Below are 72,089 nucleotides of genomic sequence, written 5' to 3'. Positions count from 1 at the left end.
ATGCTCCACTCTGTTCATAGCAGCCTTATTTATAATAGCCAGAAGCTGGAAAGAACCCAGATGCCCCTCAACAGAGGAATGGATACAGAAAATGTAGTACATCTACACAATGGAGTACTACTCAGCTATTAAAAAGAATGAATTTATGAAATTCCTAGCCAAATGGATGAACCTGCAGGGCATCATCCTCAGTGAAGTAACACATTCACAAAGGAACTCACACAATATGTACTCACTGATAAGTGGATATTAGCCCAAAACCTAGGATATCCAAGATATAAGATACAATTTCCTAAACACATGAAACTCAAGAAAAATGAAGACTGAAGTGTGGACACTATGCCCCTCCTTAGAAGTGGGAACAAAACTCCCTTGGAAGGAGTTACACAGACAAAGTTTGGAGCTGAGATGAAAGGAAGGACCATGTAGAGACTGCCATATCCAGGGATCCACCCCATAATCAGCATCCAAACGCTGACACCATTGCATACACTAGCAAGATTTTATCGAAAGGAACCAGATGTAGCTGTCTCTTGTGAGACTATGCCAGGGCCTAGCAAACACAGAAGTGGATGCTCACAGTCAGCTAATGGATGGATCACAGGGCCCCCAATGGAGGAGCTAGAGTACATACCCAAGGAGCTATAGGGATCTGCAACCCTATAGGTGGAACAACATTATGAACTAACCAGTACCCCGGAGCTCTTAACTCTAGCTGCATATGTATCAAAAGATGGCCTAGTCGGCCATCACTGAAAAGAGAGGCCCATTGGACACGCAAACTTTATATGCCCCAGTACAGGGGAACACCAGGGCCAAAAAGGGGGAGTGGGTGTGTAGCGGAGTGGGGGTGGGTGGGTATGGGGGACTTTTGGTATAGCATTGGAAATGTAAATGAGCTAATTACCTAATAAAAAATGGAAAAAAAATCCAGGAAATCCAGGCCATAATGTGAAGACCAAACCTAAGGATAACAGGTGTAGATGAGAATGAATATTTTTAATGTAATGGGCCAGTAAATATCTTCAACAAAATTATAGAAGAAATCTTCCCTAACCTAAAGAAAGAGATGCCCATGAATATAGAAGAAGCCTACAGATCTCCAAATAGACTGGACAAGAAAAGAAATTCCTCCCAACACATAATAATCAGAACAACTAATGCACTAAATAAAGATAGAATATTAAAAGGAGGAAGGGAAAAAGGTCAAGTAACATATAAAGGAAGGCCTATTAGAATTACACCAGACTTCTCACCAGAGACTATAAAAGCCAGAAGATCCTGAACAGATGTTATACAGACCCTAAGAGAGCACAAATGCCAGCCCAGGCTACTATACCCAGCCGAACTCTCAATTACCATACATGGAGAAACCAACGTATTCGATGACAAAACCAAATTCACACAATATCTTTCCAGGAATCCAGCCCTTCAAAGGATAATAAAGGGAAAACATCAACACAAGGACAGAAATTAAGCCATAGAAAGAGCAAGAAAGTAATCCTTCAATAAAGCTAAAACAAGATAGCCAAAGGAACAAAATCCCAACTTTAACAACAAAAATAACGGGAAGTAACAATTACTTTTCTTTAATATCTCTTAATATCAATGAACTCAATTCCCCAATAAAAAGACATAGAATAAGAGCCTGGTACACAAACAGGACCCAATATTTTGCTCAGAGTGAAAGGCTGGAAAACAATTTTCCAAGCAAATGGTCCAAAGAAACAAGCTGTAGTAACCATTGTAATATCGAATAAAATTGACTTCCAACCCAAAGTTATCAAAAAAGACATGGAGGGGCATTTCATATTCACTAAAGGTAAAAATCTACCAAGATGAACTCTCAGTCCTGAAAATCTATGCTACAAATGCAAGGGCAGCCACATACATTAAAGAAAGTTTAGTAAAGCTCAAAGCACACATTGCACCTCACACAATAATAGTGGGAGACTATTGAAATACCTCACTCTCACCAATGGACAGGTCCTGGAAACAGAAACTAAACAGAGACACATGGACCCTAACAGAAGTTATTAAACAAATGGATTCAACAGATATCTATAGATCATTTTATCCTAAAACAAAAGGATATACCTTCTTCTCAGCACCTCATGGTACTGCCTCCCAAATTGACCATATAATCGATCACAAAACAGGCCTCAACAGATACAAAATTATTGAAATTATCACATGCATCCTATCAGATCACCACAAACTAAGGGTGATCTTCAATAACAGTATAAATAATAGAAAGTAAACATTCACATGGAAACTGAAGAACACTCTACTCAATGACACATTGGTCAAGGAAGAAATAAAGAAAGAAATTAAAGACTTATTAGCATTTAATGAAAATGAAGCCACCACATGCCCAAACTTATGGGACACAATGAAAGCATTCCCAAGAGTAAACTCATAGCTCTGAGTGCCTCAAAAAAAAATACTAGAGAGAGCTTACACTAGCAGCTTGACAGCACACCTAAAAGCTCTAGAACAAAAGGAAGCAAATTCACCCAAAAGGAGTAGACAGCAAGAAATAATCAAATTCAGGGCAGAAATCAACCAAGTGGAAACAAAAAGAACTATTCAAAGAATCAACCAAACAAGGAGCTGGTTCTTTCAGAAAATCAACAAGATAGATAAACCCTTAGCCAGACTAACTAGAGGGCACAGGGACAACATCCTAATTAACAAAATCAGAAATGAAAAGGGAGACATAATAACAGAACCTGAGGAAATCCAAAATATCATCAAATCCTACTACAAAAGGCTATACTCAACGAAACTGGAAAATCTGGATGAAATGGACAACTTCCTAGGCAGATACCAGGTACCAAAGTTAAATGAGGATAAGATTAACAATCTTAATAGTCCCATTTCCACTAAAGAAATATAAGCAGTAATTAATAGTTTCCCAATCAAATAAAGCCTAGGACAAGATGGGTTTAATTCAGAGTTCTATCAGACCTTCAAAGATGATCTAATTCCAATTCCCTCAAACTATTCCACAAAATAGAAACAGAAGGTACTCTACCCAATTCATTCTATGAAGCCACAATTACTCTGATACCTAAACCACAGAAAGATCCAACAAAAAAAAGAGAACTTCAGACCAATTTCCCTTATGAATGTCGATGCAAAAATACTCAATAAAATTCTCGCAAACCAAATCCAAGAACACATCAATAAGGTCATCCATCATGATCAAGTAGGCTTCATCCCAGGGATGCAGGGATGGTTTAATATACAGAAACCCATCAACATAATCAACAAACTCAAAGACAAAAATCACGTGTTCATCTCCTTAGATGCTGTGACAACATTTGACAAAATCCAACACCCCTTCATGATAAAAGGCATGGAAAGATCAAGTATTCAAGGCCCATACCAAAACATAATAAAAGCAATATACAGCAAACGAATAGCCAACATCAAACTAAATGGAGAGAAGCTAGAAGCAATCCCACTAAAATCAGGGACTAGGCAAGGCTGCCCCCTTTCTCCCTACCTATTCAGTATAGTACTTGAAATCCTAGCCAGAGCAATTTGACAACAAAAAGAGATCAAGGGGATACAAATTGGAATGGAAGAATTCAAAATATCACCATTTGCAGATGATATGATAGTACATATAAGTGACCCTAAAAATTCTACCAGAGAACTCCTAAACCTGATAAACAGCTTCAGTGCAATAGCTGGATATAAAATTAACTCAAACAAATCAGTTGCCTTTCTCTACACAAAGAATAAACATGATGAGAAAGAAGTTAGGGAGACAATGCCCTTTACAATAGTCACAAGTAATGAAAATATCTTGGTCTGACCCTAACTAAGGAAGTGAAAAATGTATGATTAGAACTTCAAGTCTCTGAAGAGAGAAATTGAAGAAGAACTCAGAAGATGGAAAGATACCCCATGCTCATGGATTGGCAGGATTAATATAGTAAAAATGGTTAACTTGCCAAAAGCAATCTACATATTCAATGCTATCCCCATCAAAATTCCATCTCAATTCTTCACTGAGTTAGAAAGAGCAATTTGTCAACAAGAGTCTTCTGTTTTATGCCTTTCTCAGATGTAATCATGTCATGATGGATTTCAAACTTAATTAACAGAGTTGTCCCAAAAAAAAAAAATAATGAAAGTAACAGTCATTATGAATCAAATGGACCTAAAAGACATCTATAGTGTGTTTCAACCAAACATAAAAGGAAATACCTACTTCTCAGCACCTTATGGATCCTTCTCCAAAACTAACCATATAGTTTGCCACAAAGCAAGCCTCAACAAATACAAGAAAACTGAAACAGCACCTTGCATCTTATCAGACCACCATGGATTAAAGATGGAATTCAGCAACAACAGAATTACCAGAAAGCCTACACACTCATGGAAATTGAAAGAGTCTATACTCAATGATCTCTGGGTCTGGAAAGAAATTAAAAAAGAAAATAAAGATGTTTTAGTATTCAATGGTTATGGAGGTACAACAGCACAAAATTATGGTATGTGATGAAAGCAGTGCTAAGAAGAAATTTCATAAAACTACCTGCCTCCATAAAGAAATGAGAAAATTCTCATACCAGCAGTTTAAATTATACCTGCAAAATCTAGGGAAAAAAAGAAGCAAGCATCCCAAAGAGTAGTATAAGTCAGGGAATAATCAAAATCAGGAGTGCAATCAATCAAGGAGAAAGAAAGAGAACACCAAAACTGAGATCTAGTTCTTTGAGAAAATCAAGATAGACAAACAAATCCTTAAACTAACCAAAAGACAGAGAGATAGTATCCAAATAAACAAAATCAGAAGGGAAAATGAAGACATGACAACAGATACCAAGAAAGCTAGGTGTTACTTCAAAAGCCTATACTCCACAAAATTGGAAAATCTTAACGAAGTGAATGATTTTCTAGACAGATATCACTTTCCAAAGTTAAATCAGGATCAGGTAAACTATTTAGGTATCCCTATAACCCCTAAGGAAACAGTAGCAGTCATTAAAAGTCTTCTAACATGCCCCCCTCCTAAAAAATAAAAGTCCAGAGCCAGATACTTTTAGCACAGAATTCTACCAGACTTTCAAAGAAGAGCTATTAACAATATTCCCTCAAACTATTCCACAAAATAGAAACAGAAAGAACACAGCCAACTCATTCTATGAGGCCACAGTCACCATGATGACTAAACCACACAAAGACTCAACAAAAAGATAGTTTCCGACCAATTTTATTTATAAATATGGATACAAAAATACTCAATAAAATGCTCACAAACTGAATCCAGCAACAGATTAAAAAACATTCACCATGATCGCATAGGCTTCATCCCAGGGGTGTAAGAACAGTTCAATATACAAAAATCCATCAACATAATCCACCATATTAAAAACACTGAAAGAAAAAAATCACATGCCTTTAACAAAAAGCCTTTAACAAAATCCAATATCTCTTCATGTTAAAAGTTTTAGAGAGATCAGGGATACAAAGCACATACCTAAACATAATAAATAGCAAACCAATACCCAACGTTAAATTAGAGAGAAACTTAAAGCAATTCCACTAAAATCAGGGACAAGTCAAGGCTGCCCATGATCTCTCTATATATTCAAAGTATTTCTGAAGTTCTAGCTAGATCAATTAGACAACTAAAAGATTTCAAGGGGATACAAAATTGGAAAGGAAGAAGCCAAAGCTATTTGCAGATGATATAATAGTATTTATAAGCGACCCCAAAAATTCTACCAGAGAACTCCTATACCTTATATACACATTCAGAAAAGTGGCTAGATACAAAACTAACTCCAAAAAATGAGTAGCCCTCCTTTATACAAACAATAATTGGGCTGAGAAAGAAATTTTGGAAACAACACTCATTACAATATTTACAAATAATAGAAAATACTTTGGTGTAACTCTAACCAAGCAAGTAAAAGACTTATATAGTTAGAATGTCAAATCACTGAAGAAAGAAATTGAGAAAAATATCAGAAGATGGAAAGATCTCCCATGCTCATGGATCGGTAGAATCAACATAGTGAAAATGGTCATCTTACCAAATGCAATCTACAGATTCAATGCAATTCCCATAAAAATTCCAACACAGTTCTTTATAAACATTGAACGAAGAATCCTCAACTTCCTATGGAAAAACAAAAACCCCAGGATAGCTGAAACAATCCTGAACAATAAAAGAACTTCTGAAGGCATCAACATCCCTTGCCACAGACTGGACTCAGTTGGTCCTTCCACCAGTGGGGAACCAGGATACTGGTACAGGTGAGCAAGGAGTCAGTGGATGACAAAACAGACATGAACACCAGAGAGAGTGCTGTATCTGAATGTAATTTGTCAAAGTGAGCATCAGACTTATATACTTCAGAAGAAAACAATGAAGTTAGGTGACACATCAGCCAAGGTACATTGAAGTTATCTGACAAAAGACAGTGAAATGCATACAAAAAACTTTCAGGAACCAGGCAATGTTTACAATTGAGATAAGTTCAGCCCTATCTAGAGTCAGCTATTGACAGGAGCCAGGTGAGTATTTCACACCCTAGTCACAATTTATGCTATTCTTCTGAGCCTTGTGAATGAAAGCTTGCACCAGGGGGTTCTGCTCTTGCTGGCCTTTTCATGAATAATGCAATACTGTAGTTCCTCCTTATACTCTCCTTCTTCCTAGGCCATGGTAAATTCTTGCATATGGGAGTAACTTGGTCCTCTTTTAAGTATCTGTAGGGAATCTCCATTTGTCAGAAGAACTCACCAACTTTCTTCTAATATGCAATGTAGTCTGCCATACCTGACTGTAATGAGAATTCTGAGTTTACTATTTTGAACTAGCCCTGAGAATACTAGCTCCTCTCTGGCAAACTGAGATGCCTGATTACTAACTGTCAACACTGGGGCATTTCATCAAGATGAATAACATTCTTACAAAATTCCAACCCCAGAGTCAACTCAAGGACTGCCTAGGACATTGGTGAAGGCCAGGCAGTAGACTTCAACCTGATTTAGATATTTGTAAAATCATTTCTTGGAGGCACCTGTAATAAAACAATACTGAAAGAAAGCACACAGATCCATACACCAACTAACTCAGGGACAGATTTGGAGTATTTGTGCCAAGGTTCCAGAAGACTGAGTTTCCATGAAACGCTTTGCCTTGGGACTGTGTCCATGCCTTTAGGCCTGTCACACAGTCTTCACTGGAGTGGGTTTGGCAATCCCTGTTCATAGGCAATAATACAGAGCAAAAGTAATAAAAACTGCATGGTGTTGGTATAAGAACAGGCAGGTTGATGTGAACCCTGAAGGTCCTGTTCCCCAGTTGATTCTTTTTTTTTTTTAATTAGGTATTTTCCTCATTATATTTCCAATGCTATACCAAAAGTCCCCCATACCCTCCCACCCACTCCCCTACCCACCCACTCCTACTTTTTGGCCCTGGCGTTCCCCTGTACTGGGGCATATAAAGTTTGCAAGTCCAATGGGCCTCTCTTTCCAGTGATGGACGACTAGGCCATCTTTTGATACATATGCAGCTAGAGTTAAGAGCTCCGGGGTACTGGTTAGTTCATAATGTTGTTCCACCTATAGGGTTGCAGATCCCTATAGCTCCTTGGGTACTTTCTCTAGCTCCTTCATTGGGGGCCCTGTAATCCATCCAATAGCTGACTGTGAGCATCCACTTCTGTGTTTGCTAGGCTCCGGCATAGTCTCACAAGAGACAGCTACATCTGGTTCCTTTCGATAAAATCTTGCTAGTGTATGCCATGGTGTCAGCATTTGGATGCTGATTTTGGGATAGATCCCCAGATATGGCAGTCTCTAGATGGCCCATCCTTTCGTCACAGCTCCAAACTTTGTCTCTGTAACTCCTTCCATGGGTGTTTTGTTCCCAATTCTAAGGGGCAAAGTGCAGTTGATTCTTGATTGATCAATAAAGATGATAGCAGCCAATAAGTTGGGCAGAATAGGTAGGATTCGCAGTTTTCCTGCTGGCAGGCTAGCAGATGCAGGGGAGAGGAAAAGGGGTTTTTGCCATGCTTTAAGGAAGAAGGAGCCATCAGCCATGTGAGATCTCAGGCAGAGTAGCCTTCAGCTGCTTCCCCAAAAGGGCCTGGGGTAGCAGGCAGGATATTAGAAACATAATTAAGCTGAGGGCAGATTTAGGGGTCTGAACAAGAAGGTAATTGAGCAACTATTAAAGTTGAGAACAGATTTAGGGTACTGGCCTGGTAGTGAAAAGAAGGGAATGATAGCTGGGGAATAATTAGAAGAACCCTGTCATTGATCTAAAGCATATCAAAAATGTGTGTGTGTGTGTGTGTGTGTGTGTGTGTGTGTGTGTGTGTGTGTGTGTGTGTGTGTATGTGTGTGTGTGTGTGTGTGTGTGTGTGTGTGTGTGTGTGTGTGTGTGCGTGTCTGTGTGTCTGTGTGTGTCTGTGTGTCTGTGTATCTCTGTGTTTCATCCACTGATCTGAGGGGGGAATAAAACAGCTCAAACAAAGCAATATAAAACAAAAAAGTTATTAAATGATAAAATTATACACAATGTTGATGCTTTGCTGGGCAGACTAAACCAGGGTTTGTTTGTTTTTATTTTTCTCACAAAGACTCCAATTCTAAACAATCAGCCCTAAACAAATGCAAACAAGGGCAACACTGGCTGTAATACATAATATTATATATAGGTATATATACATGTATACATATATACATATGTGTGTATTGCAATGTATGTACATATATATACATTTATACATATATACATACATAGTACTGAGTATATCACAATAATTACAGAATAAGAAGTCGGAATTCCAGTAGATTTGGTTGAACACAGATGGGAGCTGCTGGAGAGAGGAAAATGAAAAGTAGAGTCAAGAAGGAACAGAAACAGGAGCCATGGAAGAAAGGTGCTTACTTGTTTGCTATCCATCAGTTGTTCAGCTTGATTGTTTTTATACAACTCAGGACTGCATGTTCAGGCCTGGCTCTGATAGCCACAGATGAGTCAACCAATATCAATCATTAATCAATAAAATGCCCCCACAGAGCTGCCTACAGAATAATCTCAGAGAAACAATATCTTAACTGAAGTTCACCTTCCATATTAGTTTAGATTGTCTCAAGCTGACAGAAACTAACACATATACAATAATGTTTATTTAAGGTGATGGTACAATGGTTTATTTTAATTTTTCCTTTAACAATGATTACATGGCTTTTTCTTTCATACCTTTAAAGAATTCAACTTAATTAAGGGGGTTTCTGATAAAAGTTTGATAAGCTTTTATTTCTCCAAGTGACCTTGCAATATCTACCCTTTCCAATACTTTTCGAAGACAAAGTTAATTAGATGGATAAGAGTTGTCAATGTTATTGAAGGAGACCAGGAGCAAGAAATGGCACTCTTCCACATACACACAAATCTGAAAGAAACAAATGCCTCTGATGAAAGTCTCTAAGAAGAGGTGAAAAGGACAATGTAAGCTCATAACAATCAGCAAACATATGAGACTAGATAAAATAAGAAAATACTAAACATTAAATTTATCAGGGAAACAACAAACTCAAACTCAAGAGTACCAAAAGCAGAAGAGGAGAGAATTCCCCTCCGTCTTCTCTAGATGTGGGTCTAGCCACAGCTACACCTCAGGACCTCAGACACTGAAATCTGTACCTGAAATCCTGTCTAGGCAGAACACGTAGAAAAAGCAAGCAGATTAGTGCTGGAAGGAAGAGGATATCCTGGAAAAGAAATCTGCACAGATGGGTAAAAAATTCATGAGGGAAAGCTGACCTCTGCTGATGCCCTGGCAGAAAACCACTCAACAATAGCCTATTGGGATAAGACATTGCTTACTTAAGAACCTGCTTTAACAGGTTTAAAACAATTTTATAAGAGCAGACAAGAACCTCACTCCAACATATAATAGTGAGAACAATAAGTATATAAAATAAACAATATACTAAATAGGACAAAAGTACCAATTTATATATAAAATAAAACCCAACAGACCTATTCTAGGTTTGCATATGCCAGCAAGATTTTGCTGACAGGACACTAATATAGCTGTCTCTTGTGAGGATATGCCAGTGCCTGGCAAATATAGAAGTGGATGCTCACAATCATTTATTGTATTGAACACAGGTTCCCCCATGAAGGAGCTAGAGAAAGTAACCAAGGAGCTAAAGGGGTCTGCAGCCCTATAGGAGGAACAACAATATGAACTAACCAGTACCCCCAGAGCTTGTGTCTCTAGTTGAATATGTAGCAGAGTTTGTCCTAGTATGCCATTAATGGGAGGAGAGGCCCTCGGTCTTGTGAAGATTATCTGCCCCAGTATAGGAGAATGCCAGGGCCAGGAAGCAGGAGTGGATGGGTTGGGGAGCAAAGTGGGGCGGGGGACAGGAAGTATAGGGGACTTTTGGGATAGCATTTGAAATGTAAATGAAGAAAATATCTTTACAAAAAAAAAGACCAGCAGATTTCTCAGCAGCAAGAGGGTTTTATTGTTGTTTTGTTTGTTTGTTTGTTTGTTTGTTTTTGGAATGAGATACTCCAGTTGAAAAATGTTAATGGCTAACTCTGATTACTGCAGCGAACAAAGCTATCCTTCACAACTGCAAAAGAGAGAGAGAGAAACTTTCCATGGTAAACATGACTAAAGAAACTCATGCCAGTAAGCCAGCTCTATTGGTGTAGATCTGTGATTGAAAAAGAGACTTAAACTGTATTTATACCTGAGATCCCAAGTACTTCCCCTAAAAGAAGTGATGTGGGTTTGTTTATTAGTGGATACTTTACCGAAAACTCCACTCCTTGGATGTCCCACCAGACTTGCTCCGTCCTCTGCTAATTTGGGTAATATGGAAGTAAAACGGGACTCGCCAGAGAAGATAGCTTATCTGGGGTCTGTAGCCCATTACTTTCAGTTGAAAGGCAGGATTGAACACAAAGCTGTATTCATTTTTTAAAATTATATTGCTTTTCAATTCTTTACTTTTCTGGATACTAATACTCACACAATGTGTAGTTGATACGGATATTTCCAGCTCTGTAGCCTGTCCCTTTGTCCAAATGATGGTGGACTTTGTCACAGAGAAGCTTTTCAGATTCATGAGGTCCTATTTTTAATTGTTGGTCTTATTGACTATGCAATTGGTATATTTTTAGAAAGTCTGTTCTTGTGCTAATAAGATTAATAATATTCTCTACCTACTCTTATATCAGATTTAGAGTATTGAGAGACCCTTGCATTAAAGCATGATGACAAGAGGTATATAGGGAGGTTTGGAAGAAGGATAAATGTTGTTATTAATTTATAACCTCAAAAACTTAAAGTAGAAAGAAATTACACTTTCTAGAATAAAATAAAATTTAAAGCAAACATTTTTTAAAAAAAATCTTATGGTATATAAAAATAATAGTTATAATTACCTTTAAGTATATGTATCAGGAAGTTATAAAAACCACAAACAAATAATTTTACAATGTACATTAGAAACCTAGATTAAGAGCAGCAAGTACTAGACCAAACCATTAAAAAGGGCAGATGAGTGAGCCCTTGCCTGTTTAACTGCCCCACTCCCTAGACTCAGTTCCCTGAGACTCACTCGACTGTGACTATCCATGCTTACCACATTGCCTGCCCCATGGCTGGGTCCCTGCCACCAATTTGTGAAGACTCCAGCTGTTCAGCAGCAGGCAAAACCAGTCAGAAGGACAAGAGAGTAAGCTACTGCTTGTTGAATTGACCCACTCCCTGTCCCATGGTCTAGCTGCTGCCCCCTAGTTCCAGTAGTCTTCAGCTGATCATATGTAAGCCACACTGATCAGAAGAACAGAGACCCCCTGCTATACAAAAGGCTAAGGAAGTTGCCAGGAGTCTAGCATTCAAGCTGGTCAGAGATGCCTTAGTGGTTCAGAGGTCAAGTAGGCCACAAGAAATTCAGGCCACAAAAGACCAGGAGGCCAAAGAGGAAACATAGCCAAGGAAGAAAACACCCATCCAACAAAGACAGAATCAGAAATCAGCACCTAGACCTAGAATCATCTCAAACTCTGATGAATAAATGCCAGTGCAAAAACACAGTCAACAACAGCCTGGGCAATATGGCATTACAAGAGCCACAGCAATACCTAGATATTTCAATGCAGATGAAACACAAGAAAACAATCTTAAAACCAACACTATGAAGATGATGGAGGTCTTTGAAAAAGAAATAAAAAAGAACTTAAACAGAGGAAAAGACAAACAAAAAAATGAAGAATTATATAAATCCCTTAAAGAATGCCAAGAAAGTCAAAATAAAAAACAACTACAACAACGAAAAAAGAAATAGGTGAAGTAAACTAACTATTCAAGACTTGAAAACTGAAATTGAAGTAGATGCAATAAAGAAACACAAACTAAGAGAATTCTGGAGATGAGAAATATAAGCAAACAAACAGAAACTATAGATGGAAGCACCACCAATAGAATACAAAAGATGGAAGAAAGAATCTTAGGGATTCATTCATTGGTTAAAGAAAATGTTAAATGTAAAAAATTACTGTCACAAAAATTCAAGAAAATCTGGGACACTATATAAAGACCAAACCCAAGGAAAACAGGAATAAAAAGACTTCCACACCAGGCCCAAAAAATATTTTCCACAAAATCACAGAAGAAAATTTACCTAGTCTAAAGAAGGACAAGATCATAAAGGTACAAGAAGCTTATAGAATACCAAATAGATTGGAACATAAAAGAAAAGTCCTCCCCCACATCACCCCATAGTAATCAAAACACTAAATGTATAGAACAAAGAAAAAATATTAAAAGCTGCAACAGAAAAGGCCAAGTAATATATAAAAGCAGTCCTACTAGAATTATACTTAACTTTATAACGGAGACTCTAAAAGTCAGAAGGGCCTGGATAGATGTCTTGCAGCCTCTAAGAAACCACAGATGCCAGCCCAGACTAATATACCCAGCAAAACTTTCAATCACTAAAGACTGAGAAAACAAGATATTCCATGACAAAACTAAATTTAAACAATATCTATCCACAAATCCAGCCCTATAAAGGATATTAGAAGGAAACTCTAATCAGAGGAGCTTAATTCCACTCAAGAAAACACGAGAAATAAGTAATTTCACACCAAAAAAAAACAAAAAACAAAAGAAGGAAGCACACACACACACACATACACCCTAGCACCAAAAACATCAAAATAACAGGAATTGACAAACATTGGTCATTATTATCTCTCAGCATTAATGAGCTAAATTCCTCAATAAAATGACACCGGCTAACAGAAAAACAAATATGGTATCCACTCACTTATAAGTTGATATTACCCATAAAATAAAGGGTAACCATGCTACAATCCACAGACTCAAAAAAGCTAACAAGGAGGGCTCAAGTGGGAAGGACTGAATCTCCCTGAGAAGGGGAAACAGAATAGACATCAACTATGGATGGGGAGACGGGCTTGATGGGGATGGGTGTCCTTGTAACATTTCGCCAGCAAAACACACTCGGACAACCAGATCCTTCTTTGGCAAAGCTTTATTGCTTACTTCTCAGGAAGACCCCGAACCCTGAAAACGGTGCTGCTTAAATACCCCTCTGTGTGACGTGTCAGCTCCTGATTAGCTGCTCACCCATCACCCCACTATTACACCCGGGATGGGGAGTGACTTGGCACGAATTTACTCCAGCACCTGTGCACATTGCTTGTTTACTAGTTAGGCACTGAGGAAGCCAGTGCCATCTTGTAATGGAGATTGTGCACAGCTTCCCACAGATGGGGATTGGCACAGGAGGGATCAGATGTGGGGAGGTTTGAACCAGGCAAGACTTCCAGTGGAAAGATTGGGACATCAACCGAGCCACAAAACCTTCAACCTAAAATTTGTCCTACCAACAAGATAGTTAATTATCCCATTAACTATTAAATTTGGCTCAGATATTATGGGCATGACCAAAAAATTACTTGTCCATCATGAGACTGATGTCATGAGAGGAAGCCCACAACTGACACTGCCCAGAGGGTGGACAACCCAGTGACCCACTATAGAACCAAACAGAAGTGGCAAATAAAAATGTCAATGAAATGATTCCTGGTGATACTCTGCTATACTCATAGACTGACATCTAGTCTAATATCATCAGAGAGGCTCACCCAGAAACTAATAGAAAGACATTCAGAGACCCAAAGAGAAATATAAGGCAGAGCTTGGGGAATCCCACAAAAGAGGAGGAGGAAGGAATATAGGAGTTAAAAGAGTTAAGGACTGCATACAGAAACACCAGAATCAACTAACGTGGGCCCATGGGTGCTTAGAGAAACTGAACTGCCAACCAGGGAGTCTGTATGGACCTGACCTAGCTCCTCTGCATATATGTTCTTGTTGCATGTCTTGGTCTCCACTCCATGTGAAACCCCCTAACAGTGAGAGGAGGAGCTGTGTCTGATTCTATTGCCTTGTCTACCCTTAATAGAAGAGGAGACACCTACTCTTACCACAACTTGATATGCCATGGCTGGTTGATACCCATCAAAGCCATCCATTTTCTTAAGAGAAAGGGAAGAGGAGTTGGTGGAGAAGAGGTGGGGAGGATCAACTTTGGGGAGCAGAGAGAGGGGAAGTGGGAGAACTGTGCTCGGGATGTAAAATAAATAAAATTAAAATTAAAAAGTTAAACAATAATTTAAAGGCACTATAATCATTTATTAATTTTGCTTATCTATGAGTTCATGAAGCTTCCATTATTATGGCATTCTGGAGTAGGTACTTTTTGATATTTCACGCAACACCTGCTCTTCCATTTTCATTACACTTGTCTCAATACCCAAGAAACAGAAACTACCTAGATGTATATTAACTGATGATGGATGATGAAATATGATACAGAAACACAGAGAATATTGCTCCATTTAAAGAAAACAGATTATGAGATTCATAAGTAAATGGACTAGCCCAGAAATCATACTTCTGAGTGAGGTGAAGCTGGTCCAGAAACACAACTGCTTCCTGTTCTTCCTTGTGTGTGCTTGTTATCTTTGAATTTTTAGATAAATGTGTTTAAATTGGTGTGCAAATAGCAATCACAAAACTAGTAGGGCCATGAGAGGATTTCAATAAAGCAGAGGGTATGAAGGGAGAAAAGAGTGTAATAAAATAGAGAAAGGGTTTATGGCATGAAGGACAGAAGGACAGAACAGGGAGGGAATATGAAGAAGGTTAACTACCATAAAACTTTCAAAACTCTTTATAGAAATCAACTACTCTAGACATATATGAGAAATTTTAATGGAATTGTCATTTTTTTTTCAGGAGAACAATTCCTCTTCCAGACACCATAGTCTATCAATGAAAAAAATCAGTGCCAGGTAAGGGACAACATTTTTTCCAAGTTGGCAGTTAGAAGGTCCTACAGTACACATTTAAATCTTAAAGATTATTTTAATTGCTCTCAGATACAATCCAGAACTTGATGGTAAGGCTCTATTGCTGAAGACACTTGAGACACTGGACATGGAGAAATCAAGGTAGTTCTGATCTATAAGATCCAGCCCTGCTAGATAGATTGCACAGTGCTTCAGGTTCCATATACACTACTGGAAAGATACTTACAAGTTACAATGATCATTGGTCTGGCAAGAAATGCCCACTGGTACATTCATGGAATGATAGCTTTGTGGATAACCAAACTCTTTTTGAACTGGCATTTACAGTATCCTGTGGTCTCCATTGAAACTGAGGCTTCACCCTCAAGGCCTGGCCTGGCCTGGAGGAAGGCTCTGAACTTTTCACACAGTTTTGATTCTCAGCAGCTCTCCATGATCCTCCATACTTTCCAAAGCAGTACTAGGTGAGAGATTTCTACACTATACATTACTTGACAAGTACTGTTAACAACCTGAAGTACACCATTTGTACCTCATTGTACCATAGATTCTATGTGCTAACTGAGGAAGAACTCCCAGAATATTTCACCAGGACAACACTGATTATTTTTTTTCTCCAGATATCCAGCACCAATTATGCAAATACAGTAAAGCTTTGTTTGTTTGCTTATTTACTTCCTCAGATTCTAATAGAAATACCACAAAAATGACCTGATATAGTATTTGTTTCACTCTGAAACTTCATCTGGACCTTGCTTAATACTCATATCCCCCAAGCTGACATAACAGATGATTAATCCCAGAGTCATCAATAGTGTTTCTCAGTCCAGAGCTCCAGACCTTCATAATCCTCCCTGGAAAATAACACTATAGGAATATCTCACTCACAGGTAGCAATTTCTGTTCTAGTTTGTTTCCTATTTGCTATGAAAAAAATTGGTCAAAAGCAAACTGTCTGTGTGTGTGTATGTGTATATGTGTGTGGGGGTGGGGGGGTGGGAGTTTCAGAGAGAGAGAGAGAGAGAGAGAGAGAGAGAGAGAGAGAGAGAGAGTGTACATATGTGCGTGCACATGCACACCAGTGTACACTGCTACACATGAACCTAGACTCTGGAACTGAATGAAAGACCATAGAATGCTGCTTACTAGCTTGTTATTTATGTTTTGTTCATCTTTCTTATATAACTAAAGGTCCCCACTACTACTACCACTTACTAATTAAGTTAATGTCTCACTGACCAGGCCACAAGCTAATGTGATCTATACAATTTAGGTTTCCTCCTCCAAAATGACTCTAGTTTGTGTGAATTTGAAAAAAGCTAAGTATCTCACTGTGTTGTTCTGACAATGAAACCACTTAAAGATTTCATGAGAAAAAAAAATAACAAAGAGATATCCAGGATTAAATGTTTATAAGATACATATGAGCCAAATTCAAGAATACATGAAAAAGTTCACTCACCATAAGTAGATTTGATTGCAGATGTGCAGGAATGGTTCAATATGCATAAGTCAATACATGTTGTAAATGATATAAATGAACTCAAATAAAGGAATTATATGATTTTCTTACGAGGTGCAAAAAACATAATTTGACAAAACACAGCAACTTTCATGATAAAATTCTCCAAATGAGATGAAATATATCTCAACATAATAAAGGATATATAAAGAAACATTTGGGTAAAATGTACAATTTCCTTTTACTTATTTAATTTAATGCTAAAATATTCACTAGAGAAATAAAAGAAGATAAAAAATAAAAGATGTAAAGAGTAAGAAGTCTCAGCCTCCTTATTTGCATGTGACAAGTTTCAGCATGTAAGTGCAACTAATAATGGTCTATCAGAAAACACTAGGGCATGAAAAGTATATACAGTAAAATGGAAGGAGACAAAATTAAAATATAATAATCCATAGTCTCCCTCTATACAGTTGGCAATCCCTGTGGGAATAAATTACTAAAATAATCACATCATCAATAATTTGACAAAATAATACCTTATTATTCATTTAACAGTGAGACAATGGAAGCGTTAAAACCTTAAAACAACTAAGCAGGACACTAGAAAATGGAAAAACCAAACATGACTACAGATATCACTAATTACTAATGGGCAAATATCCATTATACAAAGCCTACTTTAGATTCAAAGCCATCATTTAAAACTGCAGTGTCCAGGGCCCCCAATGGAGAGCTAGAGAAAGTACCCAAGGAGCTAAAGGGATCTGCAACTCTATAGGTGGAACAACATTATGAACTAACCAGTACCCCGGAGCTCTTGTCTCTAGCTGCATATGTATCAAAAGATGGCCTAGTCGGCCATCACTGCAAAGAGAGGCCCATTGGACTTGCAAACTTTATATGCCCCAATACAGGGGAACGCCAGGACCAAAAAGTGGGAGTGGGTGGGTAGTGGAGTGGAGGGGTGGGTATGGGGGACTTTTGGGATAGCATTGGAAATGTAAACGAGGAAAATACCTAATAAAAAATTTAAAAAAAAAAACTGCAGTGTCATTGCGAACCAATCTTAAATGCATCAGGAATTACAAAAGATCCTGCACAGCAATAGAATTCTAGGGAAAAGAATGCTGCTTGACAAATCCTCATACTAGATTTCTTATAGTGCTAAGACATAGGAAGGAAATAAGCATGACAGAGACTTAAAAATAGATGTGTAGATCAAAGGACTCAATGGATCAGACTAGAAGTCATGAAAATAACCCATGTGACCTCATCACCCTGAACTTGACAAACATTCCAGAAATAGGCATTAGAAGAAGCGCCATATGTCAGTGGTAGAGATGGAAGATCTGACCCCACCCCACCCAATTTGCTTGGTATTTATAAGACAATGTCAGCCTTCTGATATTCTAATACCCAGCTCAATTTCTTTTTTCACCAAATGGACAGCAAAGGAAACAGCACTAAAATCTCTCTCAGTGATCAACATTTATATCAGCAATTAAAATACCCTCTCACAACCCCCACTGAAAATTCAGACCCCTGTAACTTTGGCTTGGGTGCTCAGTCCCCACATAAAATCATACTGGTTTTGCCTGTTGCATGTGAACCCAGCGACTGGTGGAAAATAAAAACCAACTAGCAAAAATATGCTACAAGGTACAGATCTTTAGATATTATATACTGAACCTTTGTAATTTTCTATGTCTGTGAAAATAAGGAATCATTCTGTCTAAGAACATTCTGTCTCCCCTCCCCTACCTCTCCTCTCCCTCTCTCCCTCTTCCCCTCCTTCTAACCATACCTGTACCCCTACCCTTCCATGTCCCCCTCCTCCTCTCCCCTTTCCCTCCCTTTCCCCTTCTGCCTCTCCTCTCTCTCTCTCTCTCTCTCTCTCTCTCTCTCTCTCTCTCTCTCTCTCTCTCTCTCTCTCTCTCTCTCTCTCTCCCTCTCCTACATTGTCTACTTCTTAATCTTCCCCTCCCCTTCTCCTCCTTCTCTCTTTCTTTCCCTCTTCTCTCATTCCTCCCACTTTCCCTCCTGCTCTGCTTCTCCTATCTCTCTTTTTCTTTTCATCCCTACCAGTCTCTTTTATATTTTGAGAAAAAGGATTACTTCATAGTAAAGCTGACCTGAAGCACTGGTGCTGTGCTGCCAAGATTCACTTTGAACTCATAATTCTCCTTCCAAGTGAAATCCCTATTGCTGGTGATTCAGCTGTACATAACTGTAGCTGCCTTAAATTTGTTTTTAGGCTTTTTTTTTTCCAGTTACTTGATTGGGAAGCAGTATCTTTTTTAAAGGTGGCCATGTGACCCCTTTTACTTTAAGAAGCAATTGAGATATCTCACATGGCCTCCATTTTTTTTCCCCTCTCAGGCTTGTCTTTTGTGCAAAAAAATGAAAATCCTTGATTTAAGGGACCATGTGATTGGTTAGGCTATCTAATCTAGCCACCTGGTCTGAAGGCCCCTTGTTTGAAAATTTCATTTCACCTACAAAATTTCTCCTCAGAGTACTAAGCTTATTGTTTAACTGACTATATCAGATAATGTGGATCTCCCAGTGACTGGGAACCTTGAGGGTCACCTTAGAATTCTATTTGCTCCATGGTTTTTACTTTGTTTTGTCAGCAGTTGTTAGTTTGTTGGGGATTCCTCTGTGTTTATACTGCTTGCAGTAAACTGAGATACTGCAGTGTGGTTTGGTGTCCTCTCTCAGTTTGCACCAAATCACATTCAGTCTCTTCCAGCACAGCAACAGTCCTCCTCCAGAGCAACCCCTCTCCCCAACCAGTTCTCTCTTGTGCTCATGAGAGTTACCTGGATACACTGGAGATCAGGGCAGGAAAACATCTCTCAGGCTTTGTTGCCTTTGAAATTTATATTTTTCTCTGATACCGTTGACATAAGTATTATTGGCATGTCCTCATGCTTTCATGTTTATGCTTCTACATAAACTTATTAAGAAATAAAATATGATGTCAGAAGCCAGACAGATAAAAGCTTTTTAACGATTTCTTTCCTCCTGATTATAATTCTGTTTTTGAATATTTGAGGGTAAGCAGAGCTAACCTGACTGGATGGGAGTGAGAATAAGGTCAATTGAACTCCATGTGAATTCTTTGCCCTTCAGAGGAGAGAAGGTAAAAAGAATATGCAAAAGTAATCTAATATTTTAAGTAATGGGTTGATGCTTCCAGGATGCACATGCACGGTTGATCCTTTCAACTGGTTTGCAGCCTTCTTAACCTTCCTATATCCATGATCCATACCCTTTTAGTTCCCCAAATTGGAGAATGACTTTTGACTTAGGAGTTCCAATGTTCAGATTGACATGAAAGCAGGGTTGTGTTATGATTGCAACATAGAGGAATGCCAAGAAAGGCTGCTGCCCCACAGGTTAATGAGGAAGGTGGGAAAGCCCTCACCTGAGGTAGGTGTTCTATGGATGAGCTGGTAGAACATGATTAGGAGAAACAGACCAAAAATTTCACAGGGGAACAGATGATGGCAAGTCCTACTCAATTTTTAAAAGTTTTCATCTAATCTGAGGATATGGAATAACAGGATGCAGCAAGTGTTTAATCAAAGTATAGTTTTTTCCATGATTGTACAAGTAACTATATGAATCTACAACGTTTATGTTTAATATGTGGGGAGCTACGTACAAATCTAAGTATTAGATGAATTGGTTTGTAAGTTGGAAAAGAATAGCTATTTCATTTCATTGAAATTTTCTAAATGAACTGCGCTGCGGGCGTTAGCCTTAAGGATGAGCAAATGTTGCCTAACATTTTATGTTGTTTTCATACTGTTGCATCTACTCTTTGCAAATGGCAATAGAACAAAGGGATTTCTTGTTCTTTTTTTATGTGCTCTAATTAGGTCCCTAATGCTTCTGCTCTTCTGGTGACCTGTGGTGAACTAGGAACTCACTGCTCTCATAAGGTTTTGCCTATGTTGCATACTTTATCAGACATTTTGTAGTAAATTCTGTTCCAGAAAGCATTGCAGTTGCATAACCAGTTTCAACAGTGACTTGATCTTAGAACTCCATTGCTAATACCATCATTGGACCTCACACAGTTTACCTACCGTTGTCTTACTGTTCCATATATGGGATGCTGTTCACTACCACAGCACACAGGTTCGCAGGAGATTTATCATGGGATACAAGACTCTGTGCTTTGGATTCTCTTGTATTTTATTTGCTTATTGTCTTTATTCACCCATTCCAGAGAATATTGAAGAACCCTGGAAAGTGAGATTCACGGATACTCTTATAAAAGTGGCTTCACATATGGTAATATATTTTAAACGGGGAATCAGGGTACCATGGTATAAGTATAATCAAAACTTCTTTTAATTCTAAGTGTTTGAAAGTGATTTCAGGTTTTATTTTCTTTGTTTTGTTGTTGATTGTTCGGTTGCTTTTTGGTTTGTTTTTTGGTTTTTTTTGGGGGGGGTGGTTTGTGGTTATGTTTTTTGTATTTGTTTTTTTGTTGTTGCTGGTAGTGGTGGTTCGTTGTGGGGTTTTTTTGTTGTGTTTTTTTGTTTTGTTTTGTTTTGATTTTTTATTTTGTATGGGGGGGGGGTGGTGATTTCTTTGTTTCCTTGATTTGGTTTTGGTTTTTCAAGAAAGGGTTTCTCTGTGCAGCCCTGGTCTGTCCTGAAACTTGATCTATATAGAGTAGTCTGTCCTTTAACTCAGAATTCTGTCTCCTGAGTTTTGGGATCAAAGTCATGTGCCACCATTGCCTGGCATTCTTTATGCTATGTAAAGCAGATAATCCTGATTTTAAAAAAAATCACCAATTTGTTTTTCATTTTCTTTAAATTTTTTTTAAAAATCTTAACTGATTTTCTATAAACAGGTGGACATACAGTGTTTGTTATAGTACTAAATGTAGTTACCATATATCAACATCAGAATAAAAAATTAGTATGTGTAATATTTATTTGTGAAGTAAGATGATTGGATGTGCTTGATGCTCTCAGTGATGCAATAAGCTAATATTGTCTTTGAAAATTAAGTATAAATTTTCAATGTACTTAATTATTTGTTGTTCCAGTGATTTTGTTGTTTAAACAACTTCTTGAGATTTCTCCTCACAGAAGCTTTGTATATTCTTTGTATTAATTTACTGAGGCTTCAAAATAAATTTTGAATTAAGTACATATTGTCAATATTAACTACGTGAACAGATTTTCTGATGATGATGATGATGAAAGTATCTCTATAAGTTTGTTCAACTAATATTTTTACAATTAGAAGAAATATATATGCAAATGAGATAATGGAGTTTATTTTGTTTCCTCAAATTACTTTCCTGCATTTATTTGTGGACGATAGTTTGCTCTTCCATCTGGGTTTCCAATAGTCTGATGTGATATCCATCTGCAAAATCTTCTGGAGATCTGCACTGTGTTCTCCTAAACAGAATAGAGTTATTTGTAATCTGAAAGTTCACTAACATGTCCCCAAGACCACAGTGATCAAAACCACTTCTTGACATCTACTGCTATTATTATCTTTGTGAGTCCTAAGTTGCTGGCTGGAATTCAGACCTTTTATTAAAAAATGACAAAGATATAATTCAAGCACATAGAATATAGCAGGCTATCATTAACCAAAATATGCTTTTCTCTGGAAGCCTTACCAGTACAGAGATGATAGGAAGCTTAGGCAAAAGAAAACAGTGAATGACAAAGTCATACAAAAGTGTGGGAGATGAGAAATTGCTGTCTGATTCACTGGAGAAGGGCTGCCAACTTTCTCATCTAGACACCTTACACATCTTATTCCCAGAGTCCAACATGTGCTGGATCATCCAGGAACCACTTTCTTTTTTCCTGATTCACATCGCACTTTACTGGACGGTAGAAGAGGTGGATGGACATTGTGTTTCAGTAGAGAAACTGATACATCTTCTCTGAGTCTGTCATGAATAAGAGACTGACACTGATCTCCTCATCAACAAGAATGTATTCTGAAAATGCCCAATTTTTTAATTTGACTCTTATTTCTCATATTTCAAAGTTAATTACAAATGTAGATGCATAAATGATTCTACTTATATATCCATATATATGGACAAACTCAGTTATTTAAATATTCTTCATCCTATTTGTCAAACTTCCACTTGCACTACAATTGATAATTAGTTAGTTATTATTATCACTGCATTATAGCAGCTCAAATCATTCCCAGAAGCCAATTTTGAAATATATTTCATGAAATAAAAATTTGAAGTCTTGGTAAACTAGTGTGGAAAATGGAGTGTTTGATGGTAATTCAGTCAAAATTGTACACGGTATAAGATAGTCAAAAACAAGTAAACTTAATTCCAGTTATACTTTAAACTGTTATTTAATTTCTTGTTTCTTTTTTCTTAAGATTAAAACGAATACTACATTGTAGCATTGGCATCAAGAGAATAGGAAAGTATTTGTTACTAAAACTCATTCAATAATTTCTAAGTGGGATCAGGCATGGTCACCATGGTATGGCCATAGACTCAATGCTAGAATCTTAGCCAATAATATATGGAGAGGACCAATATTAATCCCATGATTGGAGCTAAGATAAACATGGAAGTTAAACTTATAATGACATATTTATTTAACTGAGACTATCATTATCATTAATTGTATCACTGAAAATATTTTATATGTAAGGATTAAGCTCAAATTTATTGTGCTACTACTGTACATTTCCATATTATAATTTTCATAGATATTAAATTCTACAATTTCAGTTTGAAAAAGTGTGGTACTCCCATTTTATACATGAATATAAGAAGTCAGTTTATGAAATTACTTCATAATTTCAGCTTAGTCTTCTTTCAAAGTACTTTATATTTGCATACATTAAAACCCAATCATTATTTTAATTGAAAATTTATACACTAAATTATGGTCGTGGATCCCCTCTCCCATCTCATCCCAGACACTACTCATCTCTCAGCTCATCCAATTCCACCCCCTCTTTCTTTCTTTCTCTAGAAAACAGGAAAACTAAGACAAAACAAAATACCAAAGACACAGGAAAACACAAGACACACACAAATGCACACACACACACACACACACACACACACACACACACACACATACACACACCACTATATATATCACTATAAAAACACAAGATTTTTTTTTTTTTCTTTCCATTTTTTATTAGGTATTTAGCTTATTTACATTTCCAATGCTATACCAAAAGTCCCCCCCATACCCACCCACCCCCACTCCCCTACCCGCCCACTCCCCCTTTTTGGCCCTGGCGTTCCCCTGTTCTGGGGCATATAAAGTTTGTGTGTCCAATGGGCCTCTCTTTCCAGTGATGGCCGACTAGGTCATCTTTTGATACATATGCAGCTAGAGTCAAGAGCTCCGGGGTACTGGTTAGTTCATAATGTTGATCCACCTATAGGGTTGCAGATCCCTTTAGCTCCTTGGGTACTTTCTCTAGCTCCTCCATTGGGAGCCCTGTGATCCGTCCATTAGCTGACTGTGGGCATCCACTTCTGTGTTTGCTAGGCCCCGGCATAGTCTCACAAGAGACAGCTACATCTGGGTCCTTTCGATAAAATCTTGCTAGTGTATGCAATGGTGTCAGCGTTTGGATGCTGATTATGGGGTGGATCCCTGGATAAGGCAGTCTCTACATGGTCCACCCTTTAATCTCAGCTCCAAACTTTGTCTCTGTAACTCCTTCCAAGGGTGTTTTGTTCCCACTTCTAAGGAGGGGCATAGTGTCTACACTTCAGTCTTCATTTTTCTTGAGTTTCATGTGTTTAGGAAATTGTATCTTATATCTTGGGTATCCTAGGTTTTGGGCTAATATCCACTTATCAGTGAGTACATATTGTGTGAGTTCCTTTGTGAATGTGTTACCTCACTCAGGATGATGCCCTCCAGGTCCATCCATTTGGCTAGGAATTTCATAAATTCATTCTTTTTAATAGTTGAGTAGTACTCCATTGTGTAGATGTACCACATTTTCTGTATCCATTCCTCTGTTGAGGGGCATCTGGGTTCTTTCCAGCTTCTGGCTATTATAAATAATGCTGCTATGAACATAGTGGAGCATGTGTCCTTCTTACCAGTTGGGGCATCTTCTGGATATATGCCCAAGAGAGGTATTGCTGGATCCTCCGGTAGTACTATGTCCAATTTTCTGAGGAACCGCCAGACGGATTTCCAGAGTGGTTGTACAAGCCTGCAATCCCACCAACAATGGAGGAGTGTTCCTCTTTCTCCACATCCACGCCAGCATCTGCTGTCACCTGAATTTTTGATCTTAGACATTCTGACTGGTGTGAGGTGGAATCTTAGGGTTGTTTTGATTTGCATTTCCCTGATGATTAAGGATGTTGAACATTTTTTCAGGTGCTTCTCTGCCATTCTGTATTCCTCAGGTGAGAATTCTTTGTTCAGTTCTGAGCCCCATTTTTTAATGGGGTTGTTTGATTTTCTGAAGTCCACCTTCTTGAGTTCTTTATATATGTTGGATATTAGTCCCCTATCTGATTTAGGATAGGTAAAGATCCTTTCCCAATCTGTTGGTGGTCTCTTTGTCTTATTGACGGTGTCTTTTGCCTTGCAGAAACTTTGGAGTTTCATTAGGTCCCATTTGTCAATTCTCGATCTTACAGCACAAGCCATTGCTGTTCTGTTCAGGAATTTTTCCCCTGTGCCCATATCTTCAAGGCTTTTCCCCACTTTCTCCTCTATAAGTTTCAGTGTCTCTGGTTTTATGTGAAGTTCTTTGATCCATTTAGATTTGACCTTAGTACAAGGAGATAAGTATGGATCGATTCGCATTCTTCTACATGATAACAACCAGTTGTGCCAGCACCATTTGTTGAAAATGCTGTCTTTCTTCCACTGGATGGTTTTAGCTCCCTTGTCGAAGATCAAGTGACCATAGGTGTGTGGGTTCATTTCTGGGTCTTCAATTCTATTCCATTGGTCTACTTGTCTGTCTCTATACCAGTACCATGCAGTTTTTACCACAATTGCTCTGTAGTAAAGCTTTAGGTCCGGCATGGTGATTCCACCAGAGGTTCTTTTATCCTTGAGAAGAGTTTTTGCTATCCTAGGTTTTTTGTTATTCCAGATGAATTTGCAAATTGCTCCTTCTAATTCATTGAAGAATTGAGTTGGAATTTTGATGGGGATTGCATTGAATCTGTAGATTGCTTTTGGCAAGATAGCCATTTTTACAATATTGATCCTGCCAATCCATGAGCATGGGAGATCTTTCCATCTTCTGAGATCTTCTTTAATTTCTTTCTTCAGAGACTTGAAGTTTTTATCATACAGATCTTTCACTTCCTTAGTTAGAGTCACGCCGAGATATTTTATATTATTTGTGACTATTGAGAAGGGTGTTGTTTCCCTAATTTCTTTCTCAGCCTGTTTATTCTTTGTGTAGAGAAAGGCCATTGACTTGTTTGAGTTAATTTTATATCCAGCTACTTCACCGAAGCTGTTTATCAGGTTTAGGAGTTCTCTGGTGGAATTTTTAGGGTCACTTATATATACTATCATATCATCTGCAAAAAGTGATATTTTGACTTCCTCTTTTCCAATTTGTATCCCCTTGATCTCCTTTTGTTGTCGAATTGCTCTGGCTAATACTTCAAGTACTATGTTGAAAAGGTAGGGAGAAAGTGGGCAGCCTTGTCTAGTCCCTGATTTTAGTGGGATTGCTTCCAGCTTCTCTCCATTTACTTTGATGTTGGCTACTGGTTTGCTGTAGATTGCTTTTATCATGTTTAGGTATGGGCCTTGAATTCCTGATCTTTCCAGAACTTTTATCATGAATGGGTGTTGGATCTTGTCAAATGCTTTTTCTGCATCCAACGAGATGATCATGTGGTTTTTGTCTTTGAGTTTGTTTATATAGTGGATTACATTGATGGATTTTCGTATATTAAACCATCCCTGCATTCCTGGAATAAAACCTACTTGGTCAGGATGGATGATTGCTTTAATGTGATCTTGGATTCGGTTAGCGAGAATTTTATTGAGGATTTTTGCATCGATATTCATAAGAGAAATTGGTCTGAAGTTCTCTATCTTTGTTGGATCTTTCTGTGGTTTAGGTATCAGAGTAATAGTGGCTTCATAAAATGAGTTGGGTAGAGTACTTTCTACTTCTATCTTGTGAAAAAGTTTGTGCAGAACTGGAATTAGATCTTCTTTGAAGGTCTGATAGAACTCTGCACTAAACCCGTCTGGTCCTGGGCTTTTTTTGGCTGGGAGACTATTTATAACTGCTTCTATTTCTTTAGGGGATATGGGACTGTTTAGAAGGTCAACTTGATCCTGATTCAACTTTGGTACCTGGTATCTGTCCAGAAATTTGTCCATTTCGTCCAGGTTTTCCAGTTTTGTTGAGTATAGCCTTTTGTAGAAGGATCTGATGGTGTTTTGGATTTCTTCAGGATCTGTTGTTATGTCTCCCTTTTCAGTTCTGATTTTGTTAATTAGGATTTTGTCTCTGTGCCCTCTAGTGAGTCTAGCTAAGGGTTTATCTATCTTGTTGATTTTCTCAAAGAACCAACTCCTCGTTTGGTTAATTCTTTGAATAGTTCTTCTTGTTTCCACTTGGTTGATTTCACCCCTGAGTTTGATTATTTCCTGCCGTCTACTCCTCTTGGGTGAATTTGCTTCCTTTTTTTCTAGAGCTTTTAGATGTGTTGTCAAGCTGCTAGTATGTGCTCTCTCCCGTTTCTTCATGGAGGCACTCAGAGCTATGAGTTTCCCTCTTAGAAATGCTTTCATTGTGTCCCAAAGGTTTGGGTACGTTGTGGCTTCATTTTCATTAAACTCTAAAAAGTCTTTAATTTCTTTCTTTATTCCTTCCTTGACCAAGGTATCATTGAGAAGAGTGTTGTTCAGTTTCCACGTGAGTGTTGGCTTTCTGTTATTTTTTTTGTTATTGAAGATCAGCCTTAGTGCATGGTGATCTGATAGGATACATGGGACAATTTCAATATTTTTGAATCTGTTGAGGCCTGTTTTGTGGCCTATTATGTGGTCAATTTTGGAGAAGGTACCATGAGGTGCTGAGAAGAAGGTATATCCTTTGGTTTTAGGATAAAATGTTCTGTAGATATCTGTCAGATCCATTTGTTTCATCACTTCTGTTAGTTTCAGTGTGTCCCTGTTTAGTTTCTGTTTCCATGATCTGTCCATTGGTGAAAGTGGTGTGTTGAAGTCTCCCACTATTATTGTGTGAGGTGCAATGTGTGCTTTGAGCTTTACTAAAGTTTCTTTAATGAATGTGGCTGCCCTTGTATTTGGCGCATAGATATTCAGAATTGAGAGTTCCTCTTGGAGGATTTTACCTTTGATGAGAACAAAGTGCCCCTCCTTGTCTTTTTTGATGACTTTGGGTTGGAAGTCAATCTTATCAGATATTAGGATGGCTACTCCAGCTTGTTTCTTCATACCATTTGCTTGGAAAATTGTTTTCCAGCCTTTTATTCTGAGGTAGTGTCTATCTTTTTCTCTGAGATGTGTCTCCTGTAAACAGCAAAATGTTGGGTCTTGTTTGTGTAGCCAGTTTGTTAGTCTATGTCTTTTTATTGGGGAGTTGAGACCATTGATGTTAAGAGATATTAAGGAAAAGTAATTGTTGCTTCCTGTTATTTTTGTTGTTAAAGTTGGCATTCTGTTCTTGTGGCTGTCTTCTTTTAGGTTTGTTGAGGGATTACCTTCTTGTTTTTTCTAGGGCATTGTTCCCGTTCTTGTATTGGTTTTTTTCTGTTATTACCCTTTGAAGGGCTGGATTCGTGGAGAGATAATGTGAGAATTTGGTTTTGTCGTGGAATACTTTGGTTTCTCCATCTATGGTAATTGAGAGTTTGGCAGGGTATAGTAGCCTGGGCTGGAATTTGTGTTCTTTTAGTGTCTGTATAACATCTGTCCAGGCTCTTCTGGCTTTCATAGTCTCTGGTGAAAAATCTGGTGTAATTCTGATAGGCTTGCCTTTGTATGTTACTTGACCTTTTTCCCTTACCGCTTTTAGTATTCTATCTTTATTTAGTGCATTTGTTGTTCTGATTATTATGTGTCGGGAGGAATTTCTTTTCTGGTCCAGTCTATTTGGAGTTCTGTAGGCTTCTTGTATGTTCATAGGTATCTCTTTCTTTATATTTGGGAAGTTTTCTTCAATAATTTTGTTGAAGATGTTTGCTGGCCCTTTAAGTTGAAAATCTTCATTCTCATCCACTCCTATTATCCGTAGGTTTGGTCTTCTCATTGTGTCCTGGATTTCCTGGATATTTTGAGTTAGGATCTTTTTGCATTTTCCATTTTCTTTGATTGTTGTGCCGATGTTCTCTATGGAATCTTCTGCACCTGAGATTCTCTCTTCCATCTCTTGTATTCTGTTGCTGATGCTCAAATCTATGGTTCCAGATTTCTTTCCTAGGGTTTCTATCTCCAGTGTTGCCTCACTTTGAGTTTTCTTTATTGTTTCTACTTCCCTTTTTAGGTCTAGTATGGTTTTGTTCATTTCCATCACCTGTTTGTATGTTTTTTCCTCTTTTTCTGTAAGGACTTCTACCTGTTTGATTGTGTTTTCCTGTTTTTCTTTAAGGACTTGTAACTCTTTAGCAGTGTTCTCCTGTATTTCTTTAAGTGATTTATTAAAGTCCTTCTTGATGTCCTCTACCATCATCATGAGATATGCTTTTAAATCTAGGTCTAGGTTTTCGGGTGTGTTGGGGTGCCCTGGACTGGGCGAAGTGGGAGTACTGGGTTCTGATGATGGTGAGTGGTCTTGGTTCCTGTTAGTAGGATTCCTCCGTTTACCTTTCGCCATCTGGTAATCTCTGGAGTTAGTAGTTATAGTTGACTCTGTTTAGAGATTGTTCTTCTGGTGATTCTGTTACCGTCTCTCAGCAGACCTGGGAGACAGATTCTCTCCTCTGAGTTTCAGTGCTCAGAGCACTCTCTGCTGGCAAGCTCTCTTATAGGGAAGGTGCGCAGATATCTTGTATTTGGACCTCCTCCTGGCCGAAGAAGAAGGCCCAAAACAGGACCTTTCTCAGACACTGTGTTGCTTTGGCAGTTCCCAGAAGCTGTCAGCTTCTGTGGTGCAGACTCTCACCTGTGCAGACTAAAATCCTAAGTTCCAGGGAGTCCTGGAACCAAGATGGTGACCGCTGCTCCTGAGGCCGAGGCCGTCTCCCGAGCCAGGCGGACACCTGTCCTCTGGTCCGGATGGTGGCCGGTTATCTGCGGCCCGCCCAGGCTGCTGCCTCAGCGGCTCTGTGCTTCTGCCCGTTCCAGAAGCTGTCCGGTTCTCTGGCACACCCTCTAACCTGTTCAGACTAATTTCCTAAATTCTGCTGAGTCCCGGAACCAAGATGGCGACCGCTGCTGCTGAGGCTGAGGTCGCCTCCCAAGCCAGGCGGACACCTGTCCTCTGGTCCGGATGGTGGCCGGTTATCTGCGGCCCGCCCCGGCTGCTGCCTCAGCGGCTCTGTGCTTCCGCCCGTCCCAGAAGCTGTCCGGTTCTCTGGTGCACCCTCTAACCTGTTCAGACTAATTTCCTAGGTCCCGCGGAGTCCCGGAACCCAGATGGCGACCGCTGCTGCTGAGGCTGAGGTCGCCTCCCAAGCCAGGCGGACACCTGTCCTCTGGTCCGGATGGTGGCCGGTTGTCTGCGGCCCGCCCAGGCTGCTGCCTCAGCGGCTCTGTGCTTCTGCCCGTCCCAGAAGCTGTCAGGTTCTCTGGCGCACCCTCTAACCTGTTCAGACTAATTTCCTAAGTTCTGCTGAGTCCCGGAACCAAGATGGCGACTGCTGCTGCTGAGGCTGAGGCCGCCTCCCAAGCCAGGCGGACACCTGTCCTCTGGTCCGGATGGTGGCCGGTTGTCTGCGGCCCGCCCAGGCTGCTGCCTCAGCGGCTCTGTGCTTCCGCCCGTCCCAGAAGCTGTCAGGTTCTCTGGCGCACCCTCTAACCTGTTCAGACTAATTTCCTAGGTCCCGCGGAGTCCCGGAACCCAGATGGCGACCGCTGCTGCTGAGGCTGAGGTCGCCTCCCAAGCCAGGCGGACACCTGTCCTCTGGTCCGGATGGTGGCCGGTTATCTGCGGCCCGCCCAGGCTGCTGCCTCAGCGGCTCTGTGCTTCCGCCCGTCCCAGAAGCTGTCCGGTTCTCTGGTGCACCCTCTAACCTGTTCAGACTAATTTCCTAGGTCCCGCGGAGTCCCGGAACCCAGATGGCGACCGCTGCTGCTGAGGCTGAGGTCGCCTCCCAAGCCAGGCGGACACCTGTCCTCTGGTCCGGATGGTGGCCGGTTATCTGCGGCCCGCCCAGGCTGCTGCCTCAGCGGCTCTGTGCTTCCGCCCGTCCCAGAAGCTGTCCGGTTCTCTGGTGCACCCTCTAACCTGTTCAGACTAATTTCCTAGGTCCCGCGGAGTCCCGGAACCCAGATGGCGACCGCTGCTGCTGAGGCTGAGGTCGCCTCCCAAAACACAAGATTAAAAAGCCATAAGTTACAAGAAAAAGACCAGTAAAATTTATTTTTAAAATGCATAAAAAAGCAATATTAGTCAAGAAATTAGAAAGCACTATACAACTCATTTTGTATTAGTCACATGTTGCTAAACATGGAGCCTAACCTTAAATAAGTGTGGTTTATATACCCAGTGAGACATCATTAGAAATAACTAATTTTTGCATTGCTTGTGTTGATTGGTTGAAGATAGTTTCTTGCTTAGCTATAGGGGCTTATGTTCACTTCTCCCTCTTAGCACTGGGACCCTATTTGGCTTGAACCTATGCAGGCTCTATTTATTCTGCCATCATCTCTTTGAGTTCCTGTGTATGTCAGTTCTGTTGTAAATTGAAAACTCTTGTTTCCTTGATCTCACCTCCTCCCTCCAGCTCTTAGTCTCTTTCCACCTCCTCTTCCACATAACCTGAGGGGAGGGGTTTGATGAAGATATCCCATTTAGGAGTTAATGTTGTAAAGTCTCTCACTTTCTGCACATTGCCCAATTGTGGGTCTCTATTTATTGTTCCCATATATCACAGGAGAAATTTTCTCTGGTGATGACTGAGCAAACACTGATCTATGTGTATAAAAGAATTGTATTGGGAGTCATTTATTATCTTTTAACAAGAAAATGGTGTTCAGTTTTCCCCTAAGCACATGACCTATCCAATCTCAGGTTTTTAGCCACCCAACCAGAGTCAGGCATGGCTTCCATCTAGTAAAGTGGGCCTTAAATCCAACCAGTCATTGGTTTCTCCCACAATCTTTGTACAACTATTGCACAAGGGTATAAGTCAGATAGGTACACATTGTAAATCACAGAGATTATAGCTGGATTGTTCTTTACCTTTCTCACCTAGTAGTGTGCAGAGTAACTTCCAATACCTTGGACAATAGTCAAAAGGAGAAGGCTCTAGGCACCACTCAACTTCTCTGTGTGGAATGAGATATATAGATCTTATCTTCTTACCATCAGTTTGCAGCATGCAACCATTAGTCTTGACAGTAACTTGAGCTATTGAGAGATCTTTCTTGGGGCCCATTTGACCATTTAGTTAATTATATGTAACCCATTTCTGGTACTAGAATTTTTATTTGCTTATAAAAGATGTCTAGTTTAGACAGTGTCTACTCTGTTATTTGGTAACTCCATCTAGAATTTTCTCACATATATATATATAACCTTAAGAAGCTTCTACAATAGGAGTATTCCATGTGACACTCAAATGACCCTTTGTATTCGATGTTTCTCCTACTATTGTGTTGCTTAGCTCATTTTTTCTTCCTTCCCATTTAATCCTCCTGTTCCACTCTCCCCACTTTTACTCCATAACAGTGTAATCTCTTTCCTCTCCCTTAAGATATCCACTACTTTTCCATGATCCCTTACTCTATGCCTAATATCTATGGTTATATAAGTTTTGTATGTCTATGAAAATCTTAAAAGTTAAAATCCACATATAAGAGAATACATACACTATTTGGATTACCTCAACCAGGATGATTTTTTTTTCTAGCTTCATCAATTTACCTACAAATTTTATGATTTCAACTTTAAAACTGAATCGTGTTATATGTACAAAAATAACACAGTTTTCATTATCTGTTCATCTGCTGGTGGACATCTAGAGTGTTTTCCAATTTCTGGCTGTTATAAAGAGAGAAGTCATGAAGAGGCTTGACCAAATGTCTCTATAGTAGGATGTCAAGTCCTTCAGGTATATGCCAGAGTGATATAGCTGGATCTGGAGGCAGATAGATCTTGTGCTTTCTGAGGAACCACTACGCTGATATGCACAGTGACTATTCATGTTCGCACCTTCGTGATGAATGCCCTTCTATCCCCATCTCCTCACCAGCATGAGCTGTGGTTTGTTTATTGACCTTAGCCATTCTGGCTGGTAGAAGGTGAACTCTCCAAGGAGTTTTGATATTCATTTCTTTGATGACAAAGCATAGGAATATTTCTCTAGGTGTTTCTTCTCAGCCATTTGTGTTTCATTTTTTGAGAACTCTAATTTTAATTCTATACCCCCATTTTTAAGTTGGTTATTTTATTAATGTCCATATGTTTTGGTTCCTCGTATAGTTTTGATATTAGTCTTCTGTTGGTTGTATATTTGGTAAGTATCTTTATTCATTCTGTAGCCTACTATTTTGTCCAAAAGATATTGTCCTTTTCTATATAGAACCCTTTCAGTTTCATGTTGTCCCATTCATTAATTGCTGTTCTTAGTGCCTGTGATAATGGTGTCTCACTTAGAATGATTCTTCTTGCACCTATGAGATCAAAATTATTCTGTGCTTTTTCTTGTATCAGATTCAGGGTATCTAGCATTATGTAGTGATCCTTGATCCATTTGAAGTTGAGTGTTATGCAGAGTGAAATCTATGAATTTATTTGCATTCTTCTACATGCAGCAAACTATTTTGACTGCCACTGTATGTGGAAGATGTTATCTTTCTTTCTGTATGTATTTCTGTCAAAAGTCAGATGTCTATAGGTATGTAGATTATGTCTGGGCCTTCAATTTGATCTGTGCATCTGTTTTTATGCCAATACCATGCTGATTTTATTACTATAGTTCTATAGTACAATTTGAGGCTAGGGGTGGTGATACCTCTAGTAGTTCTTTTATTATTTAGGATTGTTTTAGCTGTCATCGTTATTTTGTGTTTTCATACGAAGCTCAAAATTATCATTGCAATTTCTCCAAAGAACTGTGATAGAATTTTGATGAGGATTTCAGTGAATCTGTATATTGCTATTGGTGAGGTTGGTATATTAACTGTGTTAATCCTACTGATTCATGACCAATGGAGATTTTTACACTTTCTAGTACCTTATTCTATATTTCTCTTAAATGTATTAAAGGTTTTATCATACAAATCTTTCATTTGCTTGAGTAGAGTTGCTCCTTAATATTTTAATTTTTTAAGGCTATTGTGAAAGTATTATTTCCCTATTTTCTTTTCTCAAACTGTCATTTTAACAAAGGAAGGCTATTTGATTTTTGTGAATTTTTTTTTTTTTGCTGAAACTGTTAATCCACTCTAGATGTTCCCTGGTAGTAGGGTTTTCATATATATATATATATATATATATATATATATATATATATATATATATATATATATATATATAATCATATCATCTGCAAAGATACTCATAGATTCTAAGAAGTTTCTACTGCACTGATTTTTGCATCACAAACCAAATGTCTGCCACTTCCAATTGTTTCCTCAAATCTCTGCCTCACCTAATCCCCCTCTTCCCATTGCCACCTGCCCTTCCTTAATCCACCTTCAAAGTCTATTCTAATTTCCCTTTGCAGGGGACCCATGTGTTCTCCCTTGATCTCTTCTTGTTACTTAGCCCCTCTAGTTCTGTGCATTATAACATGTTTATTCTTTATTTAAGAGCTAGTGATCATTTATAAGTTGGTACATATCATGTTTGTCTGTCTTGGTCTGGGTTATTCAGGATGATTTTTCTCAAATTCAATCCGTTTGCTTGCAGCTTCCCTAATGCCATTGTTTTTAAGAACTGCGAAATACTCAGTTGTATAAATGTACCAGTTTTTTTTTATCCATTCTTCAGTTGTGGGATCTCTAGTTTGTTACCAGTCTCTAGCTATTATGAATAAAGCAGCTATGAAGATAGTTAAGAAAGTGTCCTTGTGGTAGAATAGAGCATCCTTTGGGTATATACCCAAGTGTGGTATAGCTGTGTTCATGAGGAAGGGTGAGTCTCAATTTTCTGAGGAACTCCATATTGCTGTCCATAGTGGCTATAAAAGTTTGCACTCCTACCAATGAAGGAAGAATATTCCCCTTTCTCCACATCCTCACCAGCATGACCTGTCATTTATGGTTTTGATCTTAGCTTTCTGAGAGATGTATAATGGACTCTCAAAGTCATTTCCCTGATGGATCATGATTTTGAACATTTTAAAAAGTGTTTCTGTCATTTCAGTTTTCTCTGTTAATTTTTTTAATTTAAATTTGCACCCATTTTAATTGAGTTATTTGGTTTGTTAATGTCCAGTTTCTTGAATTGTGCATATGTTCTGGATATTAGCCCTCTGTCAGATGTGGAATTGGTGAAAATTTTTTCTCCTTCTGAAGACTGCTGTATTTTTTCTTTTGATTGTGTTTTTTGCCTTACAGAAGCTTTTCAGTCTCATGATGTCCCATTTATTGATTGTTGTTCTTAATGCTTGAGCTATCAGTGTTCTGTTCAGGCACTTGTCTCCTGTGCCAGTACATTCAAGGCAATTCCCTATATTCTATTCAATCAGGTTCAGTGTATTTGAATTTATGTTGAGGTCTTTGATGCCCTTGCACTTGAATTTCATGCAAGTGATAAATATGGATCTACTTGCATTCTTCAACATGCAGACATCCAGGTATACCAGCACCATTTGTTGAAGATGCTTTCTTTCTTTCCATTGTGTATTTCTGGCTTTCTTATCAAATATCAGGTGTCTGTAGGCATATTAACTTATATCTGGGTCTTCAATTTGATTCAGTTGATCGATCTGTTTTTATGTCAATTGCATGTGAGTTTTATTACTATGGCTCTGTAGTTTATCTTAAAATTGGTGATGGTGATACCTCCAGATGCTCTTTTATTGTGAGAAGATTGTTTAAGCTATCATAACGTTATTTGTTGCTGTTGTTTTTCCATATGAAATTGAATATTGATTTTTCAAGTTCTATAAAGAACTGTGTGGTGATTTTGATGGATATTCCATTAAGTCTGTAAGCTGTCTTTTAGTAGAATGGCCATTTTTATCATGTTAATTCTATCAATCCAGGAACACAGGTGATTTTTTTCAACTTTTGATATTTATTTCAAAGACTTAATGTTTTTGTCAATCAAGAATTTTACTTACTTTACTAGGGTTACCTCAAAATATTATTGTTTGTGGATATTATGAAGGGTGTTGTTTTGTTAATTCTTACTCTATCTGCTTGTCATTTGTGTATGGGAGAGCTACTGATTTTTAATTTTCATTTATTTTTTTTAGTTAATTTTTTATCCAGCTACATTGATGAAGATGTTTATCAGCTGCAGGAGTTCCCTGGTAGAATGTTTAGGAGTACTTACATATACTATCAATCATATCATCTGTAAATAGTGATATTTTGACCTCTTCCTTTCCAGTTTATAGCCCCTTGATTTTCTCCAGTTCTTTGATTGCTCTAGTTAGAACTTCAAGTACTACATTGAGTAGATATGGAGAGAGTAGACAGCCTTGTTGTGCCCCATCTTTCAGTGGAATTACTTTGAGTTCACTCCATTTAACTTTTGACTATGGGCTTGTTGCAAATTGCCTTATATCCTTAATCTTTCCATGAATACTATCTTGAAGGAGTGTTGAATTTTGTCAAAGGCTTTTTTTTTCGGCACCTGATGAGATGGTCATGTGTTTTGTTTTGTTTGTCATTCAGATTTTTTATGCTGAATTACATACTGATTTTCTGATGTTGAACTAACCCTTCATCTCTGGGATAAAGCCTATTTGATCATGGTAGATGATATAATTGATATGACATTGGATTCAGTATTTGAGCATTTTTTTAATCTATGTTCATAGGGAAATTGGTATGTAATTCTTACCTTTGTTGAATTTTTGTGTGGTTTGGGTATGACTGTGGCCTCTTAGAACAAATTTGGCATTGTTCGTTCTGTTTGTATTTTGTGAAATAATTTGAGGAGTGTTGGTGTTAGCTCCTCTTTAAAATCTCGTAGAATTTTGTGCTAAAACTCTCTGGCCCTGGGCTTTTCTTAATGGATGTTTTTCTGCATAAGCATATTTTTATATGTACATATTTGTTTTTGAGTTGAGAGCTTCATACTATTGAAAACACTCTTGAATGTGACAAAACAGAAGTTATAATACCATCAACATCACTTTTCACTCCTCATACATAATTCTTTATACACCTACCATTTTTCTTTGTATTTATTATAATACTCTAGAATTTAGCATTTTATTGACTTTTTGTTTTTTTAGATCTATAATATATATATCAGCTGCTTATACAAAGAAGCACTAACCTATATAAAGGGGATTATAAATGTAGATGGATATACCTTTATGACTTTAGAATCATAAGACTGGCACAATATTGTATCTGGAATACTCTAGTCATGTAAAAATATACAATAATTTAACTGAAATTATGATGGAAGCCTCCCTGACACAGAGAATGTAGTGGTGGGGCACAGAGTAGGACTCTGGTGATGGCTTTAAAGTCTCAGGGTCTCAGGACTTTCTAGTTCTCTAATCTGTACTGAAATGCTGATGATAATTTCCAAAAGTCCTAAAAACTTTCTTGTTCATGAACTCAATCTTGTGTTGGTCTGATGCAGATGAACACAGGGAGATACCCATGCTACAAAATACAGTTTAAAAATAAAAATCAGTCCTCTAGAGAATTATTACATTATTTCTATCATTACATATGTCTATTTGTTGCTATTAAAATAAAAATGTATAATGGTTAAAAATTTTTTTCATGCTTTTATAGGCCAAATTATTTGAAAAAATAGGTGTCATGAAATATGAAAAAATATTTTCAACTGTGACAACATTTTACATTGTACAAGCAGTTTCAGATGAAAACGTTACAGTGATTGACAGAGAGTTCAATAACATCCCTGTTCGTCTGTACTTGCCAAAGAGGAAGTTGGAAAGAAAGAGACCAGCAGTGATTTTTATTCATGGTGGTATCTTTGTCTTCGGAAGTTGCAGTAAGTATATTTCTGATATGTGTGTTGTTCATATATTTATATTCAAAAAGGTGCTGGGTATTGACAGAGTTTTGTCAATATAATGTTGAGTTGGGTAATATGTAGTTCTTAGCAGACATATATTAGAAAGTATGGGTTGTGGCTGACACATTTCTTCATTTACAGCTTGGTAATAAAAACAATCTTGTAGAAATAAGATTGTTTCATTAGGAAAATGTTACTTTTAAATAAACATGTCGATAGCCTACACTTGGAAGTGTAAATGATCAACTTGGAATGCAGACTAAATAAATTTCACATAAATTGTATGAAACACTAACATGAAACAGTTGCTTTAGTTGTTGGGTCAGAAATATAATTGTGATACTGCACTCCACATTTGCTCAAGTAGTAGATTGTGATATAACAATAACATTTGAGGATTAGAAATCAAAGCATAACTTGGTATTGAAATGATAAAAGTGAAATAAACCTGAGTTATCAGTTTTTGGCTTAAACTTCTGTATTCTTGTCCAGATGTGAGTGTGGTTGCTACAACACACACACACACACACACACACACACACACACACACACACACACACAAAGAGAGAGACAGAGACAGAGAGAAACAGAGATGAGAGGCAGAGAGAGAGAGAGACAGAGATAGACATAAGAACTGAGTGGGATAGGGAGAATTTTAGACTTGATGACTTATGGATTTACTACCCAGAAAAGTATTACGATGTTGTACTCTGTACTTAACAGATTAAAGAACAAGTAATAGAACTCCTGTCCTCAATGAATCGGTAGCTTAGTCATAATATCTAGTATTTTCTCTTCATAATCTGTGAATATTTCAAGCTAAGCAAAAAACACCACTGTGGAAAGCTGGGCAGCTAACTGAGTGAACATGTTTCAGAAACGTATTTCAGAGACTTCTGTTGAGTAGTTCCTTTTCAGATAGGTGTTATCATCATACTTTAGTGGTGAAAAAGCAAATAGAGTCAAAAATGTTTTCAAAGTCCAACAGAAAAAAAGAGGAAGCAAGAAGCCTGTAAGCAGAAATCAGAGATGAGCAGCCCATGCAAGCTCTCCGTGTTGCTGGAAAATTCTCTCAGAAGGACTTAAGCCCTCTGTTGTACTCCAATGTCTAAATTGTCATCCTGTTTCCATCCTTACCTGCTCTTCTGAAATATAGGTGCATGTTTGGTATCTCCCAATCCACCTCTCTCCCTACCTGTCTACACTGTCTGAAACCTACTTGCATCTTATTGATCCCTTCTTCATTACTCACTACTTACATTCTGGGATAAGACATGTTAATCTTATGTTATCAAAATGAGTCTCCACTTTCCTAAGAGTTATATTTCCTTCCAATTCATCACCTAATTTGTGTTTCTTCTACCTAGAATTGTACCCCCTTTGTTGATTCCCAAGTATGCACTGTCTTTTCTGCCTTGATCTCTGGCTGTTCTGAGACTTGTTTCCATGTTTGTCTCTTTCTTGGCTTTTGATTCTTTCTTAGAGAAGGATAGTCTGAGAGAAATCCTTGCTCTTTGCTCCACTGTTAGCTTGTGTAAAAGAAATTTCTGTGTCCTTCATTTTTCATCCTTTACTTTATCCCTTCCTTCGCAACTGCAACATTAAAACAAGAGAAAAACTAAAACCATGATGAAATAAGTTAATTATTTGTACTTTACCAATATTAATATTCTGTTGGGGCCAGCCAGTGGTTCACATGTCCGGGTTCGAGCCTGGAAGGCATCTTGGAATCTGGAAGAAAAGAGGGAGCCTAGGCGGGTTGAGAAATAATGGAACCAAGACATGCTAGTCTGTTCAAGGTTCAAACTTTTAATGGCGGACACACTTTATAAAGGGGGGGGGGTGAGTCCATTCCCACCAATTCATCCTTGGAACCTAGAACCAACTACAGGTGATGACATGCAGGATAGGGTCACAGTCTCTGGAATAGCTCCATGGCCTCTCAGCCTGTAGCAGTATCTTGAAGAGGAACAGAAGCAGTGGCAGAATAATAGAGTGATCTAGGGAGGAAGGCTCCACCCTAGATAATCTCCTTAGTGGCAGCAAGGTCAAGTTCTGGCTTAGCCTGCTTCAGGCTTATGGGAGGCTACAATATTCCCCACATTCTAGTATTTTATTCTTCAGTTGTTAGTTCCATGTTTTCCTATGCTTTATTCTTCATTTGTTTCCACTTTAGCACCCATGACCATACAGTTGATATGGGCTGTTCCCCTTCACTAACATTGTTGCTGGACTTAAGTTCAATCAATTCAGCTATAGAGTGTTGTACATTCCTGGTTATTAGTGTATCATGTGAATTCCTTAACAAGGTACCATCATATTTCTTTCTCAAGGTGTAAACAGAGAAATAAATACATCTCCCAAGAACAGAAGAAAGGCAGATATCCCTCAGCAGTGACCACTGTACACTGTATTATAGTCTCTTATCTCCTACACTTTATGACATGCTCTGGACACGGAATTCTGAACAGCTTCCTGTTCCTGTCCATACTTAGTAGCTTAACAGTTAGATTGCATTCTGATCTTCATTTCTGGCACCTTCTTTCTCACCTTCCATGCCTTGAAATATAGCTACAGAAATTATTGATCAACATTTGAGACATATTGATCACCTAAGAATCAACCTTTGGTTGAACATTGAAGTGTAGATCTTTCATTCCTAATTTTATAATTTTGTCCACTTTCACCTCTACTTGGTTACATATGTTTTTCTGAACTTTGAAAACTCTCATAAACATTAATTTTCACTAAAATATTTTAATTTTTCTCCAATGTGTTTCTTCATGATTATTGTGTTTTTATGATTTTATGTTTAACATGATGGATGGCAATTTATACATTTTTGGTGAATCAATAAGTTTTGCTATCTAAAAGGAACACTGACATTGCTGCCTGTGAAGCATTTTCCTTTGCTCTCCTATCTAATTCTTTTAAGTTGATTATGACTTTATTCCATCCACAGTTTACATTTTTAGGAACTCCAAATGTAAGTAAGACCAGGCTATTACTTGATTTTATACAATTTAAATTACTTTTCTATACAGAAAGTTAATATGAAGTTTACATCTAAGTTTATTAAATATGCATGACCTTATATAAAAATGTAAGACTTTGGCAAAGGAAAAAATTCATTTGTTTTAATTACAATAAAAGTGCATCTTGCTTTAAATAAGCTGATGTCCCTTCATTGAAAACTTCCTATGTTATAGTAATTATTGTCCTTTGTGAAAATTATAACATGAGCTACAATATTATTTCTCAACTTAATTCCATATTTCCCAGTTCTTCTATCAAGGGTTTTAGGGAATATGGTGGTAATGAGTTCCAGACAATTTACTTTTTTTTTTAATTAGGTATTTTCCTCATTTACATTTTCAATGCTATCCCAAAGGTCCCCCATACCCACCCACCCCCAATCCCCTACCCACCCACTCCCCCTTTTTGGCTCTGGCGTTCCCCTGTACTGGGGCATATAAAGTTTGCAAGTCCAATGGGCCTCTCTTTGCAGTGATGGCCGACTAGGCCATCTTTTGATACATATGCAGCTAAAGACAAGAACTCCCGGGTACTGGTTAGTTCATATTGTTGTTCCACCTATAGGGTTGCAGTTCCCTTTAGCTCCTTGGGTAATTTCTCTAGCTCCTCCATTAGGGGCCATGTGACCCATCCAATAGCTGACTGTGATCATCCACTTCTGTGTTTGCTAGGCCCCGGCATAGTCGCACAAGAGACAGCTATATCTGGGTCCTTTCAGCGAAATCTTGCTAGTGTATGCAATGGTGTCAGCATTTGGAAGCTGATTATGGGATGGATCCCTGCATATGGCAATCACTAGATGGTCCATCATTTCGTCACAGCTCCAAATTTTGTCTCTGTAACTCCTTCTATGGGTGTTTTGTTCCACATTTTCTGAATCCATTCCTCTGTTGAGGGGCATCTGGGTTCTTTCCAGTTTCTGGCTATTATAAACAAGGCTGCTATGAACATAGTGGAGCATGTGTTCTTCTTACCGGTTGGGACATCTTCTGGATATATGCCCAGGAGAGGTGTTGCAGGATCCTCCGGTAGTACTATGTCCAGTTTTCTGAGGAACCGCCACACTGATTTCCAGAGTGGTTGTACAAGCTTGCAATCCCACCAACAATGGAGGAGTGTTCCCCTTTCTCCACATCCTCGCCAGCATCTGCTGTCACCTGAGTTTTTGATCTTAGCCATTCTGACTGGAGTGAAGTGGAATCTCAGTGTTGTTTTGATTTGCATTTCCCTGATGAATAAGGATGTTGAACATTTTTTCAGGTGCTTCTCTGCAATTCGGTATTCCTCAGGTGATAAATCTTTGTTCAGCTCTGAGCCCCATTTTTAATGGGGTTATTTGATTTTCTGGAGTCCACCTTCTTGAGTTCTTTATATATATTGGATATTAGTCCCCTATCCAATTTGGGATAGGTAAAGATCCTTTCCCAATCTGTTGGTGGCCTTTTTGTCTTATTGACGGTGTCTTTTGCTTTGCAGAAGCTTTGCAATTTTATGAGGTCCCATTTATCGATTCTTGATCTTACAGCACAAGCCATTGCTGTTCTATTCAGGAATTTTTCCCCTGTACCCATATCTTCGAAGCTTTTCCCTACTTTCTCCTCTATACGTTTCAGTGTCTCTGGTTTTATGTGGAGTTCCTTAATCAACTTAGATTTGACCTTAGTACAAGGAGATGGAAATGGATCAATTCGCATTCTTCTACATGATAACCGCCACTTGTGCCAGCACCATTTGTTGAAAATGCTGTCTTTTTCCCACTGGGTGGTTTTAGCTCCCTTGTCAAAGATCAAGTGACCATAGGTGTGTGGGTTCATCTCTGGGTCTTCAATTCTGTTCCAATGGTCTACTTGTCTGTCTCTATACCAGTACCATGCAGTTTTGATCACAATTGCTCTGTAGTACAGTTTTAGGTCAGGCATGGTGATTCCACCAGAGGTTCTTTTATCCTTGAGAAGAGTTTTTGCTATCCTCGGTTTTTTGTTATTCCAGATGAATCTGCTGATTGCCCTTTCTAATTCGTTGAAGAATTAAGTTGGAATTTTGATGGGGATTGCATTGAATCTGTAGATTGCTTTTGGCAAGATAGCCATTTTTACAATGTTGATCCTGCCAATCCATGAGCATGGGAGATCTTTCCATCTTCTGAGATCTTCTTTAATTTCTTTCTTTAGAGACTTGAAGTTCTTATCATACAGATCTTTCACTTCCTTAGTTAGAGTCACGCCAATGTATTTTATATTATTTGTGACTATTGAGAAGGGTGTTGTTTCCCTAATTTCTTTCTCAGCCTGTTTATCCTTTGTGTACAGAAAGGCCATTGACTTGTTTGAGTTAATTTTATATCCAGGTACTTCATTGAAGCTGTTTATCAGGCTTAGGAGTTCTCTGGTGGAATTTTTAGGGCCACTTATATATACTATCATATCATCTGCAAAAAGTGATATTTTGACTTCTTCCTTTCCAATTTGTATCCCCTTGATCTCCTTTTGTTGTCTAATTGCTCTGGCTAGGACTTCAAGTACAATGTTGAACAGGTAGGGAGAGAGTGGACAGCCTTGTCTAGTCCCTGATTTTAGTGGGATTGCTTCCAGCTTCTCACCATTTACTTTGATGTTGGCTATTGGTTTGCTGTAGATTGCTTTTATCATGTTTAGGAATGGGCCTTGAATTCCTGATCTTTCCAAGACTTTTATCATGAATGGGTGTTGGATTTTGTCAAATGCTTTCTCAGCATCTACCGAGATGATCATGTGATTTTTGTCTTTGAGTTTGTTTATATACTGGATTACATTGATGGATTTCCGTATATTAAACCATCCCTGCATCCCTGGGATGAAACCTACTTGGTCAGGATGGATGATTGTTTGATGCGTTCTTGGATTCGGTTAGCAAGAACTTTATTGAGGATTTTTGCATCGATATTCATAAAGGAAATTGGTCTGAAGTTCTCTATCTTTGTTGGGTCTTTTTGTGGTTTAGGTATCAGAGTAATTGTGGCTTCATAGAATGATTTCGGTAGAGTACCTTCCGTTTCTATTTTGTGGAATAGTTTGTGAAGAACTGGAATTAGGTCTTCTTTGAAGGTTTGATAGAACTCTGCACTAAACCCATCTGGTCCTGGGCTTTTTTTGGCTGGGAGACTATTAATAACTGCTTCTATTTCTTTAGGGGATATGGGACTGTTTAGATGGTCAACTTGATCCTGATTCAACTTTGGTACCAGGTATCTGTCCAGAAATTTGTCCATTTCGTCCAGGTTTTCCAGTTTTGTTGAGTATAGCCTTTTGTAGAAGGATCTGATGGTGTTTTGGATTTCTTCAGGATCTGTTGTTATGTCTCCCTTTTCATTTCTGATTTTGTTAATTAGGATTTTGTCCCTGTGCCCTCTAGTGAGTCTAGCTAAGGGTTTATCTATCTTGTTGATTTTCTCAAAGAACCAACTCATCCTTTGGTTAATTCTTTGAATAGTTCTTCTTGTTTCCACTTGGTTGATTTCACCCCTGAGTTTGATTATTTCCTGCCTTCTACTCTTCTTGGGTGAATTTGCTTCCTTTTCTTCTAGATCTTTTTGGTGTGTTGTCAAGCTGCTAATGTGTGCTCTCTCTAGTTTCTTTTTGGAGGCACTCAGAGCTATGAGTTTTCCTCTTAGGAATGCTTTCATTGTGTCCCATAAGTTTGGGTATGTTGTGGCTTCATTTTCATTAAACTCCAAAAAGTCCTTAATTTCTTTCTTTATTCCTTCCTTGACCAAGGTATCATTGAGAAGAGTGTTGTTCAGTTTCCACGTGAATGTTGGCTTTCTATTATTTTTTTGTTATTGAAGATCAGCCTTAGTCCATGGTGATCTGATAGGATGCAAGGGACAATTTCAATATTTTTGTATCTGTTGAGGCTTGTTTTGTGACCAATTATGTGGTCAACTTTAGAGAAGGTACCATGAGGTGCTGAGAAGAAGGTATATCCTTTTGTTTTAGGATAAAATGTTCTGTAGATATCTGTTAAGTCCATTTGTTTCATCACTTCTGTTAGTTTCATTGTGTCCCTGTTTAGTTTCTGTTTCCATGATCTGTCCGTTGGTGAAAGTGGTGCGTTGAAGTCTCCCACTATTATTGTGTGAGGTGCAATGTGTGCTTTGAGCTTTACTAAAGTGTCTTTAATGAATGTGGCTGCCCTTGTATTTGGAGCATAGATATTCAGAATTGAGAGTTCCTCTTGGAGGATTTTACCTTTGATGAGTATGAAGTGCCCCTCCTTGTCTTTTTTGATGACTTTGGGTTGGAAGTCAATCTTATCAGATATTAGGATGGCTACTCCAGCTTGTTTCTTCATACCATTTGCTGCAAAATTGTTTTCCAGCCTTTCATTCTGAGGTAGTGTCTATCTTTTTCTCTGAGATGAGTTTCCTGTAAGCAGCAAAATGTTGGGTCTTGTTTGTGTAGCCAGTTTGTTAGTCTATGTCTTTTTATTGGGGAGTTGAGACCATTGATATTAAGAGATATTAAGGAAAAGTAATTGTTGCTTCCTGTTATTTTTGTTGTTAAAGTTGGCATTCTGTTCTTGTGGCTGTCTTCTTTTAGTTTTGTTGAGGGATTATTTTCTTGTTTTTTCTAGGACGTGGTTCCCGTCCTTGTATTAGTTTTTTTCTGTTATTATCCTTTGAAAGGCTGGATTCGTGGAGAGATAATGGTGAATTTAGTTTTGTCGTGGAATACTTTGGTTTCTCCATCTATGGTAATTGAGAGTTTGGCTGGGTATAGTAGCCTGGGCTGGAATTTGTGTTCTTTTATTGTCTGTATAACATCTGTCCAGGCTCTTCTGGCTTTCATAGTCTCTGGTGAAAAATCTGGTGTAATTCTGATAGGCTTGCCTTTATATGTTACTTGACCTTTTTCCCTTACTGCTTTTAGTATTCTATCTTTATTTAGTACATTTGATGTTCTGATTATTATGTGTTGGGAGGAATTTCTTTTCTGGTCCAGTCTATTTGGAGTTCTGTAGGCTTCTTGAATGTTCATGGGCATCTCTTTCTTTAGATTTGGGAAGTTTTCTTCAATAATTTTGTTGAAGATGTTTGCTGGTCCTTTGAGTTGAAAATCTTCATTCTCATCCACTCCTATTATCCGTAGGTTTGGTCTTCTCATTGTGTCCTTGATTTCCTGGATGTTTTGAGTTAGGATCTTTTTGCATTTTGCATTTTCTTTGATTGTTGTGCCGATGTTCTCTATGGAATCTTCTGCACCTGAGATTCTCTCTTCCATCTCTTGTATTCTGTTGCTGATGCTGGCATCTATGGTTCCAGATTTTTTTCCTAGGGTTTCTATCTCCAGCGTTGCCTCACTTTGGGTTTTCTTTATTGTGTCTACTTCCCTTTTTAGGTCTAGTATGGTTTTGTTCATTTCCATCACCTGTTTGGATGTGTTTTCCTGTTTTTCTATAAGGACTTCTACCTGTTTGGTTGTGTTTTCCTGTTTTTCTTTAAGGACTTGTAACTCTTTACCAGTGTTCTCCTGTATTTCTTTAAGTGAGTTATTAAATTCCTTCTTTACATCCTCTACCATCATCATGAGATATGCTTTTAAATCCAGGTCTATCTTTTCAGGTGTGTTAGGGTGTCCTGGACTGGGCGAAGTGGGCGTTCTGTGTTCTGATGATGGTGAGTGGTCCTGGTTTCTGTTAGTAGGATTCTTACGTTTACCTTTCGCCATCTGGCAATCTCTGGAGTTAGTTGTTATAGTTGTCTTTGTTTATAGATTGTTCCTCTGTTGATTTTGTTACCCTCTATCAGCAGACGTGGGAGACTAGCTCTTTCCTCTGAGTTTCAGTGGTCAGAGCAGTCTCTGCAGGCAAGCTCTCCTCTTTCAGGGAAGGTGCACAGTTATCTGGTGTTTGGACCTCCTCCTGGCTGAAGATGAAGGCCCAAAACAGGATCTTTCCCAGAAGCTGTGTTGTTTTGGCCAGGAAGGTGGCCGGTTGTCTGGAGCCGACAATGGCGCCGCCTCAGAAGCTCTGTGGCTCTCGCCTGTTCCAGAAACGACTGGCCTCTGTATTTCACACTGTCACCCGTGCAGCCTGCCCTCTGCGGAGTCCTGGAGCCAAGGAGGCTCCCGCCAGGGCCTGAGGCAGAAACCTCTCGGGCCGGGCGGACCCCTGTGTTCTCACCAGGAAGGTGGCCGGTTGTCTGGAGCCGAAGATGGTGCCGGCTCAGAAGCTCTATGGTTCTCGCCTGTCCCAGAAAGAGCTGGCCTCTGTATTCCACACCCTCACCCGTGCAGCCTGCCCTCCGTGGAGTCCCGGAGCCAAGGAGGCTCCCGCCGGGGCCTGAGGCAGAAACCTCTCGAGCCGGGCAGACCACTGTGCTCTCACCAGGAAGGTGGCCGGTTGTCTCGACAATTTACTTTTAATGTTCTAAATTCTAACTGTATTTTTCTATATAAGAACAAAAGTGGGGACTACTATGTTCATCAATTTACCACAAATCACATTTCTAGCACATTCATAGGTATTGGTGGGTTGCCATTGTTTTTCTATTTACAGTGCACCAATTTATATTTATTTCATTCATTTCAGAGGTAGCAGCTTATGACAACCTGAACAGACTCACGTCGAACAAGCTCGGTGCTGTTGTTGTAGGAATTGAGTAAGAGAATAATAATACTTTTTACCACATCCTGGGCCCTCACAATATAACCTTGATTTTTCAAAGCTTGTCACCTAGCCATCATATAGCTATATCCTGGGGGATTTCGGTATATAAATTTTTTTAGAAATTTTATATCAATATATCCTCAAAGGCATTAGAATCTGCTGTAATTTTTGCCATTGTAGACACAATTATAAAACCAGAGGAATAAACATCTTTATTGTCACAGCTATGGCATCTCTAAAAGTATGAATTCCTAAAAAGTGCGTTCATTATATGCTTGGGATGTTGGGTTTTATGTGACCTGGCTATAAAACAGTGTAAGGTTACTGTTGTTCTTGGTTCCAGTGTTTTAGGTAAAAATGTTAGGAAATTTTTGAATATTTTAAGACTTTACCAAAATAATATCTTATTATCTCATAACCTTTATCAACATTTTCACTAACATAATAAATATGAGCAGGTTCTTTTTTACTATATGAACAATTGTTTCCTCTGTACAACAGAAAATCTCTTCAGAAGGATAAAGACTTTGCTATACATTTTGCCAGATCCATAGTGTGTGATGTAGAAATAGACTTTACAGACCTACAGAACTCAGGAGAAATTACTGAAAGGAATTTCATAGTTGAGAGTAGATTAAGGGCCAGTAGAACCTACCAGAGATTTCAGTTCTATTCTGCTCATGATGACTTCTTAATGGAGCCAGAAAAAAAATCTTAGGTTTTAAGAAATATTATTACAGAGACGGAGTTTGGAGCTGAGATGAAAGGATGGACCATGTAGAGACTGCCATAGCCAGGGATCCACCCCATAATCAGCATCCAAACGCTGACACCATTGCATACACTAGCAAGATTTTATTGAAAGGACGCAGATGTAGCTGTCTCTTGTGAGACTATGCCGGGGCCCAGCAAACACAAAAGTGGATGCTCACAGTCAGCTAATGGATGGATCATAGGGCTCCCAATGGAGGAGCTAGAGAAAGTAGCCAAGGAGCTAAAGGGATCTGCAACCCTATAGGTGGAACAACATTATGAGCTAACCAGTACCCCGGAGCTCTTGACTCTAGCTGCATATATATCAAAAGATGGCCTAGTCGGCCATCACTGGAAAGAGAGGCCCATTGGACTTGCAAACTTTATATGCCCCAGTACAGGGGAATACCAGGGCCAAAAAGGGGGAGTGGGTGGGCAGGGGAGTGGGGGTGGGTGGATATGGGGGACTTTTGGTATAGCATTGGAAATGTAAATGAGTTAAATACCTAATAAAAAATGGAAAAAAAAAATCAAACACAAAAAAAAAAAAGAAATATTATAAGAGGAAAAATGATGTGCCTTTCGAACATTAATTTTAGCTAAATTTAGCACATTATCATCTTAAATATGCTTTTTAATGGTATGATATATTGTATACTGTTTAAGACTTCTACATGATTTCAGCTACTTGTTCTTTACCTTGAAGAATATTAATATTTTAAGTCATTTTGCTAGTTTTCAAATATTTAAGACAGGGTAAAATATAAACATGTACAAGGATCATATGATGGGCACTATTTGATATAAGCATGTGAAGAATTCACTAATTCTAGCAGATATTAAGATGATAAAAATAAAAATGTGAACTCCATTGAGGTGCACTCCAAAGACAGAAAACATACAACAAAGACTCAATAGATATAGCAGTAATTATTCTAATGAAAAAATTCAAAAATTTGACTAAGATCTTTGGTGTACTTAAAATATGCATATGTCATAATGACTGTTGATTTAAATGCTGATCTTTTCAGCTTAAGATATGAAATTCTGCATTTTTCTTGAGTATATACATACATATATTTATAATTAAAGTCATCTGTCAACAATTTACTCTCCTATTTTCTGCATTCAGTGATTCTGGGTATTCCTGTCAATGATTCTGAATTGTGTGCACTAGGGAGCACTGACACATCACAGGGTGCACATACCTTCTCACTCATTTTCCTACACCCAATATCTCAAATCCTTAAGCACAATCTAGTCCTCACTTTTAAGACAGAAGTTACCAGTGAGCTCGTGTTAATTAGTAAGACTGAGGATTCAATGTAGGGCCAACATATCAATGTATCTGATGATGAGAGTGAGATATTTCCTTGCATAACTTTAACAAGAGATTTGTTGTGGTTTTGCTTGATTTGCCTCTAAAGCTACAGGCTTGCTCCTCAGTATCAATTCCCAGCTGCCCTTGAAGACTGTGTTCATGTGATCAAGTTCTTTCTTCAGGATAAAGTTCTTGCAAAATACAGAGTGGATCCCTCTCGCATATGCATTATGGGAGACAGTTCTGGGGGTACCTTGGCAGCAACAGTGACTCAGCTGGTATGTTGTGTGTGTTATATACATTTTAATCCTAATGCAAAAGAAGCTGTGTTTCAGGAGTGTTTGTGTTACTTTTATACTGTTAAATGTGTAATTTAAACTCAACAAGTGTGATTATCCGTTTTGCATGATATTACTTCAGATGTGGTTTTATTGTCTAATCCTAGGAAAGGCTTTTACAGTCTTACACTTTTAGAGGTTGGGAGCAGGATCTAGGCTTTGAATCCAGGGCAGTATGCTTGCCAGGTATATATGCTACCAGAGGACTATGAAAACTTCACTTTTAAATGTAAACTGTTTCAAAAAGGGCTTTTGATAAGATTTCCTGAATTGCTGTGTAGTTTGTGCTGGCCTTGAACTTATGGGCCTCCTGGTCCAATAACTCAAGAACCAGATATTAGGAAACAGTAATGACGCTGGCTCAACCTGCCAATGTTAGGGAAAAAATGCAACATTATTTATGAACCACTATATTCTTTACAATAATGGATTTTACATTCATGATTTGAGTTTCTATAGATAAAATATAAAATTATCAATTTTTTATCAATATCATTGATGAGTGCATTAGTCACTCTTTTCCTCTGAGACTAAATATCTGGCAAGAAGCATTCAAAGGAAAGAGGGGATTTTAACAGCTCCTAGTTTGAAACATTCAGTGCATAATGGCAGGAAAGGTATGGCAGTGGAAATTGCATATGACTATGGCAGTAGGAACATTGTACAGAGTGTAAAGACATCTTCTGATTCTGTTATATGGGTGATACCCTTCTCACAAAGTCCAGGTTGGCATCACAAGAGACTGTCACATGTAAAAAGATTGTGAGAAGCAGAGATGTGGCCAAAGAGTCTACTTCATGTGCTTCAAGGGTCAGATGCTTTGGGCTAGCTTAGGCCCTCTGACCCATCTGACTTGCTAAGGTTAAGACATCCATTGCTGTTCCTCACCAGGTGTTCAGTGTCCTAGATAAATGTCAACACTGCCAACTATTCAGTAATTGTCCTCTAGGTGAAAAAGGACCTTTACCTGGTCACCAAAGTCTCTACAAAGGATTTGCCATATGATATTCTGAAATTGTTTTAGTATACTATGATCCAAATTCAGGAGTTTATAATGAATGATGCTGATATTAATGAGTATTTTAATGACCTTTGAAAAGTTTTTTTATAATGAAGTTTAAAGTAAAGATTAAAACTGAAAACTTAGAGGTAAAGACAATATTTCCATTATGAAATTTTGCTAGCTTTAGTACAGTGGGTATTAAAAGAAGAAGGAATATAGTGATTCAAACAGCACAGGACTAATAAAATGGAAAGCCCAGACCATCTCCCCAATGGATAATATATTGTGGCATTTATTCCAGACTATTTTGATTTAGAACATGTGGAATTTTCAACTACTACCTAGAGAACTATTGTTCTCCCACTTTTTCTGTGTTAAATGCAATAGTTTTTGTTTAATGTGTGTGTGTGTGTGTGTGTGTACATGTGTACATGCGTTTATGTTAGTATATACATTTTAAATGTGTGTACTTACATATGAATGTTCACGTGTATGATTATGCATATAGACTCCAGAGGTTGACATTCAGTGTCTTCTTCTATATTTCTCTACCTTAATTGTTAAAATGGGTCTTTAACAGGGCCTAAGATCTCTGAGTGAGCTAGATTTGCTGTACATTGAGATTCAGGATTCCACTCGTGTCCACCCTACCCACACAGTGATGAGGTAGCAGGTGTATGCTGCTATGCCCAGGTTTCTATATCCTGGCCATCTGTACTCAGCTCATCAAGCTTGTTTCAACAAATAATCTACTGACTGAGCCATCTCCATGTACTACACATCTGATTGGAATAATTTCTCATCCATTTTCTTTTCTATTTCAATATGACATTAAAAGGTCAAGTACCTTATAACTTTTGTGTTCCTCAGGTACAAGCATGTGTGCTAAGTCACTTGTAAGCCCTGATAAACATGAAGAAGCTGTAACAAACTGTGCTCATTGAAGAATATTTTTCTACTCTTCTGAAAGGCTTCATTTCATTTTTAAAAATTCCTATTCTAAAACCACTGGGAAGTAACAAGAACCTGGAAAGATTCTCTTGAGGAATTTTTTCTTTCTTCATTTTCTTCCTGATAGGTACAGCCTGCCTTCTATTGTTCTGTCATTTGAAATAGTACAGATGGTTAGTCTTGTGATGAGCTAAGGAATTTCCCAGAATTCTTTCATTTTGTGTAAGTCCTTTTCCTTTATGAGGGCTTTATGGCCTTGAGTAAATCCTCATGCTTTCCCACCCATGCACAATTTTCAGAAATAATGACACTGAGACTTAAACATATATGAATAAATTCCTAGACCACACATTTTTAGTTTATTCCCACTAGCTTAATTATCCCACTTCCTCTATTCTAACTACCCCCATGTGGTTAATTACCTCTCCTCAGGTTCACTTGAAGATCTTCCTCAGAGTTTGGGGCAAATCTTGTAGCATCTGACTCAAGAAGAAATCCTTTCTGGGAAGAAATCCTCTCTCTATACCAGAACTTCCACCTCCTCATTTCCTGTCTAAGCTCATAGACCAACAGCATTTCATTGACAAGTGATGCTTTTGTACATTGCACAAGAGATTCTCTCTGCACTTGAGAGCACTTTGAATAGTTTGGGATTTCCTAAAGAATGGCAGCAGTTATAGTCACTGATGCAGAGGTGCTGTAGAAGCTGGTGCTCTTGAGGTTCTCAAGCTCACAGGTGAAGTCTAGGTTCATGTGTAGAGGAGGGAAAGAATGTAGCTGCAGACTCACGACTCCTCTTATTTCTGATAAGAAACAATGGCTTCACATGCAACATTCCGCATCCTTTTCTGATGTTCTGATTTTCATAAATTATTCTGTCTCATCTATCAGTGTTATCTCACCACACTACTTAGATAAATGTTAAGTGTTTTCCTTAGCATGCCATGCTTCCTCGGACTTTACTTTATATGTAAGTATTGGCAATTGAATTTCATTTTATTTGTAGTTTTTCTCATTATATTACTCAGGTACATATTCTTCTAGAGAAACTAGACACAGTAACACATGATTATTTCTATTATAGAAATTGGGAAACTGAGGCAGGAGGAAACTATGTTCTAGAACAGCCTGAGATTCACAAGAAAGCTTTATTACAACAAAAGTTAAATCTCTTAAAAGAAACAAACAACAAATATATTGTAGTTGTTCTGTCATCATTACTAGGATGCTTCTGATCTTCCTGACCCTATTCCTGTTTGCTTGTTATATGTGAATAAATGTGTAAGAAGCAGAATATGCATTGTTCCTGAACAGATGAAATTAGAATGACATACTCTCATGTCTAAGTTAATGAGTAAATTTTATGAGAAAAATCACTGATAATGTTTCAAATTAATAAATCAATTTTACTTCAGGCTATTAAAATAAAGCTTCCAATCCTTTTGTTTGAAAGCTATTGACTCATTAGTATTCATTATATTTCTAGCTACGAAATGATCCAGAATTCAAAAATAGAATCAAGGCACAAGCCTTACTATACCCTGGCCTACAGATGATTGACACCTTTCTGCCATCTCACCGAGAATATGGACACGGTCCAATCCTGCACAGGGAGATGATGCTACGGGTGGCATCTCTATATGTGACTAAAGACTCATCACTGACTCAGGCCTTACTGAGAAATGAGCACATGCCCGAAGGATCAAGGCACCTATTCAAGTTTGTTAACTGGAGTGACTTTCTTCCTGAGAAGTATAAAAAGAACCATGTTTACACTGAACCAGTGCTTGGAAAATTGAATGCTTCCTACCCAGCACTTATGGACAGCAGGCTGTTTCCTTTGTTAGTCAATGACTCCCAGTTGCAGAATTTGCCACTCACTTACATCTTCACTTGCGAACATGATCTATTGAGAGATGATAGTTTCATTTACATCACTCGGCTTAGAAATGTTGGAGTTCGGGTTATTCATGAGCACATGGAAGAAGGTGTTCATGGGGCTATCTCATTCACTACGGGTACATTGGCTTTACATCTAGGATTTAAAATAAGAGATAGGTATATTCATTGGTTAGAGGAAAACCTATAAATTAGAGGTTCATGAAGCCATGAAGTGATCTAGTTAGAAAAGTAATCTGATAGCTGTATTTGAACTACTGTATGATGAATGGGCACAAAACAATTTGAGTTTGGGGTAAAACTATATTTCAGTTTGAATAAAGAGGACTGAATATGTTTGAGAAAGTTACTTTGTCTGCTAAATCTTAGAAATATTGCTAAAATGAGAATATTCACTTCATTATTGCAATTAATTTATATTTATCAGGAAAGATATATTCTGAGTCTTCAAAAATGATAGGATAGTGCAAAAATGTGGTGACAGACAGGCTTGCAATATGGTGGGAATCTCGATGACTAGCTGGGTTGGCACAGTCCTGTCCAGTACTCCAGAGGCAACAAGGTACAGAGATCTGAGATCAAGGTTGAGATGATCTATATAGCTAATTCTAGTACAACTGTGGCTATATAGTGGCATGCTGTCTCAAGAAAAGAAAATTCTAATAAATAGCAAAGAAAAGAAACCACGAGTGAGAAGAAAATGTGATAAGGTACTGTTGTAGTGACATTTGTATCGACTGAGCATTATAATGTACTTGTGCTATGGTTTTTCCAGTCATGTGCTGTCCATACATTATTTTAGTCAGTTCTAGGTAAATTAAGGTAGTTGTTCTTGTTATTTATTTCTCATGGGATTTATATATTGCTTTTCAAGAGAACAATCTGTGTTTTGGAGGAAACGGTTAACATCTTACTTCACATATTCCTAAAGCTCTTTAATGGAGGGATGGTACCCAGTCAACTACAGGCTGTAGGTATAATTACTTATAGTATTCTTTTGAATTCCTGAGGTGATCCACTGTGTGCGCAGAGACTGCATATCCAGGGAGTTATCTGAGTTGATGATCTCCAGACACGTTTGCTTCCCTGTGACAATGGAACCCAAGTTCCTATCAGCCCAAACGAATTCATAAATAGCTGCATGTCCACTAGGAAACCTTAAAATTGAAGCTAATTCTCTGACTTCCTGGTCATTCTGCTGCTTGTGTAGGATTGTTTGACATGTTTAGTGCTTATTCTGTTTTTTCTTTTTTAAAAACTTATTTTGTTTATTTACATTCCAGTCAATGGCTCTTAAAATTGAAATCAATAGTCAGATTTTTTTTTCTCTACACGGATATTTTTATTTTAATCGGTGTTCTTGGATACCTTTTTTGTTTTGTTTTGGATGTTTTCTTTCTTTACATTTCAAATGCAAAGCCATTTGAGTTTCCTCGGTTGAGAATTCTGTATAGGAAGCCCTGCTCCTAAACTTTGTGAAATGGAAGTTAAGCATGTCTTGTGAATTTAGTTAGTATTCTGATCCTCATCTCTAAACATATTTTCAGTAATGTTTTTCTGCAGCTTGAGATTTTTGTTCATCTCAACTATGATTAGCTCATTGGTCTCTTAGATTTCACAACATGAGCTTACCAGCCATTCAGACACTAAGCTCTTGCAAGAACATCAGGAAAGTTTAGCTTCAAGGTTTCTTTGCTGTTGTGGGTGAAGCTATAACATCTTAAGTAACATCAATCTGCTTGTTGCATTAGTAAAAAAGAAATAATGCTGGTAATCATGACAAACCAGACTTGATGAAAATTGCTTCTCTCCATTAAGTATTAATCACAGATTGAGAGAGAATGAGAAGAACATAGGTTGCCATGGAAAGTGAATGTGGTTTCCCTCAGATGACAGTTCGTTTTTTGAAAAGACATAACCAAAATGGGAAATGGGAGAACCTAGGGACCTGATAAAGTACCCAATCTAGAGTCTGTTTTGCTGGATCCAGCTTACAATCCCTCAATCCTGATAAAAGCTCCTGAAAATAAAGCTGTTACTTTGCCTTCTCTGTGACTTTGTCTTCTGTCTTACCTGGGATGCACACCCATTCCTTCACTGGCACTAGAACCTACTTCCTCATAGAATGAGCTCAGCAGTCTCCTAGGCAACCACCAGACCCCTCCCCCTTCACTTTTTTTCCTTTTACATTACTTTAGGTTCCATAGAATTTGAGAGCTCTGTTTAGCAGTAACAAATATCCTATTTTATTAATCAATCTGCTTTTAATACTTCTGTAATTTTTGCAAAACAATAACTATAGGTAGAAAACTAGAAGCTTGGTGTGATAGATATTCTTGGTGGTCAACTTGACTATCTTTGAATGAACTAAAATCCAGAAATGAAGGACACACCTGTGAGAGATTTTCTGGTGGGTTTGAAATGTGTGAATCCCCTTCTACTCTGGACTTTTGACATAGGAAGACATACACCTTTGATTCAAATTTTGAGGCAGGGCACACGCCTTTAATCAGGGTCCCACCTCTGTTTGAAGTCTGTTTAAGAAACTGGAAGAAGGAAGTTCTTGTTCTCTGCCTGCTTACCCTCACCTTTCTAGCACACCCATCCCTTCACTGGTATTAGAGCCTATTTATTCAGGATTCCAGCATACACTGAAGACCAGTGGAACTATCCAGTCTTGTGAGACTAAGCAACTTCTAGATTCTTGGATTCTTGGATACTTTCCATTCATAGCTAGTCATCGTTAGATTGTTAGATTGTAAATCATTGCAATAATCCATATGTGCATGCACATATGCATATATATATATATATATATATATATGCATGCATACATACATACATACATAAATTATACATTATGTATGAAAGAGAGAAAGAGATTCCATAAGTCGTTCTGGGACCCTAAAGAACCCTGACTACTATACTTAGTAAATGCTTTAGAAGGTGTAATATTATACCTAGGATCTAGTGTACTAACCATGTTACATTAGTTAACTTTACAAAGTCTGCCTGGCTTCATATATATTTGTGCTACTCCTTTAAATTATAATACATTTCAATGAAAATGAGACAGAATCAAAATCATTAGACTGTAACATCATAAAAATATGTATTGATTTATTAAAACTCATGTACTGACCTTAACCTTGCCCATCTCACATTCAAGGATTTACTACATAGCAGCAAAAATTTAAGTCTTTTAACATACTTCAACAGTTGTTCAGTATGATGCTCGAATTACTTAGGGTGGTGATTCTCTCGACACTATTAGGAGACAAATTGTTGTTTTAAGAGCTATTGAAGTCTCTTAGACATTCTAACTCAAGTGTGCTTCTTGTCTCAGAGATGTCCACTTCATAGAGTTATATAGCTGACCTCTCCTCTATTTACTCTCAAATGTGACTTTTCTTGTCTTCTGCTATCTAGCAACCACTTTTCTTTGTGCGGATTTTAGCTTTTTGTTTTTGCTAAAATATTGAGGTCAGACTACCATTTAGATAAATGTCAGGTTTATGGGGTTCTAGGAATTTATTTTGACAACTCCAGCCTTGGTGCTGCTAGTGACATATCAGCAATGTAATATTTATAATCTCTCAGGGATTTTAAAACACTCATCTTAGGGTCACTTCTGTGAGTATTTGGACATCCTAAATATATCTTCCCTGTCAGCTCAACCACTGATGTGGCTACACTGGAGTAGTTTTATCAAATTGAACAGCAGGCAATTTATAATGCAGACTATTACCTTCATGAGTGATTGTCACAGAGAGCTTCTTATTAAATGACAAAATAATAAAAACAAATGGTGACCCCCAAGTAAAGAAAAATGAGCCATTGTATGCCGCAGACTGTCCCCTTTTTGGGTCTTCTCTCTGCGTGGAATGGGTCTCTGGCTGCAGGTGGACAAGGAGTTGGCGAAAATTGACAGACAGACAGACACGAGACAGTGTGCTGGATCTGAATGTAATTTGTCAAATCGAGCATCAAACTTTTTACACAGAAGAAAATAGGGAAGTTGGGTGACACAAGGTACAAAGAGGTTACTGGATTCTTACACAAAACAGAGGAATGCAAACACAGAAGGACTGGCAGGAACCAACTGGGATAAAATTCACTGTTAACAACTGGGATAAAAAACAGCTCCACCTAAGGTCCACTTACTCTTAGAAACCAGGGTCAAGGGCTTCGTGCCCTTGCCATAGTTCCTATTCTAGTCTATTGTATAGTCCACCTTCCCCCTAGGCCATTGTAAATATTTGTGTATGGGTGTATCTATAGTTCTAAGTATCTACTCTGGTTCCATCTTAGATCACAAAATTCCTTCTTCCTAGATAATGGTAAATTCCTGTGTAGGGCAGGGACTTAGCTATCCATGCCAAGGTTGGATCAAGGACTGCCTAGAATCTAATTTAGCTATATGTCAAAAAAAAATCAATCCTTAGGAGAACTTGTAATAAAGAAATATTAAGGGAAAGCACATAGATCTGTTTACCGACTAAAGCAAGGATATTGAAGCCTTCTTTATACAGGATGCCACGATTCCAGGAGACTGTTTCTGTGAACTTTTCTACTCCGGACAAAGACTTTGGATTTTAAAAAGATTGAACTTTTAATATGTAAAAACTGTGGGACGTTTAAAATTATTTAGATCTTGGGGATGAATAAGAATGTAAGGGTTGAGGCTTACTAGTGATGTGTTTGTGTGTCAAGTTGACAAGGGGTCAATTGTACTGGCTAGTTTTGTGTCAACTTGACACAGCTGGAGTTATCACAGAGAAAGGAGCTTCAGTTGAGGAAATGCCTACATGAGGTCTAGCTGTAAGGCATTTTCTCAGTTAGTGATCAAAGGGGAAAAGGCCACTTGTGGGTGGGACCATCCCTGGGCTGGTAGTCTTGGGTTCTATAAGAGAGCAAGCTGAGCAAGCCAGTAAAGAACATTCCTCCATGGCCTCTGCATCAGCTCCTGCTTTCTGACCTGCTTGAGTTCCAGTCCTGACTTCCTTTGGTGATGAACAGCAGTGTGGAAGTGTAAGCCGAATAAACCCTTTCCTCCCCAACTTGCATCTTGGTCATGATGTTTTGTCCAGGAATAGAAACTCTGACTAAGACAAGATGTTATTGCTCAGGTCATTTTTTTCACTTATAGTCTGACATTCAGGAAGCCTCCTGACCTCCATTAACCTTGGCATTATAAAGTATCATGGAATTTATAAAGATGGGTCTCCAAGTGAGGATAAGAGTCACTGTATGGAGACTTCTCATTTAGGAGTGAGTATTCCAGAGTTACTCTTTGCAAGTTCTTCAGATGTGGATCTCACTGTTCTCATATGCGGCAAGAGAAAGATTCTATGAAGATGGCTGTGTGAGAAACTGATCTATGAATATAAAAGAATTTCAATGGAGGTCATTGTATGGCTATGATCCTTTAGCAAAAAAGTAATATTTGGTTTTCCCATAGGTTTATGACCTCTCCAGCTTCAAGTTTTTGGCCTGAAGTGTAAGGCATGGGTTGCATCCCATGGAGTGAGCCTTAAATCTAATCAGAGTGGTTCATCATTCCCATACATTTGTGCCACTAATGTATCATTCAGGAAGATCACAAAATCATTGCACATATGAACTCAAATTAACTATGGTCTCATGGATAGGACCATCACAGGTTCAAGTAAGACATGATCCCACCCTCAAAAAGGAGACTAGGACATGGGTTCTCATCTCTACCCAAGAAAATATCAACAATTGGGAATCACTATAGTGGCTTGAAAAGGTATGGCTGTTATGATGTAGAAGATTGTGAATTGATCCATTTCTATCTCCTTGTACTAAGGTCAAATCTAAGTGGATTAAGGAACTCCTCATAAAACCAGAGACACTGAAACTTATAGGGGAGAAAGTAGGGAAAAGCCTCGAAGATATGGGTACAGGGGGAAAATTCCTGAATAGAATGGCAATGGCTTGTGCTGTAAGATCGAGAATCGATAAATGGGACCTCATAAAATTGCAGAGATTCTGCAAGGCAAAAGACACCGTCAATAAGACAAAAAGACCACCAACAGATTGGGAAAGGATCTTTAACTATCCCAAATCATATAGGGGACTAATATCCAATATATATATAAAGAACTCAAGAAGGTAGACTCCAGAAAACCAAATAACCCCATTAAAAAATGGGGCTCAGAACTGAACAAAGAATTCTCACCTGTGGAATACCGAATGGCAGAGAAGCACCTGAAAAAATGTTCAACATCCTTAATCATCAGGGAAATGCAAATCAAAACAACCCTGAGATTCCACCTCACACCAGTCAGAATGGCTAAGATCAAAAATTCAGGTGACAGCAGATGCTGGCGTGGATGTGGAGAAAGAGGAACACTCCTCAATTGTTGGTGGGATTACAAGCTTGTACAACCACTCTGGAAATCAGTCTGGCGGTTCCTCAGAAAATTGGACATAGTACTACCGGAGGATGGAGCAACACCTCTCCTGGGCATATATCCAGAAGATGTCCCAACCGGTAAGAAGGACACATGCTCCATTATATTCATAGCAGCCTTATTTATAATAGCCAGAAGCTGGAAAGAACCCAGATGCCCCTCAACAGAGGAATGGATACAGAAAATGTGGTACATTTACACAATGGAGTACTACTCAACTATTAAAAAGAATGAATTTATGAAATTCCTAGGCAAATGGATGGACCTGGAGGGCATCATCCTGAGTGAGGTAACACATTCACAAAGGAACTCACACAATATGTACTCACTGATAAGTGGATACTAGCCCCAAACCTAGGATACCCAAGATATAAGATACAATTTGCTAAACACATGAAACTCAAGAAGAATGAAGACTGAAATGTGGACACTATGCCCCTCCTTAGAAGTGGGAACAAAACACCCATGGAAGGAGTTACAGAGACAAAGTTTGGAGCTGAGATGAAAGGATGGATCATGTAGAAACTGCCATATCCAGGGATCCATCCCATAATTAGCCTCCAAACGCTGACACCATTGCATACACTAGCAAGATTTTGCTGAAAGGACCCTGATATAGCTGTCTCTTGTGAGACTAGGCAAGGGCCTAGCAAACACAGAAGTGGATGCTCACAGTCAGCTATTGGATGGGTCACACAGCCCCCAATGGAGGAGCTAGAGAAAGTACCCAAGGAGCTAAAGGGATCTGCAACCCTATAGGTGGAACAACATTATGAACTAACCAGTACCCCGGAGCTCTTGTCTCTAGCTGCATATGTATCAAAAGATGGCCTAGTTGGCCAGCACTGGAAAGAGAGGCCCATTGGACTTGCAAACTTTATATGCCCCAGTACAGGGGAATGCCAGCGCCAAAAAGGGGGAGTGGGTGGGTAGGGGAGTAGGTGGGTGGGTATGGGGGACTTTCAGGATAGCATTGGAAATGTAAATGAGGAAAATACCTAATTAAAAAAAAAAGAAAAAAAAAGAAAAGGTATGGCTCCCAAACTCTAATGTGTTTGAATGTGTGACCCATAAGGAGTTGCATTATTAAGATATGTGGTCTTTTGGCATAGTTATTGCCTGTTGGAGAAAATATGTCACTGTAAGAGTAGGCTTTGAGGTCTCCTTTGCTCAGTCTATGTCCAGTGTAGCATACAGTCTCCTGCTGCTGCCTTTGAATCAAGATTTAGAACTCTAAATCTTGGGTGCGATCTTGGATTAGGGCCCCAAAATCCCCAGAGGACTCTCCATGCTGCAGGCAAACTAGCACATCCAGGCTCTTGAGATCACTGTTGAGTGGAACTCAACATCAGTTTCAAAAAAAAACCCAGAGGGTCTTGTATTAGCAGCAACAAGGGCAAAGGGCAAAGGCAGGCCCTAGGACATCCAGAATCTTCTGATCACTGAGACTAGTTGACACAGGAGAACACATGGGTGGCAGAAGCAACAGAGCTTGGACAGGGTCCCTTCAGGCCTTAATCCTGAGCCTGGAGACAGAGATGAGACCCAGACCCCTAGACACTTTCCCTGCCAGAGGGGAGTTGGCCTCCAGGGAGGGCTATGACCCCAGGAATCAGGAGGTAGATCTGAGCTCCAGACTTCTGTGCACCTTCCATGCAACAGGAGAGCTTGCCTGCAGAGAGGCTCTGACCACTGGGACTCAGGAGAGAGTTGATATCCTAGGAGTTCTGACAGAGGCTAACGAATCACAGGAGGAACAAGCTCCAGCCAGAGAAAACTAGAACATCTAATACCAGAGATTACCAGATGGTGAAAGGCAAATAAAAGAATATTACAAACAGAAACCAAGACCACTGGGCATTATCAGAACGCAGTATGCCCACCACAGGGAGTATCCTGGATACCCCAACACACTGGAAAATCAAGATTCAGATGTAAAATCACATCTCATGAAGCTGGTAGAGGATTTTAAGAAGGAATTAATAACTCACTTAAAGAAATACAAGACAACACTGCTAAACAGGTAGAAGCCTTTAAATAGAAAGCACAAAAATCCCTCAAGGAATTATAGAAAAACACTGCTAAATAGGTAGAAGTCCTTAAAGAGGAAACACAAAAATACCTTAAAGAATTACAGAAAAATAGAACCAAACAGGTGATAGAATTGAACAAAATCATCCAAGACCTAAAAATGGAGGTAGACACAATGAAGAAAATTCAAAGTGAGACAACTCTGGAGATAGAAACCCTAGAAAAGAAATCAGGAACCATAGATGTGAGCATCAGCAACCTAATACAAGAGATAGAAGAGAAAATCTCAGGTGCAGAAGAAGATTCTATACAGAACATGGGCACAACAATCAAAGAAAATACAAAATGCAAAAAGATCCTAACCCAAAACATCAAGGAAATCCAGGACACAATGAGAAGACCAAACCTATGGATAATTGGTATAGATGAGAATGAAGATTTTCAACTTAAAGGGCCAGTAAATATCTTCAACAAAAATATAGAAGAAAACTTCCTTTAAGAAAGAGATGCCCATGAACATACAAGAAGCCTAAAGAACTCCAAATAGATTGGACCAGAAAAAGAATTCTTCCTGACACATAATAATCAGAACAACAAATGCATTAAATAAAGATAGAATATTAAAAGCAGTAAGGACCCTTCCGCTCCACTCAACAACCGGGGTACCTTGCCAGCAGAGTTTCCTGACACCAGCAGGGGCCCACATAGGATTCCCTGCGGGATCCTAAGACCTCTGGTGGGTGGAACACAGCGTCTGCCCCAATCCAATCTCGCAGAACCTGAGACTACGGTAATAGGGAAGCAGACGACCAGGGCCTGACCTGGGGTGCAAGTCCCTTCCGCTCCACTGGAGCACCGGGGTGCCTTGCCAGCGGAGTCTCCTGACACCTGCAAGGGCCCACATAGGATTCCCCACGGGATCCTAAGTCCTCTGGTGAGTGGAACACAACTTCTGCCAGGAGGCAGGTTCGAACACCAGATATCTGGGCACCTTACCTGCAAGAAGAGAGATTGCCTGCAGAGAATACTCTGACCACTGAAACTAAGGAGAGAGCTAGCCTCCCAGGTCTGCTTATAGAGGGTAACAGAGTCACCTGAGGAACAAGCTCTAAGCAGAGACAACTATGACAGCTAGTTCAGAGATTACCAGATGGCAAAAGGCAAACATAAGAATCCTACTAACAGAAACTAAGACCACTCACCATCATCATAACCCAGCACTCCCACCCCACCTAGTCCTGGGCACCCCAACACAACCGAAAATCTAGACCCAGATTTAAAAACACTTCTCATGATGATGGTAGAGGACATCAAGAAGGACTTTCATAACTCACTTAAAGAAATACAGGAGAGCACTGCTAAAGAGTTACAGGTCCTTAAAGAAAAACAGGAAAACACAACCAAACAGTTAGAAGTCCTTAAAGAAAAACAGGAAAACACATCCAAACAGGTGATGGAAATGAACAAAACCATACTAGAACTAAAAAGGAAAGTAGACACAATAAAGAAAACCCAAAGCGAGGAAACTCTGGAGATAGAAACCCTAGAAAAGAGATCTGGAATCATAGATGCAAGCATCAGCAACAGAATACAAGAAATGGAAGGGAGAATCTCAGGTGCAGAAAATTCCATAGAGAACATCAGCACAACAATCAAAGAAAATAAAAAATGCAAAAGGATCCTGACTCACAACATCCAGGTAATCCAGGACACAATGAGAAGACCAAACCAAACAGATAATAGGAGTTGATGAGAATGAAGATTTTCAACTTAAAGGGCCAGCAAATATCTTCAAAAAAATAATAGAAGAAAACTTCCCAAACATAAAGAAAGAAATGCCCATGATCATACAAGAAGCCTACAGAACTCCAAATAGACTGGACCAGAAAAGAAATTCCTCCAGACAAATAATAATCAGAACAACAAATGCACTAAATAAAGATAGAATCTTAAAAGCAGTAAGGGAGAAAGGTCAAGTAACATATAAAGGAAGGCCTACCAGAATTACACCAGACTTTTCACCAGAGACTATAAAAGCCAGAAGAGCCTGGACAGATGTTATCCAGACACTAAGAGATCACAAATGCCAGCCCAGGCTACTATACCCGGCCAAACTCTCAATTACCATAGATTACCAAAGTATTCCACGACAAAACCAAATTCACACATTATCTTTCTAAGAATCCAGCCCTTCAAAGGATAATAACAGAAAAAAAAAAAAAAAAAACAATACAAGGACAGAAATCATGCCGTAGAAAAAGCAAGAAAATAATCCCTCAACGAACCAAAAAGAACACTGCCACAAGAAAAGAATGCCAACTCTAACAACAAAAATAAAAGGAAGCAACGATTACTTTTCCTTAATATCTCTTAATATCAATGGACTCTATTCCCCAATAAAAAGACATAGACTAACAGAATGGCTACACAAACAGGACCCAACATTCTGCTGCTTACAGGAAACCCATCTCAGGGAAAAAGACAGACACTACCTCAGAGTGAAAGGTTGGAAAACAATTTTCCAAGCAAATGGTCTGAAGAAACAAGCTGGAGTAGCCATTTTGATATCGAATAAAATTGACTTCCAACCCAAAGTTATCAAAAAAGACAAGGAGGGGCACTTCAAACTCATCAAAGGTAAAATCCTACAAGAGGAGTTCTCAAATCTGAATATCTATGCCCCAAATGCAAGGGCAGCCACATTCATTAAAGACACCTTAGTAAAGCTCAAAGCACACATTGCACCTCTCACAATAATAGTGGGAGACTTCAACATACCACTTTCATCAATAGACAGATCGTGGAAACAGAAACTAAACAGGGACACACTGAAACTAACAGAAGTTATGAAACAAATGGACTTAACAGATATCTACAGAACATTTTATCCTAAAACAAAAGGATATACCTTCTTCTCAGCACCTCACGGGACCTTCTCCAAAATTGACCATATACTTGGTCACAAAACAGGCCTCAACAGATACAAAAATATTGAAATTGTCCCATGCATCCTATCAGACCACCATGGACTAAGGCTGATCTTCAATAATAACATAAATAATGGAAAGCCAATGTTCAAGTTGAAACTGAATAACACTCTTCTCAATGATACCTTGGTCAAGGATGGAATAAAGAAAGAAATTAAAGACTTTTTAGAGTTTAATGAAAATGAAGCCACAACATACCCAAACCTATGGGACACAATGAAAGCATTTATAAGAGGGAAACTCATAGCTCTGAGTGCCTCCAAGAAGAAACTGGAGAGAGCACACACTAGCAGCTTGACAACACATCTAAAAGCTCTAGAAAAAAAGGAAGAAAATTCACCCAAGATGTGGGAAGCCACATGTGCAGTTGCAGAGTGGCACTGACTACTGCTGGCCACCACGCATAAGATTGGACAAACAACCAATGTGTACATATGCAGTAAAGTTTTTTGCAAAGAAACTGCCTGGCCCGGGTATGATAATGAGGCTTTGAGAGTATAACCAATCAGAAGTGAGACATGCAAATGAGGTATGATAATGAAGCTCTGTGAGGTACAGAGAGTAGCCAATCAGATGAGGAACATGCAAATGAGGCGTACTGCATAACCAATGTGGGTGTGAGACACGCCTCTCCTAGGCCTATATAAGCAGCACCAGTTCTGGGCTCGGGGTCTCTTCGCTTCTGGAATCAAGCTCTCCCAATAAACGTGTGCAGAAGGATCCTGTTGCAGCGTAATTACTGCTGGCCAGGCCAGCTCGCGCAAGACCAAGAGGAGAAGACGGCAGGAAATAATCAAACTCAGGGGTGAAATCAACCATGTGGAAACAAGAACTATTCAAAGAATTAACCAAATGAGGAGGTGGTTCTTTGAGAAAATCAACAAGACAGATAAACCCTTAGCTAGATTCACTAGAGGGCACAGGGAAAAATCCTAATTAACAAAATCAGACATGAAAAGGGAGACATAACAACAGATCCTGAAGAAATCCAAAACACCATCAGATCCTTCTACAAAAGGCTATACTCAACAAAACTGGAAAACCTGGACGAAATGGACAAATTTCTGGACAGATACCAGGTACCAAAGTTAAATCAGGATTAAGTTAACGATTTAAACAGTCCCATATCCCCTAAAGAAATAGAAGCAGTTATTAATAGTCTCCCAACTAAAAGAAGCCCAGGACCAGACGGGTTTAGTGCAGAGTTCTATCAGACATTCAAAGAAGATCTAATTCCAGTTCTGCACAAACTATTTCACAAAATAGAAGTAGAAGGTACTCTACCCAACTCATTTTACGAAGCCACTATTACTCTGATACCTAAACCACAGAAAGATCAAACAAAGATAGAGAACTTCAGACCAATTTCTCTTATGAATATAGATGCAAAAATCCTCAATAAAATTCTCGCTAACCGAATCCAAGAACACATTAAAGCAATCATCCATCCTGACCAAGTAGGTTTTATTCCAGGGACGCAGAGATGGTTTAATATATGAAAATTCATCAATGTAATCCATTATATAAACAAACTCAAAGACAAAAACCACATGATCATCTCGTTAGATGAAGAAAAAGGATTTGACAAGATCCAACAACCATTCATGATAAAAGTCTTGGAAAGATCAGGAATTCAAGGCCCATACCTAAACACGATAAAAGCAATCTACAGCAAACCAGTAGCCAACATCAAAATAAATGGAGAGAAGCTGGAAGCAATCCCACTAAAATCAGGGACTAGACAAGGCTGCCCACTTTCTCCCTACCTTTTCAACATAGTACTTGAAGTATTAGCCAGAGCAATTCGACAACAAAAGGAGATCAAGGGGATACAAATTGGAAAAGAGGAAGTCAAAATATCACTTTTTGCAGATGATATGATAGTATATATAAGTGACCCTAAAAATTCCACCAGAGAACTCCTAAACCTGATAAACAGCTTCGGTGAAGTAGCTGGATATAAAATTAACTCAAACAAGTCAATGGCCTTTCTCTACACAAAGAATAAACAGGCTGAGAAAGAAATTAGGGAAACAACACCCTTCTCAATAGTCACAAATAATATAAAATATCTCGGCATGACTCTAACTAAGGAAGTGAAAGATCTGTATGATAAAAACTTCAAGTCTCTGAAGAAAGAAATTAAAGAAGATCTCAGAAGATGGAAAGATCTCCCATGCTCATGGATTGGCAGGATCAACATTGTAAAAATGGCTATCTTGCCAAAAGCAATCTACAGATTCAATGCAATCCCCATCAAAATTCCAACTCAATTCTTCAACGAATTAGAAAGAGCAATCTTCAAATTCATCTGGAATAACAAAAAACCTAGGATAGCAAAATCTCTTCTCAAGGATAAAAGTACCTCTGGTGGAATCACCATGCCTGACGTAAAGCTTTACTACAGAGCAATTGTGATAAAAACTGCATGGTACTGGTATAGAGACAGACAAGTAGACCAATGGAATAGAATTGAATACCCAGAAATGAACCCACACACCTATGGTCACTTGATCTTCGACAAGGGAGCTAAAACCATCCAGTAGAAGAAAGACAGCATTTTCAACAATTGGTGCTGGCATAACTGGTTGTTATCATGTAGAAGAATGAGAATCGATCCATACCTATCTCCTTTTAGTAAGGTAAAATCTAAGTGGATCAAGGAACTTCACATAAAACCAGAGACACTGAAACTTATAGAGGAGAAAGTGGGGATAAGACTTGAAGATATGGGCACAGGGGAAAAATTCCTGAATAGAACAGCAATGGCTTGTGCTATAAGATCGAGAATTGACAAATGGGACCTCATGAAACTCCAAAGCTTCTGTAAGGCAAAAGACACCGTCAATAAGAGAAAAAGACCACCAACAGATTGGGAAAGGATCTTTACCTATCCTAAATCAGATTATGGACTAATATCCAATATATATAAAGAACTCAAGAAGGTAGACTCCAGAAAATCAAGTAACCCCATTAAAAAATGGGGCTCAGAACTGAACAAAGAATTCTCACATGAGGAAAACCGAATGGCAGAGAAGAACCTGAAAAAATGTTCAACATCCTTAATCATCAGGGAAATCCAAATCAAAACAACCCTGAGATTCCACCTCACACCAGTCAGAATGGCTAAGATCAAAAATTCAGGTGACAGCAGATGCTGGCGAGGATGTGGAGAAAGAGGAACACTCCTCCACTGTTGGTGGGATTACAAGCTTGTACTACCACTCTGGAAATCAGTCTGGTGGTTCCTCAGAAAATTGGACATAGTACTACCGGATGATCCAGCAATACCTCTCCTGTGCATATATCCAGAAGTTGTCCCAACCGGTAAGAAGGACACATGCTCCACTATGTTCATAGCAGCCTTATTTATAATAGCCAGAAGCTGGAAAGAACCCAGATGCCCCTCAACAGAGGAATGGATACAGAAAATGTGGTACATTTACACAATGGAGTACTACTCAGCTATTAAAAAGAATGAATTTATGAAATTCCTAGCCAAATGGATGGACCTGAAGGGCATCATCCTGAGTGAGGTAACACAAGGCAGAAATAAAGAAAGAAATTAAAGGCCTTTTAGAATTTAATGAAAATGAAGATACCTAAACTTATGGGACACAATGAAAGCATCCCTAAGAGGAAAACTCATAGCTCTGAGTGCCTCCAAAAAGAAACTAGAGAGAGCATACACTAGCAGCTTGACAACACACCTAAAGTCTCTAGAACAAAAAGAAGCAAATTCAACCAAGAGGAGTAGATGGCAGGAAATAATCAAACTCAGGGCTGAAATCAACCAAATGGAGACAAAAAGAACTATTCAAAGAATCTACCAAACCAGGAATAGGTTCTTAATGAAAATCAACAAGAGAGATAAACCCTTAGGCAGATTCACTAGAGGGCACTGGGAGAGTATCCTAATTAACAAAATCAAAAATGAAAAGGGAGACATAACAACAGAACCTGAGGAAATCAAAAACATCATCAGATCCTACTACAAAAGGCTATACTCAACAAAACTGGAAAACCTGGATGAAATGGACAAATTTCTAGACAGATACCAGATACCAAAGTTAAAACAGGATAAGATTAATTATCTAAACAGTCCCATATAAAAGAATTAGAAGTAGTCATTAATAGTCTCCCAAACAAAAAAAGGCCAGGACCAGATTGGTATAGTTCAGAGTTCTATCAGACCTTCAAAGAAGACCTAATTCCAGTCCTCCTCAAACTATTCAAAAAATAGGTACAGAAGGCACTATACCCAATTCATTTTATGAAGCCACAATTACTCTGATACCTAAACCACAGAAAGAACAAAGATAGAGAACTTCAGAACAATTTACCTAATGAGTATCAATGCAAAAATACTCAATAAAATTCTTGAAAACCGAATCAAGAACACATCAAAATGATCATTCATCATGATGAAGTAGGCTTCATCTCAGTGATGCACTGATGGTTTAATATATGGAAATCCATCAATGTAATCCACTATATAAACAAAGTCAAAGGCAAAAATCACATGATCATCTTGTTAGATACTGAGAAAGCATTTGACAAAATTCAACACCCATTCATGATAAAAGTCTTGGAAACATCAGGAATTCAAGACCCATACCTAAACATAATAAAAGCAATATACAGCAAACCAGTAGCCAACATCAAACTAAATGGAGTGAAGCTAAAAGCAATCCCATTAAAATTAGGGACTAGACAAGGCTGCCCACTTTCTCCCTAACTATTTAATATAGTACTCAAAGTCCTAGCCAGAGCAATTAGAAAACAAAAGGAGATCAACAGGATACCAATAGGAAAGGAAGAAGTCAAAATATCACTATTTGCAGATGATATGATAGTATATATATAAGTGATCCTAAAAATTCCACCAGAGAACTCCTAAACCTGATAAACAGCTTCAGTAGAGTAGCTGGATATAAAATTAACAAATCAGTGGCCTTTCTCTACACAAAGGATAAACAGGATGAGAAAGAAATTAGGGAAACAACACCCTTCACAATAGTCACAAATAATATTAAATGCATTGGTGTAACTCTAACTAAGGAAGTGAAAGATCTGTATGATAAGAACTTCAAGTCTCTGAAGAAAGAAATCAAAGAAGATCTCAGAAGAAGGAAAGATCTCCCATGCTCATGGATTGGCAGGATCAATATAGTAAAAAATGGTTATCTTGCCAAAAGCAATATAAAGATTCAACCAAACCCCATCAACTTAATTCTTCAACGAATTAGAAAGGGCAATTTGCAAATTCATCTGGAATAACAAAAACCTAGAAGAGCAAAACCTCTTCTCAATGATAAAAGAACCTCTAGTGGAATTACCATGCCTGACCTAAAGCTTTACTACAGAGCAATTTTGATAAAAATAACATGGTACTAGTACAGTAACAGACAGATAGATCAATAGAATAGAATTGAGACCCAGAAATGAATCCACACACCTATGGTCACTTGATCTTTGACAAAGAAGCTAAAACCATCCAGGTGAAAAAAGACAGCAATTTCAACAAATGGTGTTGGCACAACTGGTGGTGATCATGTAGAAGAATGTAAATTGATCCATTATTATCTCCTTGTACTAAGGTCAAGTCTAAGTGGTTCAAGGAATTCCACATAAAACTAGAGACACTGAAACTTATAGAGGAGAAAGTGGGGATGAAACAAAGATGAAATTTCAGGACCTGTAAGTCATATAAAGTACTCAGAAATTGCTTGTTATTTGTGAGCCTAGAGGCTGCCTGGCACTGAGAAAAAAGAAAAACAAACCTGGGTATGTCCCGTAGTTAAAACATTCCTGAGAACAGCTTAACCTAAAAGATAAAAAGGAATGTGAAGTCATAACAGGGCTAACTGAACTAAGTTAACAACTCACAGAACTTTGACACCCTGCACATACATGTAATTTTTCTGCTGATGTTTGAATAAGCCAATAGTGTGTTGCTATGCTGAATTCCACGCCCCCAAGCCCCTTACCCCATTAAAAACCCCTAGTTTTCGAGCCTCAGGGTCAAATCCACTGTCTCCTGCGTGCGATACCTTTCGATCCGGAGATCTGTCATTAAACTGCCTCATGTGTTTACAACAAGAAAGGATTCTCGTGTTTCTTTGGGTTCTCTCTCTCTCTCTCCCAAGGCTAGAGTAGGGGTCCCCAAAAGAGGGGTCTTACAGGGAAAAGCCTCAAAGATATGGACACAGGGGAACAATTCCTGAACAGAACAGCAATGGCTTGTGCTGTAAGATCGAGAATTGGCAAATGGGACCTCATAATATTGCAAAGTTTCTGTAAGGCAAAAGACATTATCAATAAGACAAAAAGGCCACCAACAGATTGGGAAAGGATCTTTACCAATCCTAAATCAGATAGGGGACTAATATCCAATATATATAAAGAACTCAAGAAGATGGACTCCAGAAAATCAAATAACCCTATTTTAAAAATGGAGTACAGAGCTAAACAAATAATTCTCAACTGAGGAATA

The 72,089-nt window shown here is 38.5% G+C and overlaps 1 protein-coding gene across 1 annotated transcript; it reads left to right on the top strand.

Moving 5' to 3' along the window:
• The first annotated feature begins 21,047 nt into the window (after positions 1-21,047).
• Gm5709 (predicted gene 5709) lies at positions 21,048-54,328 on the top strand. Its single transcript, XM_888144.6, has 5 exons — positions 21,048-21,185; positions 37,946-38,168; positions 47,796-47,865; positions 50,054-50,225; positions 53,726-54,328. The coding sequence occupies exons 1-5, from the start codon at positions 21,048-21,050 to the stop codon at positions 54,326-54,328; spliced, it is 1,206 nt and encodes a 401-aa protein (XP_893237.4).
• The last annotated feature ends 17,761 nt before the right edge of the window (positions 54,329-72,089 follow it).

Source organism: Mus musculus, chromosome 3 (assembly GCF_000001635.26).
Source record: "Mus musculus strain C57BL/6J chromosome 3, GRCm38.p6 C57BL/6J".
In the NCBI taxonomy this organism is placed as follows: domain Eukaryota; kingdom Metazoa; phylum Chordata; class Mammalia; order Rodentia; family Muridae; genus Mus; species Mus musculus.
Note: the sequence above shows the minus strand (reverse complement) of the source record. Positions and strands in the feature narration are given on the sequence as shown.

What these genes read in the sequence shown, in the direction of transcription:
- Gm5709 (XM_888144.6), top strand. Translation starts at nt 21,048, where the DNA reads ATGGGATACAAGACTCTGTGCTTTGGATTCTCTTGTATTTTATTTGCT. An exon ending in GCTGTTGTTGTAGGAATTGA is followed by an intron (nt 47,866 to 50,053) that starts GTAAGAGAATAA and finishes TTGCCTCTAAAG; the next exon opens with CTACAGGCTTGCTCCTCAGT. An exon ending in CAGCAACAGTGACTCAGCTG is followed by an intron (nt 50,226 to 53,725) that starts GTATGTTGTGTG and finishes TTATATTTCTAG; the next exon opens with CTACGAAATGATCCAGAATT.